The following is a 66,692-nucleotide window of genomic DNA, read 5'->3' as shown; positions in this document are numbered from 1 at the left end:
AGAAAAAGCTACAAAAGGTCTGACACTACAAGAATACTCTAAAGACTCTGTAATTAAAACAGTGTGTGGCTTGTGCATGAATAGACAGACCAATGGACTAGAATAGTGAGTCCAGAAATAAGCTCAAATACTCAAGGAAACTTAATATATGATAAAGGCATCTCAAACCACTGGGGCAAAGATGGACTTCTTTTTTGTTTAAGAGACAGAATCTCGCTCTGTCATGCAGGCTGGAGTGCAGTGGTGTGATCGTGGCTCACTGCAGCCTCGAACTCCTGGGCTCAGGCAACCCTCCTGCCTCAGCCTCCCAAGTAGCTGGAACTACAGGTGTATGCCACCATGCTCAGCTCCAAGTAACTCTTGAATGTGATATTTTGGCTGCTTAGACTATACATACTCAGGCAAAATACAAAATAAACAAAAAAATTCCCATAACAAATATTGAATTCTTGTTAATAGGTTTGTTTTTCACAATGTTATAGGTTACCAGTTATAAAACTAGGACTGGCCAAATAAGTGAATATATTAAATATACTGGGAACAAACTTTTTCCCTATTGGAAAGAAGACAAACAAATATGGAAAGGGAGAAGACTTGAATGTTGGAGATATCAGTGTGAACTCAGGATTTCTACTATAGACAGGTGCAGAAACTGTGTGTGTGTGTGTATGTGTGTGCACGTGTTTCCCAGCTCTAGCTCTGTTCCTTGAGATTTCCTGAAAGCAATGACATCCTAGTGCAATAAGCCCACCAAATGCTCAGGTGTTGGTTTTGGTTTTATCCTTTTTTTTTTTTTTTTTTTTTGAGACGAAGTCTTGCTCTGTTGCCCAGGCTGAAGTGTAATGGCATGATCTTGGCTCACTGCAACCTCCGATTCTCAGGTTCAAGCGATTCTCCTGTCTCAACCTCCGGAGTAGCTGGGATTACAGGTGACTGATGCCACGCCCAGCTAATTTTTGTATTTTTAATAAAGACAGGGTTTCACCATATTGGTGTCGAACTCCTGACCTCAAGTGATCCGCCTGCCTTGGCCCGCCAAAGTGCTGGGATTATAAGCGTGAGCCACCGCACCCAGCCTGGTATTGGTTTTAAATACCATTAGCCATCAAAAGGAACTGGAGCTGCCGGGGCAGGGAAAGTATAATATGAGCCCAGACTGTTTTGCTGGGCCACAAAGGAAGTGCTCAAATGATAATGGGGATGAGTCAGAAGGATACAAGAGCCGGTTAGGAGAGGAGAACGGAGACCCACTGTTTAACGGGTACAGAGTTTCAGTTTTGCAAGATGAAAAGAGTTCTGTGGATGAATGGTGGTGATAGAGTCACAACAATGTGAATGTATGTAATGTTACTAAACTGGACACTTAAAAATGGTTAAAATGATAACTTTTATGTGCATTTTGCTACAATGTTTAAAAAGATTCAGTGTTTAAGAACCTGTTTTTAAAAAACCACACAGGGGCCTGGTGCAGTGGCTCACGCCTGTAATCCCAGCACTTTGGGAGGCCAAGGTGGGTGGATCACAAGGTCAGGAGTTTGAGACCAGCCTGGCCAACATAGTGAAACCCTGTCTCTACTAAAAATACAAAAATTAGCTGGGCATGGTGGTGAGTGCCTGTAGTCCCAGCTACTCGGGAGGCTGAGGCAGGAGAATCGCTTGAACCTGGGAGGCGGAGGTTGTGGTGAGCTGAGATCACACCGCTGCACTCCAGCCTGGGCAACACAGAAAGACACCATCTCAAAAAAAAAAAAAAGAAAAAAAAAGAAAATTCAAAGGGGAAAGAAGTAACTGTACAGCTCAGAAACCTGGCAGACACCAACTTCACAAAATAATCAGCCGTGATCTCACCAGTAATGGGACAATGGACATCAGGGTCCTTCAGACCTGATGCACTGGCAAGAACACAGCTTCTTTTCTTTTCTTTTCCTTTTTTTTTTTTTTTTTTTGAGACAGAGTTTCGATCTTGTATCCCAGGCTAGAATGCAATGGCTCCATCTCGGTTCACCGTAACCTCTGCCACCCAGGTTCAAGCGATTCTCCTGCCTCAGCCTCCCGAGTATCTGGGATTACAGGCATGCACCACCACGCCCGGCTAATTTTTTTGTATTTTTAGTAGAGACGGGGTTTCTCCATGTTGGTCAGGCTGGTCTGAAACTTCTGACCTGAGGTGATCCGCCTACCTCAGCCTCCCAAAGTTCTGGGATTACAGGTGTGTGGGCCACGGTGCCCAGCAACACAACATCATTTCTATGGGAGTCCTGCCAAAAATGCATACGCCAAATCAAATCATGAGGAAATATCAGACAAACCCACACAGAGGGTAATTCTACCAAAAAAAAAAAAATCACCTATACTTTTCGAAAATGAAAGAGAGAGAAACTGTCCCAGATCAAAGGAGAACGAAAGAGAAATGACAAGAGAATGCAATTGTCCTAGATGGGCTCCCAAAGGCTTTTAGCATTTTTTTTCCTTTTCTTTTGCTATAAAGGACATTAGTGGGACAAATGGAGATTGGAAGAAATCTGTAAATAAGCTATGGTATGTATCAATGTTAATTTTCTGACTTTGACCATTGTCCTGTGGTTATGGAGAGAATGTCCTTGGTTTTCAGAAATCACGTTGAAGAGTTTAGGAGTGAAAAGTCATTAATTTTGCAGTTTACTTTCATATTTATTTATTTTTAATTTTTATTTTTTTGAGACGGAGTCTCGCTCTGTCGCCCAGGCTGGAGTGCAGTGGCGCGATCTTGGCTCACTGCAACCTCCACCTCCTGGGTTCAAGCGATTCTCCTGCCTCAGCCTCCTGAGTAGCTGGGATTAAGGCATGTGCCACCATGCTCGGCTAATTTTTGTATGTTTAGTAGAAATGGGGTTTTACCATATGGGCCAGACTGGTCTCAAAGTCCTGACCTCAAGTGATCCGCCGACCTCAACCTCCCAAACTGCTGGGATTATAGGCGTGAGCCACCATGCCCAACCTGCAGTTTACTTTCAAAAACAGTTCAGAAAAACAACAAAGAAGGTGGAGAGAGATCAACAAAGGAAGGATTGTGTGAACACTTGGTGAATCTGGGTAAAGGCTCTATGGAATTGTTTACCTTAATGTTTGTAACTTTTCTCTAAGTCTAAAATTATTTTCAAAGCGAAATGTTTTGTTGTTATTTTAATGCAGTTTTTTTTCTGATTTAGTTTCAGTTAGGGCTGCTTGCTGACCCCACTTTCTTTTCTTTTTCTTTTTTTTTGAGATGGAGTCTCTCTCTGTTGCCCAGGCTAGATAGAGGGCAGAGGTGTGATCTCAGTCACTGCAAACTCCACCTCTGGGGTTAAAGCGATTCTCATGATGGGATTACAGGTGCCCGCCACCACGCCTAGCTACTTTTTGTATTTTTAGTAGAGACAGGGTCTCACCATGTTGGCCAGGCTGGTCTTGAACTCCTGACCTCAAGTGATCCACCCACCTCGGCCTCCCATAGTGCTGGGATTACAGGCATGAGCCACTGCACCCAGCCGACTCCACATTCTAAAACAAGGTGAAGTGATGGACTCTCGAAAGGATTTCTTGCTACTGAAGTGGTTAAGAGCTAGCTGTAGAACCCTAGGACCACCCCCCCAACCCACACCTCTCCTGCCCCCCGCAGAGATAGGAGAGCTGCCACCAGGAGCAGCAGGAAGGTAGAGGATGCTTTCTCTAGCGGCAGGTGGTGCTGTCCCATGGAGGAGGTGCATGGGGTGCCTCCCCTCTCCACAGGCGGAGAGGGCTTCAAGGAGGCCATCTGCGGTGCTTCACCGGTGTGTCCTGGATTCTAGGGTCTCGGAGGCTGGGTGGACCCTTGCCTGGAAAAGCCTGCATCCTGGCCAGCTGCTCCTTGCTGGGGTCAGGAGGCGCATGTGCTCTGAGTCTTGTCAGGGTGGGGCCTGCCTGCAGGCTTTTCTGGGCCCAGCTGAGAGCTGGCTGAAAGGAGATGGCTTGGAGCTGTCCAGAGGAGGACTTGGTGCATGAGGGCACAGAGGCCGGAAGCGGGGTTGGAGAGTGGGTGGACAGTGGAACCCAGTAAGCTGATCCTTGAGTAGTATCCCAAGGGGTGAACCAGAGAAGACACTGCCCAGGAAGAGACCTGTAGTAGGAGCTACTCCCAGCAATGGGGGTACCAAATAACCCCCAAAGCAACCTGCCAGAAAACAAGGAGGCAGCTTGAAACATCAGCTCCAGCCACAGCAAAACCACACCAGAGAACAAAGGATGCCAGGCAAGGAAAACCTTTCCTGCCCTTCCTTCTACCCACATCCCCACTCCCGCCAGGGGGGAAACAGAGGGGCACCAGAGGGTAGAAGAAGCTGGAGGAAAGGCTGGGGCCAGAGCAGCACCGAACACTCCTTGGGCTCCTCCTCTGTAATGTGAGATCACGGCCACATCTCCCTGTTGGGTTAGCATTAAAAGACATCATCCACAAAAGTGCCTGGGCAGTGCCCGGCACATGGAAGTGCCCATAAACATCCCTCTGGCAGCAGGGGCAGAGTCCACGGGGCCCGGGGGACAGACGGTAGATCCCTGTTCTGTGCAATCAAGCTGTGGAATTACATGCGTGGGAGCCAAGGAGATGTTGAGGCAGGAGAGGGGAGTCCTGGGGAGGGGAGGCCGGTGAGAGTTAGGCCAGCTGCCATGGCCTCAGTCCTGAGAGCTGAGCTTCTGCAAAAGGAATCAGCCGTAGCAGACACATAGGTAGGCAGGTGCCCTGGGGCTGCTGTCCAAGACACTCCCCAAGGACCTGGGCGGCGGGCGCACCCCCTGCTGGTGAACAGGAGTCTCCAGCCACTCTCCTGCCCAGTCAGGTCAGGCTGGGAGCCCGCTGAGCCCCACCCTGCTGGCTGAAGGGAGCCGAGCCAGGGGCCCAGGTGGTCCAGCAGGGGCCCAAGGGGCCAGCATCACTGCCGCCCCCACTGCACCTTCGGGCAAATTAGAGAAGGCACCGTTTCCTCCAGACATTCCTGCCTTTCCTTCTACCCGCATCCCCACTCCCACCAGGGAGGAAACAGAGGCCCGGCGGAGGGTAGAAGGAGCTGGAGGAGAGGCTAGGACCAGACATTCTCAAGCCTGTCACAAGTGCTGAGCTTCAGACTTTTAGAAACGAAGGAGACACAGACCCTCCCCTGGAAGAGCTCACTGGGAGGGCCTGTAATGTCTGCAGACTCCAGGGTCACCATCATATCGTGAAAGGGCTGTCAAATATTCAAGTCTATGAACCCATATCTAGCCTCTCTGAGAACGATGCTTCCAGCCCAGGACTTAGCACATAGTAAATGCTCGGTGATAATGGCTAATATTCACTGTGTGCAATAGCACTAATAAGCAGGAATTACATGACGATGTAAATACTGCAAACGGTTTGAAGAGGTTGCATCACTAACTAACAAGGTGTCATGAGTGAGGATCCCAACCCGGAGCAGAGATTCAAACCCTGGGCCGTGGGCCTCTGGAAGCCTGATCTCATGCACCCATAGCTCTGGCTGGTCAGGAAACACTCTCTCTGCTTGGATATACCTGTTTCTCTCCTCAAATGACCTGAAAAGGTGCAGCCTCAAAACCAAACAGTCCTGCACCAAGGATAAGTAGCAGAATTGGCCCCAGGCCGTGATAGGATTGGATTTGACATAAAGAACAGAACATGGCTGATCAGAACGTTCTGACGTGCTGAATCTGGGGACGAGGAGAACTGAAACCAAAAAACCCAGCAGGGATGAGTGACGTCTTAGTCATGGAACTGACAGCAGCTGTGAAACGAGCCGCTCAGAAGTGAGGCAGAGACTGCTGCTAAGCTGAGAAAGTTCAAAACAGGACTCAGTGATGTGCTCAGGTGAGAACTTCAGGATGTATCTTGTGTTCTTTCAGCTCTATCTGGAGCAGGAAAAAAAAAAAAAACCTCCTGGGCCATTCTAGGTCACGGGCAGGGCAGGGTGGCATGAGGAAATGACAGCCAGCCTGCTCTGGAGCTGGGGACATCTAGGGTGGCCTTTCTCCCTGCCTTTCCCTCCAACCCCAGGAATGGGGAGTTGGTGGGCTTGGTTCTTCCCTGACCAAAGAGAAATGGATGTTAAGGGGCAGCCTTTGCATCAGGCACTGATCTTGCGTCCAGACAATGATAGGCAGGGTGGCAGGACTGGCTTCACCAAAGCCAATGTTCCCTGGTCTTCACACAGGTGGCCTGGCGAGTGGCCTCCACCTGCTACCTCTTTTAATCCTCACAACAGCTGAGGTAAGCACTATTATTGTTTTCAATTTAGAGATGGGGAAACTGAGGTTCAGAGAGGTTAAGTGACTTTCCAAAAGTTACCCAGCTGATAAACCACGAAGCCTCAGCTAGCATCCTTGTCTGAGGGCCTGTACCCCTTAACCATATCTCTGTTCTATTTCACTTTCAAGTGCAGTCCAGAGCCATATTAAAAAGCACTGAATGGGACATGCACGGTGGCTCATGCCTGTAATCCCTGCACTTTGGGAGGCTGAGGTGGGATGATCGCTTGAGGTCAGGAGTTCAAGGCCAATCTGGCCAACATAGCGAGACCCCATCTTTAAAAAATGACAATAAAAATAAAAATAGAAAGCACCAAAGCACCTGATCCCTAGTGGTCTTGTGGTTGGGGCAGGGCGCAGGGGTCGAGGTCCGGGGAAGAAGGAAAGGAGAGGAGAAAAAAAAAAAAAAAAGTACTTGAGGTTGCTCTTCCCAGAAGAAGACATCAGGGGGCAGTGTAACCAGCAGGCATTTGAAATCTGGCCCTCCTCCAGTTTAACCATCTCCCTGAAAAGCAGCTAAGGAATGTTTGGATTTTTATCATTATCCTCCAAATGGGGAAGACATGCAAAAATCTATGCAGAGTGACAGTCCATGACTGCTAATAGGACTATCTGGGATTCCACGTTTTGTCCAAGCCTCCCAAGCCCACCTACCCCAAACCAAAGCCTTCCCTAGGGCAGAGGCCACCTCTGGCATCTTCATCTCTGCGTTTCAATGTCTGGCATATATAGTGGGTGCTCAGCAAGTCCAGCCGTGGCCTGAATGCTGGGTTGGTTGTGGGGAGGGGCCAAGCGTTCTTTTCAGAGGTGGGTGCACCCCCTCCAAACCCAAACATGGCTTCATCCGGACAAAACCCAGGCACGGGCAGGGACGTGGTGGCATCTGTCGGCTCTATGTAAGCGTCCTGGGTCTTGCCACCTGGCTCTTGGCTGTGGCCCTCACCGGTGAGGTTGTGAGTTCAGATAGGAGCATTTTAGAAGCTTGTTGAGCAGAACGCTGTGTCCAGGGATAGGTTGGGGTCTCTGTGGAAAGGAGGGGGAGTGAGACTGGCCCAGACAAAGCCTTTCCCTCCACTTTGGGACCAAAGATGCTGGCCAAGTCCCTGCCTGGCTCCTCCAGGGCTGTATGGGACAGCGGAGACCAGCCCTGCCCCCGGCTCAGACAGGCCTGTGTTGGACCAGCCCTGCGACTGTAGTTTCCTCATCTGTAACATGGTGTCAAGAGCACCTGCCGCAAGGGTGCTGTGGGGTTCCATGGGAGGCCGGAGAGCAGAATGGTTATCAGCTGTAGCTTCAGAGCCAGCGAGACCAGGCTTTGAGGCCAGCGTGGTTCTCAGTAGCCATGTCCAGCATGACCCAGTAAGGACCCCTGGTCTCTGAGCCATGGCCTCACCCTCTGTAAGACGGGGGTGGGAACAAGAAGGATCTCATGAGCTTGCTGTGAGGATTACAGCAAAAACACATGGGCACTACTTGGTCCAGAACAAACCCTCAATAAATGACAGCTGCTGCTCCTGCTGTTACAGGATGCCTAGAACATGGTCCGTGGTACCTAGCAGATGGTAAAGTTGTCTTCATTGGATACGCACAGTACGTGTGGTGTTGCACTTAGGACAGTGTCTGGCACATGGGAAGCACGAAGCAGTGAAATAAAATAACATGGGGCCAGGTTCTCATGTCTGTAATCCCAGTACTTTGGAAGGCTGAGGTGGATGGATCACTTGAGGTGAGGAGTTACAGACCAGCCTGGCCAATATGGTGAAACCCAATCCCTACTAAAAAATATAAATAATATGAATTAGCCAGGCATGGTGGCGGGTGCCTGTGGCAGAGGTTGCAGTGAGCTGAGATCGCACCACTGCACTCCAGCCTGGGCGACAGAGTGAGACTCGGTCTCTAAATAAATAAATAGGAAAAAAAAAAAAATAACATGGAAATACAGCATGAAGGAAGAAGACTCCATCTCTGCCCTAAAGACATTTCCAGTGTATTTGGGTTCTTGTTCCATTTATCCCCCTCCCAAGTCAGGCCCAGTGTTTGACATCTTTGACACCTGCAATACGGCAGAGTTGGGACAGGCTGTCCTCAGGGAGCTCACACTGTAGAGTGAGGGAAACAGACCAGAAAATGGTGCTACTGGAAGTGGGGTTGGTCTCTGGGTAGGTCCCCGACAATGTAAATGTTGGCTCTTACCCTTCCCTCCCCCTTTCTCTCTCCCTGCCCCCGGACTTTCCCCCACCCCAACTATCTATCTTGGCACCAATGCCAGGTTAAGATTCCCCAAATGCCACACTGATGATGCTCCTCCTTTGCTGAAAGACTCGGTGCTATCCAAGTTCTGCTGCAGCATCCACATGGCTCAGTAGAGAGAGGCAGTCCTAGGTGGGCAGGGGCTGGCCCAGGAAATGTGGGGGCTCTAACTCACCTTCCTGACTTTTTTGGTTTTTTTGAGACAGGGTTTCACTCTGTCACGCGGGTTGAAGTGCAGTGGTGTGATCATGGCTCACTGCAGCCTCGATCTCCTGGGCTCAAGGTATCTGCTTACCCCAGTCTCCCCAGTAGCTAGGACTACAGGCACATGCCACCAAGCCTGGCTAATTTTTTTTTTTTAATTTTCTGTAGAGACGGCAGTCTTGCTATGTTGTCCAGGGTGGTCTTGAACTCCTAGGCTCAAGAGCTTCTCCCACCTTGGCCTCCCAAAGTGCTGGGATTACAGGCGTGAGCCACTGCATCTGACACCTTCCCAACTTCTCCTCAGGTCAACTTGTTTCATCCCAACTGGCCCACACCTGGCCTTGGGAATGCCCTTATTCCTCCCCATCCAGCTTTGCTCTTTTCTCTTTCCCCACTCAGTCCACCCTCCCCTCTCCCTACCTCCCGAGACCCTCCCTGGACCCTTTTCTCTGACACTTTGTTGGCTGGGATTACAGGCGTGCACCACCACGCCTGGCTAATTTTTTTATATTTTTAGTAAAGACAGGGTTTCATCATATTGGCCAGGCTGCTCTCAAACTCCTGACCTCAGGTGATCCACCCTCCTTGGCTTCCCAAAGTGCTGGGATTCCAGGTGTGAGTCACCACGCCCGGCCTGGGCTCCCCCTACTCTTGAACCAGATGCAGGTGGTCTCCTAACTGGTCTCTCTGTGCTTCAAACCACCCTCCCTGCAACCTAAGGTTGATCCATGTTGCAAATCTGACCGTGTCACTCTCCTGCCTGCCACCCTTGCGTGGATGAAGTATCTCCTGCTCTAGTTTTGCTTTAGCTGACAATGGTCAAGGCCTCACTAAGTGCCAGCAGTCCTGCCAATCTTTCAAGGCCACTTCACATCCCATCTCATTCACCCATTCATGCATTCAAACATAATAAATGCCAGGGACTCTGCTAGGTGTTTTTTTGTTTGTTTTCTTTCTTCTTCTTCTTCTTTTTTTTTTTTTTTTTTTTTTTGAGACGGAGTCTCACTCTGTCACCTAGGTTGGAGTGCAATGGCATGGTCTCAGCTCACTGCAACCTCCACCTCCCGGGTCCAAGTGATTCTCCTGCCTCAGCCTCCCGAGTAGCTAGGATTACAGGTGTGTGCCACTGTGCCCGGCTAATTTTTGTATTTTTAGTAGAGAAGGGGTTTCACCATGTTGGTCAGGCTGGTCTCGAACTCCTGACCTTGTGATCCGCCTGCCTTGGCCTCCCAAAGTGCTAGGATTACAGGCATGAGCCACCACGCCCCACTGTTTTTCTTGTTTTCTATCATTTTATTTTTAAAAAATAGAGATGGGGGGCAGGCGCGGTGGCTCACACCTGTAATCCCAGCACTTTGGGAGGCGAAAGCGGGAGGATCACTTGAGCTCAAGAGTTCGAGACCAGCCTGGCCAACGTGGTGAAACTCTATTTCTACTAAAAATACAAAAATTAGCCAGGCGTGGTGGTGCATGCCTGTCATCTCAGCTACTCAGGAGGCTGAGGCATGAGAATTGCTTGAACCCAGAAGGCAGAGGTCGCAGTAAGCCGAGATGGTGCCACGGCACTCCAGTCTGGGTGAGAGAGTGAGACTCTATGTCAAAAAGAGAGAGAGAGAGAGAGAGAGGGGGGGGGGGGTCTCACTATGCTGTCCAGGCTGGTCTTGAACTCCCGGGCTCGAGTGAGCCTTGGCCTCCCAAAGTGCTGGGATTACAGGTGTGAGCCGCCACACCCAGCCTATGCTAGGTATTTACAGACATTTCATAACTTAATCTTCACAACAATGCTCTGGGGTCACAACTATTGTAAGTCCCATTTGGCAAGGCAGAAAGCCAAGGCTCAGAGAGGAAGTTGCTCAGGACACACCTGGTGAATTTTAAGTAGCAGGATTCCAGTACACCTTTGATCCACTCCCTGCCAAGGAGAAAAGCTTTATGCAGAAACCAGGGCATTGGGTGGTAACAGGGAAACTTCTCCCAGTACAGGGCCAGGATGCCCAGTGTTCGGGCTAGCTGTGTGTGACATTGGATCAGTGAGGGGAGCCTCTCCCACATAGGCCAGGACCAGGACTGAAACCAGTAAGGAGAGGAAGCTAAGGAAACAGCTTCCTTGTCAGCCTCTGTCCCTCCCTGGTCCCAGACCACATGGTGGGGTCCCTTTCCCCATCCTGAGGTCCACAGAATGACAGTCCCCCTCCGAGTTAACTGGGAAATAACTCAGAAAGCCACCCGCAGAACTAATCCCTCCTCCTCCTTGGGGAGGACTTGGAAAAACTGAGAACAGCCAAAAGCCAGAATGGAAACTCAGTTCTCCTGACTGGGATCCAGGGCCTGCTCTACTCTTCCTCCTTAGAAGTCCTTCCCAAGGATCCCTGACATTCCATGGTCGGGGAGCAGGAAAGAGGCCTTAGCGGGTACTCACTCACCAGCTATGTGAGTAGAGCGGTCACTTCGCTTCTGTGGCTTCATCTGTAAAATGGGTATAGCCCAAAATACCAGACTCACAGGGCTGCTGAGAGCTTAAATGAATAACACACTTACGCAAAGTGTCTGGCATACAGGTGCTCAGCCAACCTCAGGTCCAGCTACGTCGTTCTCCAAGAACTTAGATGAAGGAAAGAACCCACTCCCACCCCCCCCCCGCCCCCACCCCGATACACACAAAGGGCAAATGAAAAAATATGACGAAACACATGCGGGTCAATGCTATGGGGATTCCTCGTCGGGGAAGTTTCTTCCCTTATCAGCAGCTGGATGAGGCAGATGGCACAAAGGAAAAACAAGAACGCTCGGACCAATGGGAGGACTGCGATTTGGGGAAGCACTCATTCTTTTCCCAGAGATCGGGAGTTCGACCTTCCCCATACACAGTGATTTGGCTTCACTAGCCCAGACTGCGGGCCTGCAGGGAAGGGCGAAGCGGGGCGGGACCGGGGGCGGGAGCTGCGCGAGGAGGGAGCAGCGCGGGGCGGGAGCAGCGCGGGGCGGGACCCTCCCCGCGGCCCACGCGGAGCCAGGAGGCGCGGACTACAGCTCCCGGCCTGCCCCGCGCGTGATTCCCTCCCGCCCCCCGCGCCCGGGAGGAGGATGCAGACGCCGCGGCCGGCGATGAGGATGGAGGCCGGGGAGGCAGCGCCGCCGGCGGGGGCGGGCGGCCGCGCCGCAGGCGGCTGGGGCAAGTGGGTGCGGCTCAACGTCGGGGGCACGGTGTTCCTGACCACCCGGCAGACGTTGTGCCGCGAGCAGAAGTCCTTCCTCAGCCGCCTGTGCCAGGGGGAAGAGCTGCAGTCGGACCGGGTGAGGCCCCCGGGGTGGGCGGCGAGCGGGCGGTGGGTCCTCTGCTGGCCCGACGCAGGGCTGTCGGGCCTGGCTCGCCCGCCAGGCTGGGGACCCGACTGCGTTCATTTCCGAGGAACTGGAGGCGGGAAGAAGCGGCAGGAGGAGGGAAGGGGGAGGTGGGTCTGGTAGTGAGGGATGTGCCCATTGCCGTGGCAACGGGACAACGCAGGTCGCGGCCATTAGAAGCTCTCCAGCCGCCCTGGATCGGGGTCTCACCTTCTCCTTTGGGGCAGTGGACAGGGAGAGACCTGGGGCCTTTCCTCCCTCCCAAAGGGGACTCCTGCTCTGGGGAAGGAGTCGACGAGGCTACTCCTCCTGCCCTTTGGGATGTGGGTGGCGGAGGGGTGCAGGGAGCTAGCTGGATGGAGGAGCCCTGGGGCGCCTTGTGAGCGGGCTGAATCTAGAAGGAGCGCTGGCCCAGCGGGCACTGTTTCTGAGCACCCACCCTGACTCTGCTGCACGCTGCCTGCTGCGACCTTGGGTCGGACCCTTCCCTGCACTGCGCTCAGCCTCCTTCCTCATCTGTAACACGAAGGGCTGGTCTGAAGATGACCTCTAAGGTCTCCTGTCCCCCATCCGTGACCTTCCGATGCTGTGGCCTTTGGCAAGTCGCCTCGCCTCTCAATGTCTCCCATCTCTCTGTAGAGTCGCATGGAAGCCCACTGTGCCTCCCTGCCCGCCTGAGTGTCCAGTGAGATAGTGGCTTCTTTGGAAACTTGTAAACATCCCCTGAAAGCCTGGGGACCTGGGGGCGGCAGTGAGGCTGGCATCAGGGGACAGCTTCTAAGAGGGACATTCGCCAAGCCCTGTGCTGGCCCACTTGCCACTCAGACCTCCTGTCACCAGATGCTCACAGCGACCCCTGATGATGGGGAGAGGAGTGAGGCTCAAAGAGGCCAAATCATTAGCCTAAGGTCACACATTCAGGAAAAGTCAGAAGCAGGGTTTGAACTCAGGTCCACCTGACCCCAGTGCCTTTTTGCTCCTTTGTGCCTGCTCCATTCAGGGAAGAGCTCTCCCTGGACTCGCCTTCCCTCCCTGTGCATGTGTGGGGTTGGCCTGGGAGAGGCCTCACTCTTCGCTCATGGAGCATCCCTCACCTCCATAGGATGAGACCGGGGCCTACCTCATTGACCGTGACCCCACCTACTTCGGGCCCATCCTGAACTTCCTCCGGCATGGCAAGCTGGTGCTGGACAAGGACATGGCTGAGGAGGGTGAGTTGGTTCAGGGGACTGGCCTGGGGCCCACATCCTAGCCCGGCCCTCTGCAGCCTGCCAGGGCCCTCTGTGGAGGCCCCAAGCCATTTGGACAACCAGGATGGCCATCTGCCTGCTTCGTTGTTTCCTGCCTCTTCCCATCCGGACGAGTCTGATTCCCAAGCATCTGCCTGTGCCCAGCCTGGGGCTCTGCCAAGCGGACGGGCTCAAGCTTTCCCAGGGTACTGTCAGGGAGGTGACAAAGACACACGCGCAGGGGATAGAGGAAGTCAGCAATGCCCTGTGGCCTCTGCGGTGGGCTGTGATGCCCTTTCTCTCTGGCCTCCTAGGAAGCCAGATGTGGACCGTCACATCCGGAGGCTGGGGTGACAGGAATTTGGTGTTGACAGGCATGGGGAGAGCGCTCTCTCTCTCTTTCTCTGGCTGATCCAGTATCTCCAATTCTGCCTGGTGAGGGCTTGTAAGTGGGTGGAGCGGGTGACTGTTCACTAAGTCTGGCAGCCTGTGCGGCACAGTGCTGGTTGTGGGTGGAGGCAGGGGAGGGGGCAGTCTGCTTCCCAGTGGGGCTTTGGTTATCCCCAGGCCTAGGTGGCAGAGGCCCTGGATATGCCCATATCTGGGCCTAACAAACAGTGGGGAAGCCATGTCTGGAAGAACGACCTGTTAGCAGAGCCCCAGCCAGGGGCAAGGACTACAGTCAATGCCAAGTTAACTCTTCTTTGGGACACAGGGTGTGGCTCTGGGTCAGCTGATCCACCCAGACCAGCTTGAACATGTCACTTCTCCTCGCTGAGTCTCCACTGGTATCTGTTAAATGGGGGCGGTGATCTGCCTCCTGGAGGGAGATGTCATGAATCCTGTGCACAGACAGCACCTGCATCTGTACGTGCCTTCCTGCTCTGGGCCATGGTCTGCCCTCCCTGAGCCCTATGGGACACAGTGGTCTGGAGGCCCAGCAACTCTCTAGCAAGTCAGGGCCGCAACACCAGAGTCCACTGTGGGTACCTGGCCCTGCAGAACCCCACAGCTTCCCTGTTAATCCCTGCGGGAGCACAGATACCATGGGAGTGGCCTAGGCTCAGGAGCAGGCCCCGCCGGGAAGGAAGTAAACACCCAAGCTGCGTCACAGCCAGCACCTGTTTACACGCCCTGCGTTCTCAAAGCCCTGCTATTCCCACACCTGCAGACAGGCCTGTCCGGGGGCTAGGGGATCACGCAGGCCTGTCCGGGGGCTAGGGGATCACGCAGGCCTGTCCGGGGGCTAGGGGATCATGCAGGCCTGTCCGGAGGCTAGGGGATCACACAGGCCTGTCCGGGGGCTAGGGGATCACACAGGGCTAGGGCTCATCCAGGGGATAGGGGATCTGAGATGAGACTTACTAGCTGTGTGACATTGAGAAAGTGACCTAACCCCTCTGTGCCTCCATGCCCCCATCTGTGAAATGGGGGACCATAGCACCCACCTCACCGAGCTGTCATGAGGATAAAAGGAGTTAATAGCAATGCATCATGGAGTTCAGTGCCTGACCGGTGGATGTGGGTTGCGGTGCTAGCTGTCTGTCACCTGCAGGGCTCTGCCCAGGGCACTGGGGATAATTCTCGCAATCAGGTAGCAGCACTCCCTGACCTCCTGCTCTGTGTTCGGTCCTGTGTGGGCACCGGGGACAGAGGGCAGATCAGAAATGTGAGCCCCATCTTAGCCATTTCAGGCGGCAATCATGAAGTACCATAGATTGGGTGGCTTGTGAAAATCAGAAATTTATTTCTCTCGGTCCTAGAGGCTAGAAACCCGAGATCGGGTCCTTGTGGCAGCTTCTGGTGAGGACTTTCTTCTGGACTGAAGACTGCTGACCTCTGGTTGTGTCCTCACATGGCAGAAAGAGAGGCAGCTAGCCCCCGCCCGCCCCTTCTCGAGAGCTTGTTTGGAGGTTCTAGCAGGGCAGCGCAGCTACTCACACGCCCTTGACCAAAGACTGGTCCTCTATCGGGGGTGGTCGCCCTCTTCGACGGAGCTGGCAGCTTTGGGAGGGACACACCTGGAGCGGTGAGGGAGGAAGGGGACATGCACCTAGCCAGCCAGATCCGCTAAATCAACCCTGGCGATTCAGTGGGGTGACAGACGTCACAGCCAGATCACCCTCACATCCAATCAATCTTTCTTATAGGAAGACTGATCCCACCCTGGGGACTGTATCCCCTGATCTCATTACCTCCCCTCCTAATCGCATCACAGTTTTCAGCAGGTGGATTTTTGGGGAACACACACATTCAGCTCATTTGAGCCCTGTCCCCAGGGAGCCCAGAGGCCAGTCAAGGAAAGGGCCCGAAGGTCCCCTGCCTTCTGGGAGCCTAGGGGAGTGGAAACAGCTGGAGGCTCATCGCTTCACTGGTAGGCTGACATCTTCATCTCCCAGATTAACTTAACTGTCAGATGGGGACAGTAAGGCCGGCTCTCCTCACATCCCTGGGACTTGTGATGAGCTCGTGTGGGGTGTTGCAAACTGTAGAGTGAGGCAGTTGGGGGAACGTGTGGTCACAAGGGTATGTACTTACAGTGGGAAGACAAGGGCTCTGGAGTCTGCGGTACTTGAGTTCCCTCTGCCACTTACCAGCTGTGTGACCTTGGACAAGCTGCTTCTCTTTGGGAGCCTCAGTTTTCCCAGTTGTTCAATGCGGATGATGAAAGTACCTCCTTCTAGTTCTGAGAATTCAAAAACGTAATGCGCCTAGCACTTAGAGGTGCTTAATAAATAGGAGCACATGATCGGGAGTTAGGCAGGGCCCTGCTCATGGTGACATTCTGGGGATCAGTCCCAATGACCCTGCTGTCTCTTGATGGCCCTAAAGCTGCCCCAGACTGTGGCCTGGCAGGTGCCCCTGGGTCACCACGCTCAGCACAGCAGAGCTGTGTGGCAGCCTCTCAGCCCCTTCCACAAGAAGCGTGGGATCCAGTGAAGGAAATGCTCCCTTTTGCTTGACCCCTGAGATCACAGACACTCAGCTCACCCTCAGGGCGGGTGATCGGAGCAGGAGGTGGGTTCCGGGGTGGAGGGAACAAGAGGAGAATGGGGCATGGAGGCAGAAGGAGTGACCTGGGATCTGTTCTGTCTGTGCCAGGGGTCCTGGAGGAAGCCGAGTTCTACAACATCGGCCCGCTGATCCGCATCATCAAAGACCGGATGGAAGAGAAGGACTACACGGTGACCCAGGTCGGGAGCAGGGGCAACATACATGCCAGGGCAGGGGCCGGTGGGGAGAGGGAGGCTGGGAGACGGGGCGGGAGGCAGAGGAGGTTGGAAAAGACAGGACCAGTGTTTATCATGGGGAGACCAGGCTGGCCTGTAAGGAGAGGCGTGGTTGTTCGGCTCCCAGGCTGCCCAGCACAGCCCCAGACTGGGAGTTGGACAATGGGGTTCAGTCCCTGTCTCAGCCCCATTTGCTCTGTGATGTTGGGCCAGGCTCGCCCTCTCTGGACCTTGATTTCCTCTTATGGGATAGAGAGGGGTGGGAATGGCACACCCATCCCTTCCTCATAGGCAGAAGGGGGTCAGTGTGGAGGTACAGGGTGCCCTGCAGAGGGCAATGCAGGATTAGCAAATCGTGCATTTCGTGGCATCAGATGGTCACCTGGTGGGCTCGGCACAGGCTGTTGGGGCTGGCGTTTGTGAGCCTGGAGCCTGGGCCTCCCTGGCCAGTCTGCAGGAAGAGGGAGAGAGATTTTCCGCCTGCTCCTGGGGATGTGTAAGGGTTGGGGGACAGGTAGTGAGGAACCATCTTCCAGGCCCACGGGATTGAAGAGGGGAGGCTCTGTGTCTCCTTGAGGGCCTGACTCCTTGAGGGTGACCCAGAATGTTCCGCAAGCCCCACCCATGTTCTTTCTTGAATTACCTGTGTTCTGGTTCTGTCTCCACCCTTGAGCTGGGTGACCTTGGGCAAGTAACTGGACCTCTCTGAGCCTCAATGGAAAGTCCCATAATGCCTAGGATTCTTGGAAGGATTAAGTGAGATGGCGTCTGGTGAATGCCTGGTGAGGAGCAGGCACTCAGAGCATGGCTGCCTCCCCGCAGCCACCTCTTCTTTCTCTTCCTCTCTCCTTCTTTGGGTATGTTGCGGGGGTGGTGGCAGGAGGTGCTCATGCCCCTCCTGGGGTGCCTGGTGCTCCCACAGGTGCCCTCTATGTGACCCTTCTGCCCCCAGGTCCCGCCTAAGCACGTGTACCGCGTGCTGCAGTGCCAGGAGGAGGAGCTCACGCAGATGGTCTCCACCATGTCTGACGGCTGGCGCTTTGAGCAGGTGCGCTGGGGACGGGGCGTGCCACCAGGACCACCCTAGGGCTTCCTGGCCTCTGACCAAGCAGGCCCCTCCCTTCTTGCAGCCCCAGCCTTGGGTTCCCCACCACAGTCCCTGCTGCCCCAGGGGTCTTCTGAAATCAAACTAAACAAGGTTAGGAGAGACCACACTTTGTGGCAGGTTAACCGAGAGAGAGAGGACAGGAGCCCCAGTGGCCACAGGGCAGCACGGGGCATCCTTGTTGGTGGGAGTCCTCACAGCAACCAGGTGGTGATCTGTCTGGTGGCATGAGCGAGTCTCTGGCCCCCGAGTGACAGCCCAGGTACAAGGAGACCAGATCCACATAGGTGAGTGGAGTCCACCTGGAGTCAGCGCCTCTTAGAACTGAGTCAGCACCACGTGATCCAGCAGTTCCTGATGCACAGTGTTCAGGGTCTCTGCAGGGGACATGCCCAGCGGCCAGCATTGCAACATGCAGGGGAGCCTAAAGCAGTGGCTTCCCGTGAGGTCTTTGTGGTGAGCGATGGTTCCCCCCAGTCCAGATGCAGTTTACCCATCGGGAGATCCTTATCCCAAGGCACTTTATCCCTAGTCATGCAGCTGACCTCCCGCCTCTCAGGTTTCCAGAGGAGCAGAGCCAGAAAGTGAGCCCAGGGTCAAAAGTGCCTTTAGAGAAGGAGAGGTCTTGGCTAACCTTTCTCCACACCCACCCACACGCTCCCTGGCACATGGAGACTGCAAGGCAGAAGGTCGGGGCCCCCAGGATGGCCTGGAGGGATGGAAGAATGGGCCCAGTGCAGAGCCAGAGGCCTGGCCTCACCCCTGGGCCTCGCCATGGACATGCCTGCCACGTTGGACAAGTTGCATCTCCTCCACAGGCCCATTTCCTCATCGGTGAAGTGGGCTAACAGTACCTCCTCTGTAGGACTGTTGTGAAGATTAGAAGGGCCATCAGTAAAGCTTACAGCCCTCCGTAGGACTCCCTGTGTTGGCACTAGTGTCGTGCAAATCATTAGAAATCCATATTGAAGTATGCGACCCTCAGAAAGGACTTGGGACCCCCGATGCCATTCCCTGCTCCTCCCCTTCCTGGCTGTGAGGCCTTCAGCAGGCCTGAGAGTCCCTCCAGGGTCCCTGAGAGCTGAATGAGATTCATCACCTGGAAGAACTTTCTTATTTCTTAGCCAGAAGGGCTCTGTGGGCGTGGTTATTCTAGGGACCCTGGAACAAAGGCAGGGCCACTCTGAGAGCCTCTGGGCGTCTCTGGCAATTGCACAGGCTCTCAGAGGCTGAGCAGGCAGGCCAGGGGCCATTGGTCATTTGCCCTTTGGTCTCAGGAGTGGACCACCTGTCCCACCTCTGCTTCCAGGAGTGAAGGGAATATTCTGTGGGGCTCCACCTTGTCAATGCCACCCTGCAACCTTGTCCTGTGTCAGCCACATCTGGAACAGGGGACAGCCGCCCTTTAGAGGCCTCCGCCTGCATTTAGAGAAGGGCCGCCTGGCTCTGGGGCTAGGCTGGGGGTGCTGGCAGGGACAGCGGTAATGCTGCCACCCTCCACCAGGGATCGGATCAGCCAAGCCAGGCAGAGAGGCTGGTCCTGGGGCACAGACCACAGGCACAGGTTGCAAGGGGGAAGACTCCACCCTCCTGCCCAGAGGTGCCCTCTACAAACCCGGGAGCGGGCCCGGCAAGCCACAAGAGCAGAATCTGAGCTGGTGTCTTGATTTGAGTGCCGAGGTCTGCCCTACCCGGCCCCATGGCCCCCAACACCAACCTGCGTCTTTCTCCCCATGCTCCGCCCCTCTAGCTGGTGAACATCGGCTCCTCCTACAACTACGGCAGCGAGGACCAGGCAGAGTTCCTGTGTGTGGTGTCCAAGGAGCTCCACAGCTCCCCGAATGGGCTGAGCTCAGAGTCCAGCCGCAAAACCAAGGTGAGCCCACCCGCCTCAGCCTGTGTCCAGAGAAGGTTCCTGTCTCCCTCCACCCTCCCCGCCTCTCCCACCCCTGCGCCTGCACCATCCCTCCACCTCTCTACCCCTGCTGCCCATGCACAACCCCATGCTCACAGCCACCGCCATCCATCCCATGCCACCTGCCGTTACCCAGGCCCAGGCTGGGAGCAGTGAGATGAGAGCATCCCAGGGTGCTGCCGGAGTGGACTCAGAGGCTGCGTGAAGGGGGCCGCGTAGTGGCCACCAGGCACTGTGGCATGGACTAGGGGTCAGGGCACAGCGTGGCACTCTGTATGACTTAGGACAGGGCTTGTCCTCTCCCGGCACCTTTGCTGTGCTCTCTGAAGTGAGAGGGGAGGATCACGTACTCTTTGTGGTGCCTTGGAGCCTGGAGCTTCTGGGATCCCATATGGCCGTTTATTCCCCAGGGACGGGTGCATGTCCCCAGCTGGCCTGAGCCAGGATGGGGAAGCCACCGCTGTAACTCCTGCCCCTTCCCAGGCCCCCTCCTTGGCCGCTCTGCAGGATGGGGGCAGCCTGGTGGCTGCCAGTCCTGTGTGTCTGCCTGGCCTGTTGAGGCAGCCTCCTGAGAGTGCCCTGGCAGCATCCACTGTACCACTGTGGGGAGGGGGCCGAGCGGGGGTCCTGCCACCCTGGACACAGTGCTGTGGTGGGAAGTCCCAAGGGCCTTCGGCAGAGCCACAGAGCAGGCGTGAACCAGGCTGGGAAGAAGGCAGGCTGCCCCACCTGGGGCCCACCCCTGCACAGTGGAGGCTTATCTCTGGCTTCCTGTCTGTCTGTCTGTCTGCCTCCCTGTCCTGCTGTGACGCACCCTGCCTGCCCACCCACCCCCACCACTGCCAGGGCTGGTGCTGCCCTGCAAGGGTGCAGAGCGAGCCTGCTCCTTCTGCCTTTTTGGGCCAAAGCCCCTGGACCTGGGGTATCAGAGACCTGGTGGCATCCCAGATCTGGGTGGTGTCTGCCCTGGGGCTTCCTTGGCCACATTTCTACTCAGGAGCAGTCTTTCCAAACAAGGCCTTCCCAGGCACCCCTCAGGGATACCCCAGTCCCACACCCTCCCCATTCTGCTTCATGCCCTCGCTGTAGCCTCACTCTATGTAACAGCAGCCAGGCTGACCCCAGAGCATGACCACAGCACCCCATCCTCAGCTGCTTTCCCCAGGCCCTCCCCAAGCTGCCCAGGGGACTGGAGAAGATGCCCCCAGCTTCTGTGGCTGGAGCCCTTCCCTCTCCTGAGGTCCCTTTCACCTTGCCTGAGACGGGTCTTTGGGGATAGCCAGCAGGCCCTGGCCCCTCTGTTAGTGTCTCCACTCTTTCTTCCCTGGGTCCGCCGGCTGGTTCACAGAGCACGGAGGAGCAGCTGGAGGAGCAGCAGCAGCAGGAGGAGGAGGTGGAGGAGGTGGAGGTGGAACAGGTGCAGGTGGAGGCAGATGCACAGGAGAAAGGTGCAGCCAACCCCCAGGAGGATGATTGCTAAGCAAAGTCGGAGCCTCCCGCCCACTCCCTGCTGGAGCCAGCTGCAGAACCGGGGGCCCCGGGGCTGCTGGGGGGGCACCAGGGTTAGCTCAGCCACTTGCCTGGCGCCTCACCCGCATAACCATCCCTTCTCTCACTTTCTCTTTGCAGCCCAGTCATCTCAGGATCCCGCTAACCTTTTCTCCCTCCCACCACTGCCTCCTCCTCCGCTTCCCGCTGGAGGTCCTGCCTCATCTTCATCCACCTCTTCTTCCTCCTGGATCTCATCTGCACCCTGCCTCTTCCCTCTCTGCCCCTGTCCGGGTTTTCTCTCTGCCTGCTCACGCCTCCATCCCGGGTCTGCCCTGGTCCCAGCCTCCCGTGCCCTCCACCCAGGCCCCCTGGCCCTGCATCCCAGAGCGTCCTGCCTGCCGCCTCCTGCGCCCCTTCTGGTACCTCCTGCCTCCCAGCCCGGGGAGGAGGGGCGCAGCTGCACCTCCTGTGTGCCCACCAACCCTGCCGGGCACCACTGAGGCTGGGCCCCGGCCGCAGGCCCTGCCCCGCCTCCTCTCCTCCCGGCCTCCTCCTCACGTTTCCTCCTTGCAGGTTCCCGTCCGCACTCTCTCAGACCTGAGGCTGAGCTTGCAGTGAGGGCTTCTCCTCGGCCCCTCGCCCGCCCCCAGAGCTGCCATCCCTGGTTTGTAGCTTGGCGGTGCTGGAGGGAGGGGTGGAGCGAGGAGGGTGCTCATCTCTTGATCCTTGGACTTGAGCCGAGCTTTCGGCTGATTATCTCCACCCACCAAAGTTTCTCATCCGACCTTGGCCTTGGGGGTGAAGCTCTGAGAGAAGAAAGTTAGGGAGTGGGAACTTTCCCACCAGCCCATCAGCACCAGAGCCAGGCTTGCGGGGAGGGAGGGACCCGCTGAAGCCAGAGGCCTTGGCCGAGTCCCTGCACATCCAGGAGCTCCTGTGTCACTGCCTTGTGGCATCCCCTATTTCTGTGGGGATGGGGAGGACAGGCCACTTTTGGATACCCTTGGCCTATGAAGTGTCAGCCAGAGCTGGCTTAAGGATTGCAGAGTGTCAGAAAAAAACCTGGCCACATGCCCACAAGCCCCCACCCCAGTCTTTTCTTCCTGCTGTGTGACTTTGGGCAAGTCACTGTCCCTCTCTGGGCCACAATTGCCTCTAAAATGGGGACAAACAGCTGCTCTCCGTGGCTCCTTTCGCCTGGGGCATCAGTGCTTTTCCCAGCCTGACCAACCCCCATCCCACCCCGTTAAGAGTCTTGGCAGAATCTGGCCTCTGTAGGTGGCTGCCACTGAGCCCAAGACAGGGCATGGGGCTCCTGGATGGGTTAGTTGGGCACCCTTCCTGCTCCTCCCCCACTCAATTCTGAATCCACCTTCTCTGGGCCTCAGCCCCATCGCCTTCTCCAGAAGGAAGCCTGTGACTCAACTGCCTCTCTCTCTCTCCCTCTCCCCGCCCCTTCAATCTCCTCCACCCCCTGGCCCTGCATCACCCCCTCCTTACCGGCCCCACCTCCGTCCCTCCCATCCTCCTGTCCTTCCCCTCTTTTTTTTCTAGCTGTTACAAGCCAGAGGCACCCGGATGTGAGGCCCCAGATCACCTCCAGGGACTTGGGGTTCCCATCTGAAATCCTTTATTTTTGTACCATGGGGTGGGCCCCGGGCCTGAGAAGGAAGAAGCCTCCTCTGTCTGCACCTGTGGGGCTGTGACTTACCCCTGCCTCCAGGGCCGGGGCGGGGCGGGGGCCCCCGGGACCTCTCAAGGCCCAAGGTGGGCCCCAGGATCTCTGGGCAGAGCCGACTGCTCATGGCGGACGTGTGGCAATGTCTGGCTGTGTCTCTCCAGCCCCCGCGTCCCCTTTCCCGGGCTCCCCTGCTGCATGGCGGATGCACTCCTTCCTGGCCCAGTCACATCGCCTCCTTGAGCCTTAGTCCAGGGGGTAACTCCTCCCACCCCACCTACCTCACAGGGTTGTTGTGAGGGTGCACAGAGGAGCAAGGTCCCTGAAGGCCCTCGGGCAGTATATAGGGGCCACCCACCTTCAGCTGCCCTGGGATGGGAAGGACCCAGCCCAACCCCTGGGCGTAACACTGTGTTTGCAAATGGAGATTCAGGTATTGGGGATGCAGGTTGTGGGGAGCTGGCCTGTCAGAGTAGGGGTAGGTGGCTTGGCCTTCACCTTGGTGATCCCATCCCCAGCCATTTGCATTGCTGGCCCAGCGCCTGGCCTGGGGGGCGGGGAGAGGCAGCAGAAGGGGCTGGGCAGGGGCGGTGGAGGACTCAGGAACTGCCCGGGGAGAGTGGGTGTGGCGGCTGAGCCAGCGGCCGTCCTGTGTTTGAATTCCTGGGATGGGTCCTTGCTTCTCGGCTATGTCGGACCCCACCGTGTAATAAAACCCGAAGGAACAGCCCAGCCTGGCTGTCACCCTCTCTTTCTCTGGGCCACTTTTGGGGAACTCAAGGTGTGGTAGACTGGCCCAGAGGAATGCAGCTTTCTCCTGAAAGCCCAGGGACGCTGCCCTGTTGTCATTTTCCTGGGTGTGTTGCAGGGAGGGCTTGGGGAACTGGCTACATCCTTTGCCCTGGGGCCAGATACCAAAGCACCTGCCCTACCTGGCCAGGAGCCAGTAAACAGAACTCTAGGGAGAGCCCTGGGCTGCCTCTGCCACATCCTAAACCTCTCAGGACGCCGCCACCCCCACTTCTATTCTAATACCTGGGCCACCTCCGTCCCTCCCTATTGCTGCCACCCCTCTGCCCGAAATCCCGGGAAATATAAACACCCCGCCCTCTCCTTTCTCTGAGCCTGCTGGACCCAGCCCAGACCCCAGACCTCCACCCACCCTGGCCAGTTCCTTCAACTCCCCAGTCCTGCCGAGCCTCCCCGCTGCTCGAGGAAATCCTGCCGGGCAGTGAGCCCCTAGGGCGCAGGCCCTCCATAGGCTGGGGCAGGGGCACCCTCTTGCCAGCTCAAGCCTGGAGGGCCTCGCCACTTCCCCTAAGGATGCTCCACTTCAAAGCTGGCCTCACTTTTGGGGTCCAACTATGCTTGCAAGAGTCGCCAGGAGGCTTGTTAGGAGAACAGATGACATCCCCCACCCCTCCGGGATTCCGATGAAGACTGGGGTAGGGCCCACGGTGATTCCAGATCACCCAAGGGATTCTGCATGTGTTCTGCCCACCTGCTCTGGAGACGCCCCCTGCTCGCCCAGCTGCCCCGGCTCCTCCTGGCAGGACCCAGGTGGGTGCTTCCCGTCCCTGGTTCCCCTTCTGCCTCATTCACCCACAGACCTGGCAGCAGCGCCCATGTTGGAAAAATCCCTCTTCAGTCTAGGGCCCCTCTGAAGCGCCCTCTGTCCCTTCCGCTCCCAGTTAGGCTTCCAGAAAGAGTTGTCCACACTTGGGCACCCACCCTCACCTCCAGCGGGCCCCCTGGCTCCGTCACAACTGCCCTCAGGGGTCCGAAATCATCCTCCAGTCCATCCCGTGGCGCCGCTCAGTCCCGGCCCATCCTCTCCTTCCTGGAATCCTGCAGTGGCCTAACCAGCCTCCCTGCCTGCCACTCCCTGCACACTGGTGCCAAGGCTGGTTCCAAAATGTGAATCCACTCATGTCACCCCTATGCTATAGAGCCTACCATGGCTCCACAGAACTTGCAGGGTCAAATCCTTGGCTTAGCTCCAGGCTCTGCTATCCCGCCTCAGTTTGCCCCTCTGAATTCTTCAGTCCTTCCCCTCTCAAGCTCTGTTCTAACACTCACTCGGCTTGCTGGGTCCTAGTGTGTCTCATTCTTCCGGGACTCTGTGCCTTTGCACATGCTCTTCCCCTGCCTGGAATATCCCTCCCGGATATTCCCACCTTGACTACCTCTGAACCCCAGCTCAAGTCTCACAGCCTCCAGGCAGCTTGCCTTGACTTGCCCGGTCTGCGCTCCCCTCCATCCCCTTCCCACTGGATCATCCCCATTGCTTCTGGGGTCAGGAGCTAGGTCCTTCACCCCTGTGGCCCCAGCACAGTGCCTACTCAATGACTCAAAGAATTCAAAGGGAATGAGTGTCACGCTGGAGGGGGCCATGGCAGACGGGGAACTGGGAGACAGGAGTCTATGCCACCTCCACTCCTAACCCCCAGTGCCACCATGAGGATGTCTTAACTGCCTCTCTGAGCCTGTTTCCTTTAAGGTTCCAAAAGGAGACCATTGCTCCTCACATCCCTCCCTGTGACCTGAGGGTCCCCAAACGATTGCCTTCCCACCATTTCTCCTGGGACCTGGGCAGCTGCCCCAGAGGCCCCAGCCCTCAGTGGCCCTCAGTGGCCACGCCTGCTGCCACTGAGCCCACCTTGGCCTTCTGGACACTTGTCAAACAGGCTGTGCTGGAAGCAGGGACTGCTTCAGTCAAGGGCATGAGGCTGGTGCCCGGGTCCCCATTCAAACTCCAGCAGAGGGGCTTGGATCAGGCAGCTTTATTCCAAAGGGCAGCTGAGCTCACCTGCCGGTGAGGGTCTGGGCTGTGAGGGGCCAGGTGGCAGGCAGGGGTGGGGCAAGGACCTTGGAGTCAGGGCTTCCCCACCTTTTTTGGCTTACGGTGGCAGCCGGCCCACCTGGCAGTCCCCAGGGCTGTGAGGGTCCCCTCCTATGGGGGCACCTTCCATTCCCAGATCCCAAGTTAGACCAGGGGCTTCCGAAGTTGGCATCTGCTCTCTGGAGGCAAGGCTGCCCAAGCAGCCTCTGTACAGAGTGGGGCACAGCTCAGACACTCCTGGGGACGTAGAGCCAGCATTCTTGCTGCTGAGCCACTTCCTTGCAATAGGCAGCAGTGGAGGAAGGGGACGGAGGAGAGAGAATCGGGAGGCAGAAGGGCTGGGTGTGGGCCTGGGTCCCCAGGGGACGTCTTGACCCCCCCCAGCTGCTGGCATTCCTCCATCCTCCTGCCATCACTGGAGCAGACATCAGGGACAAGACAAGATGCTACCTCCTGCCACCACAGGGCCCGCTCACGCCCCCCCCCCCCCCCGCCCCAGAATACTTGTCCCCCTGCTTGGCAATTGCCCTGGGCTCTCTGAGTCCAGGAGGTGGGACCTGCTCTGCAGGGGGGCAGTCCCTCAGGTCACCACTTGCTGGATCCAGCCGATCACACCTGTGATGCGGGTGTAGACACCGAAGTAGTTAGGCCGGCCACAGCCCAGGCCCCAGCTGACCAGCCCTGCCAGGAACCAGCGGCCACTGAGTGCCTTGCATACCAGCGGACCACCCGAGTCACCCTGAAAGGGGGAAAGGAGAAAGGACTGAAGCAGGGTAAGGGCACCCCCTTTCTAGGCGAGGGGCCATGGGGATTAAGTCCTGACTGTTGGGAATTGACTGGGTGCCAGAGACTCACGTTCAGTCTTAAAGCTCTGCTTTTTCCTCGCCTGCTAAATGGAGAGAGCCCAAGCCAGCCCTCTTCGTCCTCCAGCCAGCCTGGGCCCTCCTGGAACTGTGGCTGTGTCCCCACACCTCCACTCTGCCTCCGCCACCCTTCTGTGGCTGACACGCCTTTCTTCTTCCTTGCATCCACTTCACTGTGGGACCCTGGGCCTAGTGCCTTGTGATGGGCAAGGAGCAGAACTGGGTTTGAGCCTAACACCTGCCCGTCACAGCATCTCTTCTGATCCATGGCTCTGCAACCTTGGGCAAGCTCCTCAACCCTTCCAACCCCCAGTCTCCTCTTCTGTAAAGTGAGGGCGGCCATCGCCACCTTGCTGGGAGGATGGGAGGCTTCAGCAGGCTGATGTGAGCACAGGGCCAGACCCTGATGATGTGAGCAGCATCCTTTCTGCTTTCTCCCTCCCACGCTGGGGGTACTCACCTGGCAGGCATCCTTCTTGCCCTTGCGGTAGCCGGCACACAGCATGCGTGGCGTCACCTGGTAGCGATAGGCCTCGCTGCACAGGTCCTGTGGGATCAACTGCACGTCCACTTTCTGCAGAGCATTGCTGGTGGGGCCTGTCCGTGGTCAAGGGCAGAAGTGAGATCTAAGGAACCTGGAGCACCTGTTCTCCTCCCTAACGCTCCTTTGCATCTCAGGAGCCTGCTTCTCTCCTGCTCTGCCCACCCTTACCTCTGCTGGGGTTCCACCTGCCCCTCTGCCTCCCTGTCACTTTATTCTAGCTCTTTCTCTGTGGGGTTCATGGAGACAGAGCCCCTGACCAAAGCCCATGTGGAGAGCCAGGCGAAGTGGCTCACGCCTGTAATCCCAGCACTTTGGGAGGCCGAGGCGGGCAGATCACCTGAGGTCAAGAGTTCAAGACCAGCCTGACCAACATGGAGAAACCCTGACTCTACTAAAAATACAAAATTAGCTGTGTGTGGTGGTGCATGCCTGTAATCCCAGTTACTCAGGAGGTTGAGGCAGGAGAATCGCTTGAACCCAGGAGGCAGAGGTTGTAGTGAGCCAAGATCGTACCATTGCACTCCAGCCTGGGCAACAAGAGCGAAACTCCTCAAAAAAAAAAGAAGCCCGTGTGGATGAGTGTCTTACTCCAGCGTCTCGTCCCCCACCTCTGTCTGCTCAGGCACCTCTGGGCTCTGGCTGGCTCTTCGCTGCTATGTTACAGCACCTGGGGATGCCTCCAAAGCCCACATCTTACCCCTTCACCGTTGCCTTACAACTCTGCGGAGCCCCAACTCTGCAGTCCACCCCAGTGCTTCTCCAGGAGGGCAGCATATCACAGTCCCCTGGGAAGCCTTGATACAAGGGTTTTTCTTGAAGCTCCACGCATGGTTCTAAGGTGCAGGTAGGAGGGAGAACTCCTGGCCCAAGATCCTTACACTGGCTGGCAAGGCCCTGTCTGCCCTTCTGGCTGATCCTTGCCCAGGCACACCTGCCCCCCACCTTGGCCCCTCTGGCAGGCTGCGGATGTTCTCAGGTCTTCCTGTCTTGGCACCTGTGTCTTCACCTGAATGTCTTTTCCCTTTGTCTGGATGCTGCCAACTCATCTTCCAGGCCTCAGCTTAAACAACCCTCCCCTAGAAGCCTCCCTTGACCCTATCTAGGCAGGAGCCTCCTCTGTGTCTCCACTGTCCCTACACCTCCCCATCCATGCCAGCCCTTATCACTGTCTGTCTCCCCCGAGAATGTTCTCTCTCCATGCTGATGTACCCTTCCCTTAACCCCATACCTGGTACTCAGCTGGTGCTCAGAAAGTGTCATTGAGTGACTGAATGAGTGAAGGAACAGTGAATGAACCAGCCTTTGCTTCGCCATGACCTCTGCCATCCCCTTGGGTAAGTCACTGTTCCTCTGAGCCTCAGTTTCCCCATCCTCAAAATATCTCTGCAGCCCTGCCTGCCTCCAGATTGTAAGTCACTGTACACATTTGTGAAGCCACCAACACTAAGGCTGCAGGGCATGTCTGTAGGTTTGCCAGCTGGGTCTGTGTCCCCAAAACTGTACGGTGGCCGCCAGGGACGGCCAGCTCTGGTTAGTGAAGGTAGAAAGGGGAGAGACCCTGTTTCTGAGAGCAGTAGCAGGAAGAGCGGGGGCTCTGGAGGCAGCCAGTCCTGGGTTCTAATCTCTGCTCCAGTCCTCTCTGGCTGTGTGTGGAGCCTTGGTTTCTCCATCCATAAAATGGGGCCACAGCATCCGCCCCAGGGCTATTGGATGGATTACGTGAAGTCATGTTCCCCTAAAATTCAGCCTGGATGTGGAAAGTGCTAATAATTAAGAGCCTCCGCCCTTGCAGGCCAAGGAGCAGCAGGTGGAGCTTGCACGTGGGCAGTGGCCCCCCAGACCTGCCCCTTTGCCCCACACATAATGCCCTTCCAGAATGAAGGGAAGAGCTAGGAGGGCAGGGGCAGGGGCCTATGGGCCGCATTAAAGGGTGGTTTTGTACCGTAAAATTCAGCCCAATTTGAATCCCAGGAGTAAAGGGCCTGTGGGGTGGAGCCCCGGGACCCCTAGCCCCGCCCTTCTCCAGGCCAGGTGTGGCGAAGCGGCTCCACACGGTCTCCCTCCGCCTCCCGCCGTCCGTGCCGGCCGCTTACCGCCTTCGCGCAGGGCGCCCCAGCCAGTGATCCAGCAGTGCAGGCCGGGTTCGAAGAAGTGGGAGCGCGCGGGCAGGCAGACGGGACGCACGGCGGCCGAGCGCACCACCGGGTGGTCGAGCTGCAACAGCGCCACGTCGTAGTCGTGGCTGTCCTCTTCGTGATACGGGTGCAGGAGCAGGCGGCTCACCTTGAAGGACACCTCTCCAGGCCAGCGCGAGTTCTGCCACACCTTGCCCAGGAACACCGTCCACAGCGCCGGGGAGGCCATGCTGGGGTGGGGTGGGGTGGGGTGGGGTGGGGGGAAGCTGCCTCTCCCCATCCAGGGACCCTGAGGATAGCCAACTGCCGCCTGGGACAGTGCCCTCCACACCCAGCCCTCCCTTCCCTCCCTGAAGGCCGCCTAGCTGGTGGTACAGCGTTCAGCCTTCACCCCCTCGGCCTGCCTGGGTTCCAGGCCCCAGCTTTATCCCTCCCTAGACATGTGTGTGCCTCTCTAAGCCTCTGCCACCTCATCTGCAAAATGGGAACGGCATTTTCTACTCGACTGTTCTTGAGAGAATCCACTAAGACCATGTATCTAAAAAATGTAGCACAGGGCCAGGCCCTCGACACAGATTTCTTTTTTCCTTAGCACTTTACGGCCCCAGGCTGCTCTGAGTTCCCCGAGGTTGGTGGGTCCTGGTGGGGAGGGGGTGGGCGTTGACCGTGGAGGAATTGGACTGCCGCAGTCAGCTGCCTGCATGGCAGGTGGGCAGCCTTCGGGTCTCTCTACCTGAGGGCAGTGCGGAGCCTGGGATGGGGTTAAAGAGAGCTAGGTGGTCAGAGCAACCTGTGCCCCAGAGAGGATACAAAAGGGGATCCCTGTGCAGGTTCTGGGGGCAGCATCTGGAGCCCAGATCTGTCTGCGGGTGGATTGGGGAAGGTTTCAGCCCACCAAGCAGATGGGAAAGATGGCCATGAGGCCTGATGAGATGTCCCCTGGGGGCTCCCTGCTACTTCATGTCACACCTGGGGGAGTGTCATAGCTTATGACCAGGTAGGGCAGTTCTGTCCTTTACTGTATCCCCAGCATCTAGCATAGCCCCTGGCACATAGTAGGAGCACAACAAGTGTTGCTGAATGAGTGAATGAGATGAATGAATGAATCACTGGCCCAACTTAAAGCAAGATACCAAAAGTAGATGGCAGAGAGGTAGAACAATGTGTCCAGGGACCCAGTAGGTCCTGGTGGAGCCAGGACTAGAACCCACATCACAGTAGCCTGTCTGAGGGGTTCACCACCCTTCCCTCTATCTGCAAAGAGCTCAGACACAGTGCACCGCCCACCCAGCCTCCCCTGCCCTTGCCTCTTATGGCCTAGGCCCCCACACCCTCCCGCTTACCTGTCCTCCTGGAAGCAATGGGCAGCTGTTATCACCCAGCGGTCAGCGATGAGGGCCCCCCCACAGATGTGTCGACCCCGAACCTGGAGGCTGGCCTGCCATGGCCACTCACCCTCGGAGGACACGGCCCCACCAACAATGCGACTGGAGGGGCCCTGGAGGCCACAGTCTGGGGATGGGGGCAGGTGGTGGGGTGGACAGAGGAGGAGGGGAAGGGGAGAAGCAGACAAACAGAGAAGAAGGGCAAAGGAAAGAGATGGAGAGACAGAGAACAGGAGAACAATGGAGGGGGAGAGATCATAAAGACCCAGGTGTGAGGGGGCAGAGGGTGGGATAGAGAGAGACCAGGGAACAGGGGTGAGATTTCCCTCCAGCGTCCTGCTGTGGGCACTCCCCTCCCTCCCAAGCTCCAGGGCCCCAGGCAGCCGGGCAGGGCTCACCACAGTGCTGCTCGTCTGAGCCGTCCCTGCAGTCGGGCCGCCCATCACACTGTGGGTTGGGCTTCTTCACACAGCTCTGGTCCTCACACTGGAAGGTGAATGTCCCGCAGGGCACCCCTGGGACAGAGGGGATGGGGACAGGGCACAGAAGGTGGGTCTCTGAGCCCCAAAGGAGACTTCCAAAGTAGGGTGCAGGAACGATGGAGCCAGAAGAGCCAGGAGGTGACTGGAGAGTCTTTTCCTGAGTCTCCTTTGGGGTTTCCTAAAAGCAGGCCATGTCCCCCGCACCCCCAGCCCCTCCACTGAGACTGGTCTGTTGAGTGCAAAGCAGTGTCTCCATTCTCAGACTGGAGCTCCTGACCACAAGATCATGCCTCCCCCTCTGGTGTGGAACTTCAAAGCAGAACTGTGCCTCTACTCAGACCAGAGTCCCCACCTAGCCTGGCAGTCTCCCAGGCTCTGGCCCTGCCCGGTTGCCACCTTTTCCTCCCTGCTCTTCACTGTAAAGAACTTTCCACTCCACCACTTGGTTTTTGCCTCTCTCCTTTCCTCCTGCCCATTTAAGTTTTAGCTCCCACCAAGGGCCAAACGCCTACCTCCTCCAGGAAGCTTTTCATGTATGACCTCCTCCCTGCCCCACAATCTACCTACACGGCAGGAGAGTCACTCATCGTATCGTCCTAACAGATAAGCCTTGGAAGGCAGGGGCCGCATCTCTGCTGTTTTATTCCCACTTCCTCACTGCACCTTGCCTATTGCTGGATAGTCTGCAAGTGATGGTCAGTTGGTCAGTTGGGTGGGTAGATGGATGGATGGATAAATAGACCCAGACAGAAGATTGAGCAGAAAAGCCAATGGGTGGAGTGGTGGTCCATTAGGGAGACTGACAGCTAGAAGGTTGGATAAATGTGTGGATGTAAGGACCAGTGGATAGACAGGGTGCTAGGGAGATCAGTGGATGGGTAGGTGGATGGGTGGGGTGGATGGATGGATGGATGGATGGTAGATGGATGGATGGATGGATGATGGAGGAAGGAAGGAAGGGATAGATGGATGGATGGATGGATGATGGATGGATGGATGGATGATGGATGGATGGATGGATGGATGGATGGATGGATGGATGATGAATGGATGGATGGATGGATGGATGGATGGATGGATGGATGGATGATGGATGGTGGATGGATGGATGGATGGATGGATGGATGGATGATGGATGGGTGGATGGATGGATGAATGGATGATGGATGGATGATGGATTGATGATGGATGGATGGATGGACAGATGGATGGAACAGTGGCCATTACAGGCAGGTAGTCAGCCAAACTAATAAGTGGGTAGATTGACAGTTTGATGATAGAGAAATCAGTGGTTACAAAGGTCAGTAGATGCATGGATAAATGGGTAGCTGTATGAATTGATGGACAGACAGGGTGATTGGAGACCAGAAGATAGATGAATGGATGGATGGATGGATGGATAGATATACAGGTGTAAATACAGAGGGGTTGGTGGGTGTTGGGACAAGAAGCTAGAAACCTTTGCTGAAGCATGTAGCAGGCCTAGACTGCCTTTGGTGTCCCTCCAGACACTCAGCCAGGCCCTGTCCTACCTTCCTGGCACCGCTCTTCATCGCTGCCGTTGAGACAGTCAGGCTGCCCGTCACAGACCTTAAGCAGTGAGATGCACGTGCTGTCCTCTTGGCACTGGAATGTGGCTCTGCAAACTGTGTGGAGACACAGAGAGGGGACAGGTGGGAGGAAGCCAGAGGAGCCAGCCAGGGCTTGGCAATGCCTGTGGAAGGTGTGCTGTATTGCACATTACCGATCACAAATCTCTCTCTGCTACTTTACTTTAAATTAATTTAATTTAATTTTATTATTTTTTTTTCAAGACGGAATCTCGCTCTTGTCATGAAGGCTGGAGTGCAATGGCACGATCTCACCGCAACCTCCCAGGTTCAAGCGATTCTCCTGCCTCAGACTCCCAAGTAGCTGGGATTACAGGCTCCTGCCACCACACCCAGCTAATTATTGTACTTTTTGTAGAGACAGGGTTTCACCATGTTGACCAGGCTGATCTTGAACTCCTGACCTCAGTTGATCCGCTCCCCCAAAGTGCTGGGATTACAGGCGTGAGCCACTGCGCCCGGCCTCTTTCTCTGCTACTTTACGCCCAAAGTTTCACAGCAACCTTGTGAGATACCCCATTTCATTGGTGGAAACAGATGAGGCGCCTTGTCCAAGGTCACTCGGCTGAGCCAGAACTTGAAGCCAGATGTTCAGTTTCCAAATATGAGGCACCTCCCCCAGCACCGTGGCAGGATCACCCCCACCGGCCATGAACATCTTGCTTCCCTCTTCCCACATATTTAAACCTTTGACAGGGCAGAGGAGGGGGACATCTCCCTCACCCATTCTGTTCCTTCTTGGAAGGCTGGCTGGGACAGGGGTGGGGGTGATAGCCCTGAGCTGGAAGTCAGGAGACCTGGCTCCCCACTTGTCCCTGCCACTGTCCCACGAGGTGGTCTCATCTTGCCACCCCCGCACAGTGAGCGAACCCCACTTCCTGGGTGTTGATAATGGAAGCTACATGTAGGAGTGGGGTCTCCACTCAGCTCAGAGCAGGGAAGGTGAGGAGGGAGGAGGGATTGGCGGGGAGAGGAGGGATGTGCGGGCGGGTTGCTCACCGCAGTTTCTCTCATCCAGGCCATTGGGGCAGTCCTTGACCCCATCACAGGCAGGGACGCAGAGTCCGTTCACAGAGCAGAGGAACTCTCCAGGGCAGGCTGCGAAACCACAGGGGACCGTGGAGGCAGGGAGGGCGCCGTTAGGCCATGCATACCCCCGAAGGCACACAAAGACATGCATGCACCTGTTCACTCACACACACATGGACAGGCACCATGTGTTCCTGGGCACCTGTGTACACATTCCAAGCGGACATACATATCCAGACACACGCACAGGCTATGTATGAGTGTGTATTCTTGCAAACCCATGTGGCTGCCTTGCACACGTGGGCACACACAAAGCTGCATAAATTTGTGCAAGCACAAACACACTCTCTCTCTCTCTCTCTCTCTCTCTCTCTCTCTCTCTCCCCCTCCTTTTGTTCGGCCTCATAAGCAGCTGCCTACAGCCCCCTTGGTGGTTCCAGGGATGGCCAAGAGGCAGGGAGTCACTGCAGGGGGTTCCCCTGGCTGCCCATACTCACGGTCCGACTGGTTGTACAAGCCATAGTGCACCCGCACACCAGGCCCTGTGAGGGAGATCTGGGAGGTGAAATTGATGGTGATGCCGGCTGTGGCCACCACGGGGATCCTCTCGGCGTAAGGCTGCAGGATGCGCAAGCCACACAGCCTGGGGGAAATCAGACACAACTCAGGGCTGCACTGGCTGGTCTCCTGGGTCCCGTGCACAGAGCAAGGACAGGGCAGCCAGAGGGGCAGGGGGAGCTGCACCCCCACTGCGCCTCCTCTGCCCTGATTTCTCCCTTGGGTGACTGTTCACCCCCAGAGTCATCTTCTAGAAAGTAGCCTGGCTATATCACTCCCCTGCTCAAAATTCTTCAATGGCTTGCCAGATAAAACTCAATTCTAGTCACAGTGACCTGTGAACTGTGAGGTTCTAGCAAGTCAGGGTCCTTCTTTGAGCCTCACTTTCCTCCCTTATAAAACAAGAAAAATTGGCCAGGAGCAGTGGCTCACACCTGTAATCCCAGCATTTTGAGAGGCCGAGGTGGGTGGATCACCTGAGGTCAGGAGTTCGAGACCAGCCTGACCAACATGGAGAAACCCCGTCGCTACTAAAAATACAAAATTAGCCGGGTGTGGTGGCGCATGCCTGTAATCCCAGCTACTCTGGAGGCTGAGGCAGGAAAATCTCTTGAACCCAGGAGGTGGAGGTTTCGGTGAGCCGAGATTGCACCATTGCACTCCAGCCTGGGCAATAAGGGCACGAAACTACATCTAAAAAAGAAAGGAGGGAGAGAGAGAGAGAGGGAGGGAGGAAGGGAGGGAGGGAGGAAGGAAGGAAGGAAAAATTATTTCTGTTGACCTTGAATCTGACAAAAGGCTTCAGTGTGTCAGTCGAGGCAAAAGCCCTTGACTGGCCCACTGTCCACAGATGTGCAAGGCCATTCGCCTTGAGGTTGGTGTGGGACGAGGGGGCAGCAGTGTTCCCCATTTAGGCACCAACCCTCCTGCCTCCTTGTGACACTGTGGGTTTGAGGGAAGGACCAGTCCTTCTCCCATGACCAGTAACTTAGTGCTGATGGGCAGCACCTTCTCCGTGCATGGCCTCACGGGGTGGGACCACCCGCAGCTGTGGGAGCACCCTCACATCCCTGCTGGAGAACACCGTCCCTGCTCCCCTGCCACACCACCACCAAGAAGATATACTTGTTTAAACAGAGCAGGTGGGGGAACCTCCAGAGAGGCTGAGTCTTTCTCTCCTACCAGAGAACAGGTAGGAGCCCTCCCGTCTCTAGGTCATAGGCTCAGGGGCTCCTCCTGCAGAGAGTCCAGCACACCTAGTCCCCCAGAGTGAGTGGGCAGCGGCATGCCTTCTCAGAGTGGGTGTAACCACTCCCCGAGAACAGTGGAACCCTCCCTCCACAGCCGCCGGGGGTTCCTTTTCATCCCAGGTGGGACACGCTTGCAGAACAGATGGGGACAGCTTCCTCAGCTCATAGAAATGCCCGCCACAGAGCAAATCAGAGCGCTTTGCAGATGGGGAAAACACACCCAGGGCGCAGGCTGAAAATCTGCAGGGACAGCTGAAAATGCCCCTGGCAGAGAAAGCAGAAGGAAATCCAGAGAGCATCAGGAATAACCCTGAGGGCCGATGGAGATACCCCACAGCAAATCCAAACCCCTCGGAGCCAGCCATGATTCCCAGGGGCCAGGCACTTCCCCAGAACTTCTAGAACGTGGTAAGCACTTAACCGTTCAATAAGTTAATCAATTCACCAGCCACTGAACAGCTGAAGATGAGCTTTGAGGCTGTTTTAACATCTCAAGGTGTGTGGCTGGGGCTGAGCCTCATCGGCTATGGCATCACAAGGCCTCGTTGCACGGGGATTCTGAGGTTCAAGCAGCACCTCCCCCCAGGGAGGGAGGAATTGCTCTCATCCCATTTTACAGATGAGGCTCATGAGCGCAGGAGCCAAGGTGTCGTCAGAATCTGGCCTCAGGGCCCAGAAGAGCTCACCTAGCTTGCTTGGCGGGAGGGATCCTGATTCCCACTGCACCAGTAGCTCTGAGGTCTGAGCCCCCTACATCCCCCATGTCCTCCACAGACTTGGCCTAGACTCTGGCACCCCCATAAGTCTATCTGGCCACAGTGATCACGATCTTACCCTTACACCAACCAGCAGTTCTCAGAGCACAGTCAGGGGACCCCCTGGGGTCCAAAAGTCTTTTTTTTTTTAGTAACATTCAGATGTCATTTGCCTTTTTTGCCCTCATTCTCTCATAAGGTGACAGATGAGTTTTCCAGAGACTACGTGATGTGTGACATCGGGACTGATGGAACTCGGAGGCAGATTCGAAGGTCCCGCCTGTGGTCTGTGAAGCCAGTTGTTAAAGAAATGTACAAAAATGTAAAAGGACAGTACTCTTGCCACTAAATGTTTTTGCTTTTGGAGAATGCAACTAATTTGCATAGAATATTGTTTATATTCAAATGTGTAATGGGCTGATAATTACATTAAAGGAATTAATAAACATTTTAAAATTTTGTTCCAATTTCTAATGCTACAGGTATAGATCTATAACCTGTATAAGCAACAACTCTTTAGGGTGCTCAGTCATTTTGCAGAGAGTAACTGGGTCCTGAGACAGAGCAGGTTGGGAGCCGCTGCCTCCCACCGTGGTTCCCCAGCCCAGCAGGGCCGGTGGGGGACAAGGCACCGCCAGGGGGCGCCCCTGAGCAAACCCGGCCCTCTTGCCCTCGTAAAACCCAGGAAACCCTGGTTTTGATGTCTGTTTATAAAGTTATCATGGATTGTTTTCCTCACAGAAGGACCTCAGGAAGTAGACAGGGGAGCCAGGGGTTGGGAAGGACTGGTCCGGGGAATGAGGAGTCAAGCACATCCCATGGGCCTTGGGGTGTCCCTCCCACAGTCACAGGGAGATTATGGAGAGACAGAGAAGGAACCCAAGCCGGGGTTGGAGGGGAGTGGAACGTTTCACCCTAGAAGCAACTGCGTAGAGGGCTGCAGTGTCACCCAAGCCTTGGGCAGGGGCTGTAAGGCAAAGGCACCTGTGCCTGCTACAGGAAGTTCTCTCTATTAACCTCCAGGGAGAGTCCTAGAACCAGCCTGTAGCTGGCAGCAACCTTTCCCCAAGGCTTCACCGCGTACCCGGGAAACTGTCTGCCTGGGTGGCATTTGGTTCTCACTCTGGAGGCCTGGAGCAGGGGTAGAGGTGGTGGACCCCTAGGACAAGCCTCTGCTTAGAAAGCACCAGAGAGGAATTCAAGGCAGGGGTTGAAATCTAGTGGCCCAGGGGGAGTCACTCAGCATAAAGACAATGTGTTTATGCAGCGTGTAGAAATTGCTTCATTGAGTCGCGAGCTAATTTCACATAATAATCCAGATTCTTGCTCCTCTAGAAGGAGAAGGAGAAGAGGAAGAGGAAGAGGAGGAAGAAGGAGGAGGAGGAGGAAGAAAGATGAAGAGGAAGAAAGGAGAAGGAGGAGGAGAAGGAGAAGAAGAGGAAGAAGAAAAAGAAGAAGAAAGAAGAGGAGGAGGAGAAACAGAAGAAGAGGAAGGGAGAAGGGAAAAGGAGAAGAAGGAGAAGGAGGAGGAGAAGGAGGAGGAGGAGAAGGAGGAAGAAGAAGAAGAGAAAGAAGGAAAGAAAGAAGGAAGGAAGGAAAGAAAGAAAGAGAAAGAAAGAAAGAAAAGAAAAGAAAGAAAGAAAGAAAAAAGAAAGAAGGAAGGAAGGAAAGAAGGAAGGAAGGAAAGAAAGAAAAGAGCCTGGAAAACTACCCCGGTCATAGGCTCTAGCCCTGGCCTGGCCCCTTGGCCCATCTGAGTTTTCTGTTTCTGCTGCAGAGCTTTCTAGGAGAGGGTGCACATTCTCTGGCTCTCCAGTGCCTCCTGTCCTTCAAGTGCTCCTCTCTAGCCCTCTCCAAGAAGCACCAGAAGCCTGACTGCTGCAATGCCTGCCAGTTCATCTCGGCTACAAAGTACTGAGTGTCTGAAGGCACATTTTTGCACTGTGTGGCCTGCCTTGCTTCCTCACCTCATTGAATATGGGGAATATTTCCTTCTTGCCTCATCCAGGAGGTACCCTGTCAGGAAGGGACCTGTCAGGAAGTACTGCCTGGAGGGATAAATGCATGGATGGGTGGATGGATGGAAGGGCGGGGAGAACACAAGAAGGAAGAAGGAAGGAAGGGTGCATGGGTGGATGAGTGCACACCACCATGCCCTTACCTACAAACAGGTTAAAGGGGAAGGAGGGTCACAGAAGGCAAGTGCTGAAGAGGGGAGGACAGCAACACCCAGCATGGCCAGAGCTCTGGACCTGGGGCTGCAGAGCTGAACTGACAGCCTGACTTTGCCCCAGGAATAAGCTGTGTGACCTTGGGTCACCCTCAGCAAGCTTTAGTTTTCACATTTGTAAAACGGGTGATCATATCTCCCTTGTGGCATGGTTTAAGGCATGCATAGGAAATGACTTCTTTGAAGCACCTGCTGACGTCAGGTTGTGAGCTCATGGAGGAAGTAGCTGGCGCTCTCCTGCATGGCCAGCCCAGCTCAGGTCAGCCACACTGAAATTCTCACTGAGCGTGTGTGGCTGCCGGCTGTACTGGCCACCAGGGCTCCAGAGAACACAAGGGCGACCCAACAGCCAGGCCAGGCCAGGTCAGGGGTGGCTTCAGCTGGCCTAGGGAACCCATGATTCTGCCTGTCCCCACTGGCTGGGAGTGAGTGGAAATGGTGGGGCGGATCACAAGAGAAGTGATGTCACAGGAGAGGAAGCTGGCGGGAGGCAGGTTCCCAGAAAGGGGGAAGCCTGTGCTTTGGTGGCAGCCCGTGAGAGTGGCTTCTGCGAAACGGAGCAGCCGTGGTCAGATCTCACAGGCCAAGTCCTTCTACCACCCTCAGGCCTCTCAAGCGCATGAGGCCTCAGCTGGGCTCAAGCGGGCACCAGGAGAAGCTAGGTAGACAGCAGGTAGGTCGGGGTGAAGGAGGCACCACGGGGTCAGAGGAGTCAGGTGAGGTGCCTAAGGATGCTCAGCCCGTGGGGGGCCCAGGCCAGCCTTTCCTCATCACTACGCTGGCACTTGAGGGTTAAGATACCCTCTCCCCTGACACACCCTCTCCATCAATGGGCATTCTGGGCCAAAGGACTGCACCTCCCCCCTCCCTAAAGTGCCTTGTCTGAAAATCTGCTCTTCCCTAGACCTCTCATGTCTTTGCCACCCACACAAGCAGATTTCCAACATCGCTCATTCTAAGAATTTCTCAGCATCTACATGGGATGATCACTATCGCCCATGATCATAACTAGAGGGCACGGTGTCCCAGTGCAGATGGTTCGCAGGTGCCACCTCTGCCTTCCCTTCCACAGTCATTCGCACAGGAGGAGTCTGCGGGGAGGGGACAAGAGTCTGCCCCTGGGGATCCTGGACCCTTAATGAAAGTCTGAGAAGAAAGGGCTGGGACTTCCCAGGCCACTCTGCAGCTGGTGGGACAGCCACAGAAACCATCCATCCCCCCATCCGGATGCCGGTGGGTTGGCTGGGGATGGCTGAGGGAGTCACCAGCTGGCATGGGCCACTAGAGGCCCAGAGGGAAGAATCGCACACGTGGACCACACACACATGCACACACACGTGCACAGACATGCATGGACGCACGCACACAGACATGCATCTGTGCACCCACGTGCACTCCGGATCAGGCTGCCTGGCCTTAGGTCTGGCTCAACGAGCTGGGTGACTTTGTGCAAATTACTTCGTGTCTCTGTCTTGGGTGTCTCACTGGTCTATGAAGTCTGTACAGGCACGTGATTCCTCGCTGGGTTGTTGAGGCTGAAAGAGCCAGCACCGTAAACCCCTCAGCTTGTGCCTGCCCAGAGCGGAGTGACAGCCGGTGAGGAACGCAGGGTCGCTGCACTTGACCCACGCCTGCGTGTGCAGTGTTCTCCATGCACTGTCTCACTTAGTCTTCCCAGGGCGGGGGTCTCTTTCACGACCTTTTTTCAGATGAGTTACCTGAGGCTGGGAGATCTAAGTCCTCGCCCAGGTAGGAAGCAGAAGAGACAGGTGCTGAGCCCTGGCCTGTCTGGTTTCGACACTAAAGCGCTTTCCACCTCACCAGCCTGACTTGGAATGGCCTTTGGCCAGGAATTAATAAATGCAACTTGTATGGGAGACAGCATCTCCCTGATGGGTAAGTAATCAAAGGTTGGGGCTGGCCTGAACCCCTTGTTTCACAGACAAGGAAGGGAGCGCATCTAGAGATCTATGCAAACCCTGACGCCAGATTCCACTGAGCACTTCCACCCCCATGTGGCAAGGGAGGCCTGGACAGAGAGAGGGGAGCTATGGGGGCACGGGGAACTGCCAGGCCTCATCCTCACCACCCAGCCACCGCTTAGCTACACCCTGACGTCCATGTCCACCACTGAAAGGCAGAAAAGACAGGGACAAAAGGCCAAGTCCTTTTAACCATCGCTGATCCCAGTTTCCCCACCTGTACCGTAGGTTGGGTGCTAGGACCAGTCCAGCCCACACGTTCTATAGCTCAATGGTGCTCAGAGACTCTGGGGAGATCCCTCCACCCCATTGGAAGCTGTCCTAGTGCCTCAAATTCACCAATGAGGCATCATTCCTTTGGATTAGGGAAAAGATTCTCCCATCCGTGTTCCACACTCTCTCTGTCATTACCCAAGGGTAGCTCACGAAGTCCCTGTCTCCCCAGTACCCAGACCCTTGCCTGACTGCATCAGGGAGGGAGGAGGGCCCTCCCCCAGGAAGCATGGGGTGGAGCATCCTTTGGCCTGCTGTTTGTGGCTGGTGGGGTATGGGAGAGACCCCAACTGTGGACCCATCTGCATGTTACCTAATCCTGCTGAGCCTTGATTTTCTTCTCTGGGAAATGGGAACGGTGCCGATGACCACACAGGTTGTTGGGCCAATGCACTGAACACCTGTCTTAGCCCCTAACTCCAGGCCACTGAACTCCCCACAACCCCTGAATGCTGGGGCCCCACCTCTGGCAAATGGAATTGCCATGGGGGTGAGGGATGAGATGGGGGTGTCAGATCCAAGAGTGTTCCTTCTCCTTTCTGAGCCTCCCTGAGACATAAAGTTCAGCTCTGGGGTAGGGAGGGAGGCAGGAAAACATGTTCTCATCATTCGCAGAACTGTGAATCATGGATCCATCTCAGGGTCACCCTGCGGGTTCCTGTGAGCGGGGGTGAGGCCAGCCATCCTCAGCCTAAGTGAGCAGCAAGGCAGCCCCAAGGGAGCTCCATGAGGGTCAGGGCAACCATTCCCAGAGGTGCCCCCATCATGCTACAGATGCCTTCTCTCCAGACAGCACAGACCTGATGTCACCGAACCAGCATGTCACCCCAGCAGCACAGGCCTGATGTCACACTCCATCAGCATATCATCACCAAATGCAAAGCCCTGAAGCCACTGTTTCACCATGTCACCCCCAACAGCACAGGCCTGAAGTCACACCCCATGTCACCCCCAGCAGCACAGGCCCAAAGTCACTCCCCATGTCACCCCCAACAGCATAGTCCTAAATCATACCATGGGTAATTCTTCTCCTTTCCTTTAATCCTAGTCCCAGATAAATTGCAAAAAGGAGTCAAGCAAACCTTGTCATTCTCTGTCACCTTTTGTCTGGATGATCCTTTTGAATAGGATCAACCAACAAGCAAATTACAAGTGTTGGTGAATGGGAACTCAGACCCCAGAAATCCAAGAAATCTAGAGCCCCAGAGCCTTGCAATTTTGGCATCTTCCAAGACTGGCATCTTGGATATTCAAACTCTGTGAAACCAAGAAATGATGAATCTTGCGTACTAGACTCTCAACCCATTAGGCCCCCAGAATTCTGGGGTTGGAAGGGAGGGCAGAGCCCAGTCTGTGATGAGGGGTAGTCTCCTCTTTCCTGACGCTGACACGATGACCGTTTTCACCCTGGATTCCCAGGGGAAGGGTCTCCCTGGCTCTGCCATCGCTGCTTCAATATTCCTCTTCTCTCTCCCCAAACCTCTGCTCCCCAACAATGGAGCCGTGGGAGGGCCTCCCTCTCCTCTTGCCCACCCTCCACCCTCTAAACAATATTACCTGCACCTGAGCCTTCTTCTCTCCCTCTGGGGTTGCTGGGATGATCCACACGTTTGAGATACGGAACCTCTCCTGTCTTAAATGCCCCTTCCTTGAATTGCCTAGTTCTCTTTTCTTCCCAGACAAATGAAAACCTGTCCATATACCCTGTCTCTGTTTCCCTGCCTCCCTGCCCACCCCAGGCCTCTGAAGCTGCTGGCACCACCCATGGCCGCCTGGTGGCCAGGCCCAGGGGGCACTTATTGGCCTCATGCCATAGTGACCCTGGTGATGGTGGTCGCTTAGCCTAACTCTGCTGTCTCTTGCTCACATCCCTGGAAGGACTCACTTCTTTGTCAGAAACTTAGTTACCAGAGGGGGCAAGGGCAAGAGCAGGGAAGAGGGCAAGTGCTCTGTTGGGGATTCGGGGGATCCAGGGCATCCGTGATTTCCATGTTACCCTGTGCAATGGGTTTGGACCTGGCTGTGCAGCAGGGGGTCATGATAAGGGAGAGGCCCCTTGGATGGTACACCTTGGGTTTAGGGGGAAGGCACCGAAGTGCCCATGAGTCCTGTGGCTCTGGAATCATTTTACTGAAGGATTGAGGGTGCCAGAGGGGGTTACAGCACCCAAGGAGATGAGACTATTTTGCTGTAATTAGAACCAACATCCAAGGTGTCTGATGACCAAGAGTGTCTGAGACTGCTGGGGTACCTAGAGGGGAAGCTGAGGCCAGAGCGGTGGGCTGGGACGAGGACAACAGGCCCAACACCAGCCCCAGCCACTGCTGGCTTCCCCTGCTGTCCCTCTGAGGCTGGGGACTTGGGCTTCCAATGAGGGGGTCACTTGTAGGGGAGGGAGGAGAGGGAGGGGGAGGGAGGAAAGGAAGCTGGAGGGAGGAGAGGAAGCTGGAGGGAGGAGAGGAAGCTGGAGGGAGGAGAGGAAGCTGGAGGGAGGAGAGGAAGTAGTACCTCCTGCTCTGGATTGTCCACTGGCCCTGGGTGCACGGCAAATCATACTTCTGCCTCCGCAGTGCATAGGCATCAAACCAGAGGGCCAAGCCGTAGTCCAGAGAGGGCACCTGGGAGGGAGGAGCGGGCCATCAGGTGGCCCATGGGGTGTGGCCAGGTTGGTGAACCCACCTCCCTAACAACAAAGAGAAGGAGACACAGAATCCCAGGTGGGGCTAAAGTCTGTCAGTCACTCAACAAACAGGCATTGCCGTGATCCACAGAGGGAGACCTCGCCCACACCCCTCTCCACCCTAGCAGGATTGGTACCCAGGGCTCAGCCTGTGGGCGCTTCAGCAGAAGCAGGACACTGCCCGCTCTCATCCCAGGTTACCGGGGACCGGTGCTGTGCTTGGGGCAGAGGACAGGTGGGCAGGCAGGGTGGGGTCTCACCGTGAGGTGCCAGGAGCAGTGGGTTCGGGGCGAGTAGTAGCTGGGGAAGTACGGGGTGCTGAGGACGCCCTGGGAGTCCAGCCTGTCATCCAGCGTCAGGTTCACCTCGCAGGCTGGACCAGGAGAGCAGCCATTACACGGGGTCCCCTGGCTGCACCTCCCAGCAGGCGAGCGCAGCTTGTAACCCCACCACCCCTACCACCTCTGCCAGCAAAGTGCTGTGGTTAAGCGTAACTGTGTGAACCTGGGTCTCAGTTTCCTCATCTGTAAAATGGGGACAATAATAGCACACACCTCATAGGGTAGTAAAGAGGATTAAAAAGACATAAAACATTCAAACAGCCTGGCATGTAGTAAGTGTGTGATCCGTGTTAGTTATTGACATTTGCGGGACAGCACTCGCCAGTTTACAAAATGCATTCACACCTGCGCAGGCCTCACGGTGGCGGCTGGGAGAGAGAGAGAGCTGTTCCCCTTTTCCAAGATGAGGTTCGGAGAAAAGGAGTGGCTTGGTTGAGGCTACACAGTGAGAAGCTGAGGGGTCCAGGGGTCAGGACAGGAGCACGCTCAGCTGCCCCGGCCATCTCTCCATGGGGCCAGGGCCCCCAAAGCCGTTTGTTCCCTCCTGCCTTAAGCCTGTGTCAGACTCCCAAGAGAACAGCTCTGCTACCCATTTAGAGCTCCAGCTTGGCCAGCTGGGGACCCTGGTCCCTGCCAGAGAGTTTAGGGATAAACCGAGAAGAGGGCGGGGACCCTGAGTGGGAGGGAGCAGACTGGGGACAAGGGTCGGGGGAGAAGCAGCTGCCAATACTCTGTGGCTTCCTCTCTGCCATCTTCCCCTCCCAAGCTCCAGAAATGGCAAAGTTTGAGCTTCCTGCCCAGAGGTATGGCTGGCCCCAGCCCAGGACAGCTGTCCAGTGCAGAGTGGGACGTGCCCTTCCTAGGAAGGGGGCAAGGAGGGAGGTCCTGAAGCAGGAGGAGGGTGGGGGCTGGGAGGGCAGTGGGGGACCTGTCACACCGGTGGCCCTGGCCTGGCTGTGCTGCCATCATGCCTCCCCAAGCTCCCTGTGCCCTCTTGGCCGTAAGCGGACTGTCTAGGGCAGAATCCAAGGAGTTCTGAGTCCTGCTGCAAACAGACCGGTGTTCCAGGCCCAGCCACTGGTGGGTGCCGAGGGAAGAGGGCAGGGAGGGGCAGAGGGGAGGGGACACAGGTCCAGGAGGGTGAGGAGGGAGGAGAGGCAGTCAGCACAGAAAAGAGAAAAGGAGGAAGAAGGATGGAGAGGGAAAGAGGAGAGAAGTGAGGGAGCAATGCCGGGAAGACAGAGACTGCGAACGGGTAGGAGGGTCAAGGGGCAGAGCGGGGTGGAAGTGCAAATGGCGGAAGGAAGAGTGGGGCCAGGATGGGGAGTGGAGAGCAGCAGGAGCTTCCAGAAACTTCCCTCTCCATCCCGTCCCCAAGTTAGGCAAAAAGGTGAGCAGTGAGCCCAGTGGAGGCCCCTGGGGTTCTACCACCACCCCTCCCCTGCCCCAGAGTCCCCTCACCCCTCACCCTGGAAGACCACCGGCTGCACGGAGAGCATAAAGGGGTCGTAGTAGCTGTGCAGGCCCTTCTTCCAGACCACCGCCATGATGGCCCCCGATGCCAGGACCTCCACCACAGGCTCCTGGCGGCTGCAGCCGTACACCCTGGCAGAACAGAAAAGCGGCAAGGCTGGGCCGGGGTCTGGGAGGGGAGTGGCAGGGAGGGTGGCAGGCAGCTGCTCTGGGATGGTGGATGAGAGTCTGGACATCTGGGTTCTGGACCCAGGTCTGCTACTAGAGACCGCTGTGTGTCCATGGGGAGTCTGTGTCTCCCTGGCCTCAGAGGACAGACTGAAGGCCCTCCAAGGACCAGGCCAGCTCCTTGGGTGAGAGAGGCCTGGAGGTTCCCCAGACTTCTGGAGCTTACAGTTCAATGATGATGGCTGGCTCAAGTCTCATGCTCCCTCCCCAGCCTCCTCCACCCTGCTACGGAATCACCTGTGACCCTTAGCATCCTTGGCAGGAAGACTAGACTGGCATCTGCAGGGGCCACCCCTTCTGGCTGCCTGCACTGCAACTCCTGGCCGTCTTCAAGGATGCGACAGGGAGAAGGCAGGTGTGGTCTGGTGACCCCCAGGGTGCCCCAGAAATCTGCCCAGAGCTTGGTGCCTGGGGGGCTCGGAACAAATAACCGTATCTTAGACTTCTGGGCTTTTAGAAATCTGGAATGTCAGCCCGGAAAAGACTCCAGTGACACTGTTGAAGTCAGCTTCTTGATTCCCAGATGGGGAAACTGAGGCCTCACCGGCAGTCCATGGCAGAGACAGGCCTGCGCTAGGCATTGCCTGTGATGGCTGGTACCCTCCCACATACACAGATGCCCCTGGTCTTCCTGTCTCAGACAGGGGTTCCCCAGCACCCCTTCACCCTCTCACCAACCTCCACCAAACTTCCCAGTGTCAATGACAATACCCTCTGGAGTCCCAGCGCATCTGATGGGCCAATTTATACGAAACTAACAGCCCTGCCTGCCCCTGAGTGGGTAACCCAATAGCCTCCCTGCCTGCCGACTGTGCGTGGGCACCTGGGCCTTGACAGGAGGAAGGGGTGCCGCTGGAGGGATTTCGGGCACCTTGGCAAGCGAGTACCTGAGCTCCTCCAAGCACAGCCTCAAAATCACTACACGTGGCATCCGAGCAGCCTGCAGCCGGTTGAAGGCGTGGTGTGCATAAGCCCAGGGGGTCTCCCTGGGAAGGTCTTGGTGCCCAGAGTCCAGAGATGGGGCAGTTCCTCTGGCCTCTTGCCAGGGGAGGGAGGTGGCCTCCAGTAGCAGGCACCACCCAGCTCGCCCCCCAGGCCCTCATCCCTTCTTCCTACCATTCCAGCTTGGTCTTCCTGCAGTGCTCTAGTCTCCCCAGCCAGACCGCGGCCCCCCCACCCTCCCACACAGCCATGTCTTTTTTGGCCTTACTGGCTCATCTTCCCTGGGAGGTGGAAGATACGATATCAGGATGGAAGAGACCTGGAGGTCACCTTTAATGGGGGCTTTCGCTTTCATTGTTGGGGGGGTTTATTTTATTTACCTAGCAGCAGAGCCCTTGTCAATGAAACATGGAACGCAGAAACGAAGCACATGGTTGAACCTGGGCAAGGGGCCACCTGCTCTGTCTTCCTGTCACCACCAAAGGCCCCCTCACTCCCATTCCCTAGCAGGTTTCTGGGGTACGAGCTTGAGAACCCCAAATGTTGTCTAACCTGTCATTTTAGAGCTTCTCCAAGGGTCTGGGATGAGGGAGCCACCAGGAGCCGCAGCGAGTAGGAACAGAGTTGGGCCTGGCAGTCAGGTCCCCTCCCAAGCTGAGGGGCACCTGGAGAAGCCCCAGGGGAAGCCCCCTAAGTGTCCCCACCCTTTTTGGACCTGGAAGTCAGATGGTGTCTGGCTTCTCTGTGCTTCCCAGAGCCCTCCAGGAACTCAGCCCACGCATATGCCGCAGATCTCAGAACTTTCAATAGCTCCCCACTTATCAAAGTCCAAATGGCTCCTGGTACTCCATGCCTTTTGTGGCCCAGTCCCAGTTAGACTATATATAATGATAACAATAATGGCTAGCATTTACTGGGCACTCACTATGTGTAAGGATCATGGTACAGATAGTCTGATTTAAATCCTCCAGTGATCCCGCAAGATGCAAGGTAAGAAGGTTCTGAGAGGCAAAGTAACTTAGGGCACACAGCTAGGAGGCAGGGGGTTCCCCATCACACCCCCACACCCCCACCCCACACACCAGGAAACCTCTCCGCTCTTACATTTAATCCATGAGCTCTGATGCATTGCTAGAGCTTGCAAAGCAGTACCACTTACATCATTCATTGGCTCACTCAAAATGGATACTGCACACCAACTGTGCGTTTGATCTAGGCACCAGGGCCCGGCAGTGAAGATATCCCCTCCCACTGAAAATCTAGTGTCTCATTTAAACCCCACCAGCAGCCTGGGAAGCAGGGAGGGTGGGTGCTCTGCCAGGAAGCAGTCAGGATTTAGGAATGAGCCCAGAGGTTGAAAGTCCAGGCTGCAGCCAGGCTCTGAAACATCCCAACAAGCCACAGTGCCTCCCAGAGCTGACTTTAGGGGTCATCTAGAACAATAGCTTTGTTACAAATGGGAAAACCAAGGCTCGGGGAGGGGAAGCGCCTCCAGTACACAACCATCTCCAGCCTCCTCTCTCCTATCCCCTCTAGGCTAGCTGTCCTGTCTCCCAGATACCCAGGCCCAAGGTCCTACCCCAACTTGTCTAAGAATGCTGTGTGTGACTTTTTTTTTTTTTTTTTGAGACAGTGTTCCCGCCTCTGTCGCCCAGGCTGGAGTGCAGTGGCGCAATCTCGCTCACTGCAGTTCAACTCCTGGTTCACGCCATTCTCCTGCCTCAGCCTCCTGAGTAGCTGGGACTACAGGCGCCCGGGCCACCACGCCTCCGGGCTAATTTTTTGTATTTTAGTAGAAACGGGTTTCACCGTGGTCTCATCTCTGACCTTTAGATCCCACTGCCTCCCAAAGTGCTGGGATTACAGGCGTGAGCCACCGCGCCCGGCTGTGTGTGACTTTTAACCCCCCCATCAGCCATTCCCCTTTCCAGCCCTCCCTCCCGCCCTCCTTCCCAGGGACTCACGAGGTGATGAGCCTCTTCTCCAGGGGCCCAGCCACGTCATACATGGCCAGTCGGTCCCGGCACTCGGCCAGCGTCCACTCCAGCCGGAGTTTGAGCATGAGGTCTTCGGGGCCCTGCAGGTGCCACAGGCAGCTGGACGCCAGGTGGTCGGGTCCCTTCAGCCGGAGGACCTGACCCTGGCCCACGTAGCTGTAGCGGTAACAACCTGGAGCGGGAAGAGGGGCACAGCCCCTGATTCCTGTGACCCAGAAGGAGGGGACCCTGGGGAGCCAGGTTCCTCAAAGTCCTCCCCGAGGCAGGATGGGCTGGGCAGGGGAGCCAGGTGGGGACAGCCAGACACGCTCTACCCGATCCTTCTCTTTCCCTGCCAGTATCCTCATTCACGCATTTGTTCATTGGTTCAGTCATTCACTCATGGAACGGACACCCACTGAGCTTCATGCTTTCTCAGTGCCCAGGTAAAGATACAGTCACTGCCTGGGGACATGGATGGCAGCGGAGACAAACAGACACAGAACAGGCAAGAATAGCTCAGGAGGTGATGGTTCCAAACCCAGCCTATGGGCTGGGGGCGTCCTGGGGGGTCCCCGCGTGAGCAAAGAGGCTGGGGCGAGCCAGGCAGCTTTGAGAAAAGTACACACAGGGCACATGTGTCTAGAGGACAAGCTGAAGGCAGGGGGGCCCGGACCAGGCCACTCCCAGGACCGACGCTGCTTTCTCCTGCAGCCATAGGGAGCCACAGAAGGTTGAGCAAGGCTGGACATGGGCTGGCTTGGACCACACACTCCTCTGGCTGCTGCGAGCAACACTGTGGAGAACAGCGATTCCACATGCAATGAGGAGGCAAGGGGATGAGGGCTTCACTTCTGGTAGAGAGAAGGGACTGCCCCAAGGAGGAGTCTGGGAGGCTGCCTTGAGGGGAGGACGTGAGCTTTGAGCTAATCATGGTGAAGTCGTCAGAATAAAACAGGTGCTTATCAAGCATTTGCTACAGGCCAGAAACCAAGCGGAATGCCTTCCCTCAGTGTCTCACTGAATGCCCACAACAGCTCTATGAGATACGTTCAATGATTGTGCCCATTGCACAGACCTGGGCCAGACACATCTGGGTTTGGCCAGCCACCACCTAATCTTTCCTGGGCCTTGGTTTCCTCATCTGTAGAATGGGACAATAACACCACCCTTGCAGGGTCGCCAGCAGGTTGTGGCATGACGCACGTTTGAGTGCCCAGCACGGCGCCTTGCACAGTAGGGGCTCAGTAAAGACATTGCCTGCTCCTCAGGTGGGTGTGAGGGAGACGGCGCCTTGCACAGTAGGGGCTCAGTAAAGACATTGCCTGCTCCTCAGGTGGGTGTGAGGGAGACGGAGCAGGTAGGGCTGGGAAGAAAGGCCTGTGACTTGTCATCCTGCCGCTGGCCCCGCCTGAGGCTCAGACCTAGCCCATCTCACGGCTGCCTCACTTCACAACTCCTTCACCATTACACCCTACACCCCTACCCCACACACCAGTGAGCCTCTGCTCTTCCATCTAATCCATAAGCTCTGATGCGCTGCTAGAACTTACAAAGCAGTACTACCTGCATCATTCATTCATTCATTCATTCACTCAAAACAGTGACTGTGCACCTACTGTGTGTTCCATCTAGGCACCAGGGTCTGGCAGTGAACATATTCTCTCCCATGGAGCATCCAGTATCTCATTTAAACCTCACCAGAATCCTAGTGTTCTTCCAGGAGCCAGTGGGGATTTAAGAATGAACCTGGGATGTGGGAGGCAGCCTGGTGACATGAAATTATAAAACCTGAGTTTTCAGTCTATTTTCTCTCCTTTAAATCGTCTTATTTGGAAGGCCACCGACAAGCAAAGTTCCCCCTGTCAGCTTGGTCAGACTGAGGGCAGCTCCCTAGGCTAGCCATCTGCTGGGCCCCCAGGGGACGGGGGAGGGGGAGGAAACTGCAGAGAAGGAGGGAGGGGCACTACCCTCCCCACCTAGCACCAACACTCATCAGCTGTGTGATGATGTCATTCTGGGTCAGGCAGCAGTGGACCAGATTCGGTGTCCAGGCTGCAGTGAGCCAGTCTCTGTCCCCAAGCATCGTCTGATTAAGTCCCCCCGAGGCTCTCAGGAATAATAACTCTGACTTACTATCGGTTGTAGATTATCAACCTCGGACTCTGTAGAGGTAGATGTTCACTACCTCTGGGTAGTTAACTGAGCCTCGGCCAGTGGCTTAGCCATTCCAAGTTCTGTCAAATGGATGTGATAATAATCCCTGTCCTACGACCTCCTCCGGGCAGTGCTGAGGACCAGGAAGGGAATGAAGGTGAATACACTTTGCTCTGATGCTGCCGCCTGTGGCTCAGCCCCTTCTCCCTGACCCCTGGCTGTGCTGACTGCAGTGGGGAGCTGAGCTCCCCAGGGAGAGACCAACAGTATCTGCCTAGGGAAGGGACAGAGCCTCCACCAGCAGCTGGGGAAAGATGCCTGGCTCTTCCTAGGGTTTTGTGTTCTTTAAATCTTGCTCTAAGCAGATTCTTTGCTCTTGCCACTTTAATAATTACTCTTTTTTTTTTTTTTTTTTTTTTTTTTTAGGTGAATTCAGTGGAGAGGTGTGTGCTAACCTCTTGTTAATCAGAAGCACCTTCAGGGAGCCTGGCACCTCTCGGGGCAGGGAGGAAGTAACTGAACATGTCTTGGGTGTTGCCCTCCCCTGGCCTTTGCCTCTGCCATTCTCTCTGCCCAGGGAACCCTTTCTCCTTCTCACCCTGACAAATCCCTGCCTACCCCCACGCCCGAATTTCTTTTTCTTTTAAAAATTATTTTATTTTATTGTTGAGACAGCCTGTCACCCAGGCTGGAGTGCAGTGATGCCATCACAACAGCTCATTGCAGCCTCAACCTCCTGAGCTCGGGTGATCCTCCCACCTTAGCCTCCCCTCCTCCACCCCCGAGTAGCTAGGACTGCAGGTGCACACCACCATGCCCGGCTAATTTTTTTTTTGAATGGGGTTTGCTCTTGTCGCCCAGGCTGGAGTGCAATGGTGTAATCTCAGCTCACTGCAACCTACACTTCCTGGGTTCAAGAAATTCTCCTGCCTCAGCCTCCCAAGTACCTGGGATTATAGGCATGGGCCACCACGCCCCGCTAATTTTGTATATTTAGTAGAGACGGGGTTTTGCCATGTTGGCCAGGCTGGCCTCGAACTCTTGACCTCAGGTGATCTGCTCAACTCGGCCTCCCAAAGTGCCTGGATTACAGGCGTGTGCCAACACGCTCGGCCCATGCCCAAATCTGATGCCCCCTCCATGAAGTCTTCCAGGATCCCCCAGTCAGGAGCACCCCTTCCTCCTGTAGATCTGGGACTCTGTGTGAGGCTCTTGATTTACCCCCTCCTCTGCTTTGGAACAAACAATTCCCTCTCTCCACTGCCTCTGGGGCCTCTATTCTCACACTGGCACTTGATGTTATGAGAATCTGTTTATGTGTCTGTCTCCCTCATGGGGCTTGAAGCTCCTCCGAGGGCAGGGGTGAGGACACGGTCATCCTGGTGTCCTCAGAGCAGGAATGGGGCCTGGCATAAAGGAAGTGCTCAGAAAGTCCACTTCAAGGATTTAAGTTGTTACCGCTGCTCCCTGAGACTCTGCTCTGGACGCACACTGACCCAGTCACCTCATTCATGCTTTCATTCATTTGTTAAATCATTCACTCATGAAATGAACACCCACTGAGCACAGATAATTACAGAACAACTGTAGACAGACAGATATCAAGAGAGGGATGATAGATAGATAGAAAGATAGATAGATAGATAGACAGACAGACAGATTGATCAGTTTCTTGCATTCTTTACCATTCCGCTGGTTCCCCTGTTAATCAGCTAAATACATATTTGACACGTGGTCACTCTATCTTTGTATGAGAATCATGATTTCACCTCTTTGAAAACTGTACTTTGAGCTCATCACCTCCATCCAACAAAGAAGCAAACATTTGACCAGCAGGATGGGAAGAGGGGAAGTTAAGGAAAAGTATAATAAGGATGTAAACTCTGCCTCCCTCCCTGAGAAGGGGTTGAGACGCTCACCCCCACCTTGGCTCTGGGTGACAATGCTAGATAGTGTAGGAGGAATCTGAGAATTTAGGGGCTGTACAGTCCAGCAGCCCAGTTGGTGCACTGCACAACTCACACAAACTACAACTTGGACAGCACCTCCTGCCTTGTGCAGCGCGGTGACTCTGCTGGTCAGCTGAAAAATTGTGGGTCCACTTGGAGAAACGCAAGGTGACTCTAGCAATATGGCACCAGGTAGGGAGGGAGGGCTGATGAGCCTGACTGGGAAGGAAAGGAAAAGGTGGAAGGAGTGTTTTTGAATGCAATGGCACCGCTACCTCCAAAAGACCTGACACACCGTGAATTGGCGAGGTGATTTTCTACCATCAGTGGAAAAATGGCTTGTGGGCAGGTTGAAGTCAATGATAGAGAAGGAGAGTCACGTTTGTGGACCACTAAATCTGACTCATTCTCACACCCACACAGGAACACATGCACACTTGTCTACAAGACACACACAAAATACATGAGTGCACAAAGCCACCTCCTCTCCCCCTACAGGTTCCAAGACTTGCTGGGGACACATCACTGAGTCCACCATGGCATCCCCTGGGTGACTCTGGGCCAGGGCTCTCTGCACCCATGACAGAGGCCATGTGTCCCCCTGACACACAACAAAGTCAATACAAACACCAACTCAAAAGGAAAGTGGGGAGGGGAAAAAAGTAGCGTACCCAGCGTGGAATTCAGTGCGGCTATGTCTTTCACACTGGCTTCTGATAAAAGGAAATGAACAAACAAAGAAACAAGGACAAAATAAATAAAAGAAAATACAATGAAAATAAAATTAGAGGAGACTCTTGGAGCCAGCCTTGTCTGAGATTTACCCTAAGCACCCCCACCCCACCTTTCCTTCCTGGCTCCTTGAATGCAATGGCTCTGCTACCTCACCTGGGGGGCTCTCCTGGGGGGCCCACCCTGAGGGCACCCCAGCCCTGGCAGGCAGCCTCCCCAGGCCACACCACCGCTTGTTTCTCCCAACCTCACAAGGCCGACCCCACGTTTCCGCTCCCAGTACCGACCTAGGATCACTAGGCCCTCGGGGTCCACTTCGTACTCGGCCCTGTAGGGGACGGCCGCCGAGCTGTTGACTGTGGACAGCAGCTCCTCCACCAGCAGTGCCTGCACCACCTCGGGGCTCAGCATCGGCCGGCGGTGCTCGGGGATTTGGAGAATGAACCAGAAGAAGCAGGTGAGCGGCCCCTCCCTAAGGCAGGCAGAAATGAGAGGGGCCAGGGAAGGATTCTGAGGTCTGGCCCCCGCCCCGCCCCTGCTCATGCACGTTGAGCACTTTCCGCACCCCAGCCATTGCTGTCCATCTTCACACAGAAGCCTCCTAGCAACCTCTGAAGGAGGCGCTCTCATCATCCTTATTTTACAAATGAGAAAACTGAGGCACGAGAGGTGAACTTGTGCCTCATAGACTATGCCGCAATGCAAGTAGCAGAACCAGATGCGAACAGGGCAGCCAGGCCCTGGAGCCAATGCTCGTAACCCCATCGCCCTCCAACATGGCCTCGCCTGATGGTGTCAAGCCCTTGATCAGCCATCACAGTCATTGCCTGGTGCAAACCTATCACACCCATGTTTCCATTCTACAGATGAGCCCAGTGAAGGGAGGGTGACATGCAGGAAGCCGAGTTCCCTCTCCGTGCCTTAGTGTTCCCATTTGAAACATGAAGGCATTGCATCAGAAGCCTACAGAGTCCCCTCCCACTCTTTGTATCTCAGCTTCTTGCAGGAGCTTGTCAGGGGCAAGGACAACTCACCCAAAGGAATAGACGGAGCTGGAGTTGTAATAAGTTCCCAGGCGGGTGCTGGCGATGAGCTCCTTGAGCTGTAAGAAGGGAAGACAGGAGCTCCTGGGACCCTCTGCAAGGAGGGCCACTTCCTACTTCAGGGTGCCCTTTGCTCCTCCCGGCAGCCCCGCTCCATGCAGGAGCCTCCACGGTGGACAGGCTTGATCACAGTCACACAGTGCTGAGTGGCCAGGCCGGGGCATGCATGAACCTCCCCATCTTTCCCTTTCCCCTCTACCTGACTCTCACCTCCACCCGCACTGCCGATGACCCCACTGCACCTTGCCAAAAGTCACTCCTCAACTCTGAAAAACCCCACTCATCTCCTGGGTCCCCTCTGCACCTCCTCCCATGGCCTGGGACAAGCCAGCAGCTCTGATGGGTAGCACAGCTGGCTGGATTTTTTGCACATCTCCAACTACAGCGCTGCTGGCAGGATTACAGGCTCTCAAGCATTTGCGCGGCGTGGGAATAGTGTTCGTGTTATCTCAACTTCACTGCAACCCGCAACAAATCTGCAGCCGGGTCCTGTTGTTATCACGCCCACTTCATGGAGGAGGAAACAGGCAGCCTCAGGCTGGGTCCCCCAGAAGCAGACCCTCCATTGACAAGGTGGGGCAAGTGGTTTATTTGGAGGTGATTCCGGGAAACAGTAGTTGGGAGGGAGAGACTGGAAAGTGGGTAACCAACACGGGGCCATGAATGTGCAGTGTAGAGCTGAGAGCATCTGAGCTTAGCCCAGCAGGGCATCTCTGGGAGGCAGCCTGGAACGCTCTCTGAACCGTTCCCCCAGCCAGGGCCGAAGAAGCTGTGGTATTGATCCACCCACTCCAGCGCTCATGGCTCAGGGCTGTTCCTGGGAATAACTCCCTGGCACTTCTGGCCTGCCTTGCTGGGCACTGATCCTGCAGCCTGAGAGTGGCAGGCAGTAGACCAGCCTCTGTGCAGCGAGCCACCGTCCTGTAACGGAGGGGCAGGAGCGGGCCATCGTCCTGTAACAGAGGGGCAGGAGCGGGCCACGTCCTGTAACGGAGGGGCAGTAACGGAGGGGCAGGAGCGGGCCACCGTCCTGTAACGGAGGGGCAGGAGCGGGCCACGTCCTGTAACGGAGGGCAGTAACGGAGGGGCAGGAGCGGGCCACCATCCTGTAACGGAGGGGCAGTAACAGAGAGGCAGGAGCGGGCCACCGTCCTGTAACGGAGGGGCAGGAGCGAACCACCGTCCTGTAACGGAGGGGCAGAAGCGGGCCACGTCCTGTAACGGAGGGGCAGGAGCGGGCCACTGTCCTGTAATGGAAGGGCAGGAGTGGGCCCTTGACAGTGTCAGCTGCACTGCAGGAGCTTTCCCAAGGTCATGCTCCACCCCTGGTAAGAGGCAGGATCAGGATCTAATCCAAGCGCGATTGACTCAAGCGTCTGCTAACTTTCCCATCACCCTCAACCTCATCTGCTTCCATGGTGCCTGGAGCAGGGCTGTGGTCTCCGTGAGTGCTCCAGATGGATTGACCAACTGGCTCCATGTGATCAGACCCCACTGCTCTCTTTTCACCCCCACATTCCCTCCCTCTCATCCCCCAAATCCTTTCCTACCATCTTCTGGGCTTTGGCGGTTTCACTGCGGAAGGCACTGGATTCCCGGCGGGTGAGATCCTGGGAGAAGTGGCGATTGAGCACGCGCAGGCTGCCTGAGTACACCTGGCTGACCGTCACCTCCGCCTTGTACCCTGCCCAGGAAGGAACCAGCAGGGTTAATGGAGGAAGCCGATGGGAAAGGCCCCTGTCTCTTCCATGCCTTCTCCTGCCACCCACACCCTCTGCTCAGCCTCAGTGTCTTGGGTCTCCACAGCACCATCATCGTCATCATCATCATCATCTTTGTTACTGCCATTGTGATCATGGTCATCCAAAGTTTATTGGATGACAAACTGGCTGCACAGTGCCAGGGAGGTGAGAGGCTCCCAGATGGATGGTGTCCTACAGGTTCCCAGGGAGAGGCTGACACAGCGAGCAGTCCAGGACACCAACGACAGGAAGGCCAGGAAATCCGCATAGGCCCAGGAGGCCAAGGCTGTGGGTCAGCACCACTAGGCATCCTTCCACTCGTGAGGTCATCCAGGGATCCCAGAGGTGTGTGCTAAGCACCGACTACATGGGGTACGCTAGTTAACCAAGACAGATGTGTCTCCCCTCGTGAAGCTGACAGTGGTGGATAAGAAAGGCGTGGCGCTGGCAAACACACAGCACGCGGCACCCATCTGTGAACAGTGCCATCAGGGAGCAGTGCCACTCGGTGCTGTTGAGGGGACGTGACGAGGACACTCAGCCTGGGCCAGAGTGGAGTGACCCTCCAGCTGGTATGTAGGGATGGGGAAACCGTAAATTGGTAAGAGAAGAGGAAGAGAAGTACCTTCAAACAGAGGGAGCAGCATGGGGCACAGGGCTGGTGGCACGGGGACTATGGTGAGGACCCGGGCTGAAAGCCTGTTTGACTGGAGCAATCAGGGATGGGGAGGGGTGGCAAGGAGCTGGGGCCTCCGCAGGGCAGGGCCCATTGGGTCTTTACCCGAAGAACAAGGGAAACCGTGAAAGGTTTAAAATCAGAAATGATGTCATCATACTTCTGTTTTGCAAAGACTATTTTGGCTGAAGTGAAGAGGGTAGACTCATAGCCCTGGTTTACACGCCTATTTATCTACTCAACAAATACTTCCTGAGAGCCTGCTATGTGTAGGAACTGAGCCAAAGCACTTGGGACTATATGAGCAAAACAACGAACAGAACAATCAAGAAAAAACTGCCCTTAATAGCTTGCAGACTAGCAAGGAATCAGACAGTAAACCACACATAGCGTATAACAGGTTAGAGGTGATCAGTGCGGTAGAAACCAGGGCGTGGGGCGGGCTGCAGTATGGAGGTCAGGGAAGAAGATGATGTACATCTGTGGAAAGAGTGTCACAGGCAGGGGCAAGTGCAAAGGCCTGGTGTGGTTCAGGAGCAGCAAAGAGTGAGCAACGGGACAGCAGGAGGGTATGAGATTGGGAAGGGGACAGCAGGAGGATATGAGATTGGGAAGGGGACAGCAGGAGGGTATGAGATTGGGAAGGGGAGAAGCCGGGTAGGGCTTGTCAGGCCTGGGAGGACTCGGGCTTTCACCCTGGGTAAGATGGGAGGAATGGGAGGTGTTTTGTTTTGTTTTGTTTGTTTTTGAGACGGAGTTTTGCTCTTGTTGCCCAGGCTGGAGTGCAATGGTGCGATGTTGGCTCACCACAACCTCTGCCTCCCAGGTTCAAGCGATTCTCCTGCCTCAGCCTCTCGAGTAGCTGGGATTACAGGCATGTGCCACCACGCCCTGTTAATTTTGCATTTTTAGTAGAGACAGGGTTTCTCCCTGTTGGTCAGGCTGGTCTCGAACTCCCGACCTCAGGTGATCCATCCACCTCGGCCTCCCAAAGTGCTGGGATTACAGGCGTGAGCCACGTGCCTGGCCCCACGCGAGATTTTAAGCAGGGAAATTAGAGGATTTGGTTTGCTTCATCAAATGGTCCCTCTGCTGTTATGTTGAGAAAGGCTCTAAGAAGGCGGGGGAGAGGCAGGGAGAGCATCGAGGACACACCTGCAGGGCTCCAGGGCAGAGATGTCCAAGGGGACAGAGCCTGGCCCCGGCTGCGGCAGAGGAGAGGGTGGGAAGTGATTGGCTTCAGCCATTTTTGATGTATTTTGGAGTCAGAGATGACCAGGTTTGCTGGCAAATTGGGGCTGGGGTGGAAAAGAAAGAGAGGAGTAAGGGGAAGATGCCAGAAAGAAGTGGTCTTGGACTGAGATGTGGGAGGTGCAGGTCTGGGGGAAATTATGCAGAGACCTCACGGTCTGAACACCTGGGGTCTGAGATGCTCCTTAGACATATGAAAGGAAGAGCAGGGGCAGCTCTAGAGTCAAGCTCAAGGGAGAGGCCCAGGCTAGAAATGCAAACGTGGGTGTCATCAGGGTATAAAGGGCACTCGAAGCTAAGGGTAGCAGATGAGATCACGAAAGAAGTGGTGGAGAGAGAAAGGAGAGGCCCCCCCCATCATCAGGGACACAGAAAAAGCAACCTGCTGAGCAGAAAGGACCCAGTGGCGGCCCAAAGTCAAGAGAGGAAAGGGCGTCTGGAGGTGGGAGTGAGCCCCCGGGTCAAGTGCAATGAAGACTGAGAACTGGACATTGGATTTAGCAACCTGGTGAGCTTGACAATGGCCGTTGGAGTTGGGGGGCACGGGGAACCAGGTTGGAAAGGGCACAGAGAGACTCGGTGTGTGGACTGACAGCTCCTTCAAGGAGCAGAGAAATGGGGGAGGCACCCCAAGGGACACTGATAGACGCTGCTGCTGGGGGAGAGAGGGCATCCTTGCTGGTGCCGGGCCATTGTGTGCGCAGAGGGGGCGGGATAGAGGGCTCCGGAGGAGTGCACCTGACGCAGCTGGGAGGGCAGGTGGGCTGACATGTGTGGGGCTTCTCTTCTAAGCCATTCTGTTTTCTCACTGAAGCAAGAGACGGGGGCAGGCGGGTGCTGGGGGCTTGAGAACATATAAAACTCCTGCCTGGGAGAGCCGGAAAGGAAAAGGACCCAGGAAATATGGTTAGTGGTATTAAGGGCTCTGCTACCATCCTCCCTGGGAAGCCGACCCCACCCTCTCCTCGGGCCAGGCTGCCCTCCTTGCTTGGGGCCTATGCACCAGTGTCACCGGCCACTTGTGTACCTCCTCTTCCAGATCCACCTCCTTGCCCAGCACCCAGTCTCAGGAGCACAGCCTGGTCCAGGCGGGAGGAGTCTTTCAAACAGCTCCCGAAGTGCCTCCTCCAACCCTTAATCCCTCTGTGGGGGAGTTGGCTACCCCCAGCCAAGGCTTGGGAGCACTCACCCCTTGGGTCCTCAGCCCCATGGAGCACCTCTCCTGGGGTGGGGATGATTTACCCCAGGAGCATAATCAGGGGGAATTAAACTCCTCTGCAAAAAGAAATAATTGGCAGGTGAGTTCCTGCCCCTCCAGCCCGGTGCCCCATGGTTTACCCTTAAGACTCATTAGCCCGAAACCTGAGGAGGCCCCCACAGCCCTGTGCTATCTGGGGCACTGGCTTCTTGCCGGTGGTGAAATGTACACAGCGTCTAATGCCTGCGTTGCTCAACTCTGGGTAGAATCACTGTAAGTCATTGCAAGCAGGCCCATGTCAGACCTGGGGTTCCCAACAGCATCACTCCCAGAGGCTGGTTCCAGACACCACCAACCCTGACCCCCTTGGATCTAGGCCTACGTGGATTTCTCTCCACTGCTGCAAGGTTGGTCCCCAGGTTGCTTTCAACAGGCCTGGAATTCCACCAGGAGATTCGGCCAGTAAAAGCACTAGCTAACCTTCGCAGGATGTTTAATGGGATGCCTCTGATCACACAGGCAGCTGGATTGTCCCTGCTGTGGCCTCCCAGCCCTCAGCTTTCTCTGTCCCAGCACATGCTGTGTTTTAGCGTAAGTGTCAGGTCTGATGCCTTGGCTAAATCACAAGGACAGGGGCTGACCCCAGTACCTGGCACACAGGAGGTGCTTGGCACTAAATAAATGAACGAATGAATGGGTCTTCTACAGTGTACAGTGTATAGGCACAGTCTAGTTTGGTTTCTCCATTACTTCCCACTGTCAAAGGCAGAAGGAAGAGGATAGACTCCATCAATCTTAGAGAAAGATAATAGATGCTCAAGAGCATTTATTCAATGAATGAATGAATGGAAGCCTGGATGAATGGGCCCAGAGCACAGGCCAGTTGCTCCCCAAGCACCAGGGCACTGACTGAGGGCTGTGAGATCAGGGAGGGGCCGGCCATAATTAAGGACATGGGAGAGGCCCCCAAGGCTAGCTGCTCTCCAGCTGCCCGCTCCATCCCCCATTCATGCTGGACCCTGGAGACCCAGAGGGGATAGAGCTGTGGTCCCCACCCTAGAGGAGAACCCAGGCTGGGCTCAAGTGAGCAGAGGCACTAATTGGTACCAGGCACCATGAGTGCCTCTGGGCCTCCTTCTTCAGGCCTGGGTTGGCTCCAAGCCTCAGGGGCAATCCAGGAGGACTGTAGGCAAGGGAAGGCAATGTTTATGCTCTGGGGGATGGTTGGTTCACAAGAACTGAGTGCTAGGAGAGCCCACTTTCCCCACCTGGGAGGGAGCCTTGGGGCACTTTGCCCAAGCAGGAAGCAGGCCTGAGCCATAGGACCTGGAGCCAGGCTCTGACAGCGTCTCCAGCTGACAGGACAGGGAGGGAGACCCAGAGAGGAGAAGTGACTTGCCCAAGATCACACAGCAACATGCTAAGCATGGCTGAGCCTGGAACCCAGTTCTGTCCTGCTGTGCCTGCTACTAAGTCCTCCCCAGGTGCCTCTCCCAGGCGGTCCCACAACGTTACCTAGGAAATACCAGAGTAGCACCCCCACCGAAGTCAGCACAACCAGGGTCAGCCACAGGGGCGCCAGGCGGAGGTAGCCCCGGGCTTTTCTCTTGGAGTCCTCACGGGCCTTGAACATCCCCTCCGGCTCCGCTTCCTCGCCATCACCTCCGTCCCCCTGCCCACCAGCCACCTGGGGGGCCTTGGCCACAGGCATCCTGCCAGAGAAACAGACCGAAGTTGGAATCAGCCTCGCATTTGCAAGGGAGCCTCTGCTGAGCACTGGTGGGGTACAGAAGCAGGACTTCCTTGCCTTTTGGAGTGGAAGAGTAACAACATCAGGCGGCAGTGACCGGAAGTGGGTGCCGAGACAGTTCACAGAGGAGCGAAGTGCATCTCAAGGCAGCTCACCCCAGAGGGCAGGCACCAGAGCTGGACTGGGTGTGGCTCAAGAACCCCACCTTTGCTTCCCGCTGGCTTCCCTATGGTCAGAGGACAGACGGAGGTCTCAGTGCCTGAACACCCACCTCCCTAGAGGCTGCACCCACAGACAGAACTGAAGTACATGGGGTGCATTCTGTAGGCATCGGACCTCTTGCCCTCATTTCCCTTCCACGCAAGGAATGCTGTTTCTTGCTCCTGGTTCTGGTTCGCAGAGCTTCCCACCATGCCCACACAGCCGATGCACTTAGCCCCTGCCCCAGAATCCCCTGAGCTGGCACTGTGCTGGGCCAGGGACCTGCCTTCCTTCACAGAGTACCATCTCTCTCACCTTTCTACTCTCAAACTCTCACAGCAGAGGAAGGGAACAAAAACTAATATTCATTTCGTGCCCTCATGAGACATTTCACACTTAATCTTCAGGTCACCCAGGGATGTGGAACCATTGTCCCATGTTTTCTTCCTCAAGCCCACACCACATGGGTACTTCACCTGCATTATCTCACTTAAACCTCCAGTTCTGTACCCATTGAACAGATGAGGAAACTGAGACCCAGAGTGTTCTAGCAATAACGCAGTCTAGGGCTTTTCCTAGCCCCATTTTTCCAATGTGAGTTGAATACCTGGCATTCACTCTCAGATGCATTTTACAGATTAAAAAAAAAAAACCATGAAGCCCAGAGAGGCTAAGCCACTTGCCCAAGGTCACACAGCAGGAAAGTGGAGGTTGAGTCTGGATGTCTGACTCCCTGCTTTTTCCACTAATCTAAGATGCCTCCCATAAATGAGCTGTTGATTAACAAATCATGATTCAATAGCAACTGAATGTCACCCCTCTCCATGTTCCAGGGTTCCAACTCTATTTTGAGAGGCTTTGAAGCAAATATCCCAATGTATTTGGCCTTTCAGGCAGGTTTCCCCACAGTACAGAGAAAGCCTTTGACCCGCCCACCAGGAGAGCAAGGGCTCCACACTACTGGGAAGTTCATCTCCTCTTACTGTATCCACAAATACTGAGTAGCTTTAAAATGCACCCCAGGGCCGGGCGCGGTGGCTCACGCCTGTAATCCCAACACCTCAGGTGGGTGGATCACCTGAGGTCAGGAGTTCGAGATCAGCCTGGCCAATATGGTGAAACCCTGTCACTATGAAAAATACAAAAATTAGCCGGGCGTGGTGGTGGGCGCCTGTAATCCCAGCTACTCGGGAGGCTGAGGCAGGAGAATCACTTGAACCCGGGCAAGGGAGGTTGCAGTATGCCAAGATCATGCTATTGTACTCCAGCCTGGGTGACAGAGCAAGACTCTGCTCAAAAAAAACCATTAAAAAAATAAAATTAATAAAATGCACCCCAGATGCAGGCGGGGGCTTCCTTTGGGCTGTGTCTTGGGGTTTTACAAAGTGGGTTTCCAAAAATGTGGCTCTTTAGTGACGCTCAAAATCCTCCTAGGTGGATATGAAGGGTCCTGGCCCTTCTCCCAGCTTCCCGGCTCCCTCCAGCTCCCCTTGGCATCCTTCCCAGCTAAGGGTCTTTGGTGTCCAGCCACAGTGACTCTGTTGAGCGGTCCCCATCAGATACAAGGAAGGGAGGGACTGCAGGGGACCCTCATTGGGCATGGCACCCCCCTCCACACCCTAAGCTAGGATATTCCCACATGTGGGATGGGCCCTACTGGCTTTTATGGGGCCAAGGCCAGGGAATGGTAAATGATCAATGTCCGGCAATGGGCAATGGGTGGGAGAGCCCTGCCCACTTCCTCAAATGTTCACAGTATTCCTGGTGCCCTACTACCTCTCAGATAATCAGTGTAAAGAGAGGGAAACTGAGGCTCAGAGAAGGTCATGGGTCCATTAGAGGAGCCCCGAAGAGGGGCAGCTCAGGGTGAAGTGCCTCGCGGGCCTCCCCTCCCCTCTCATCCTCCAAGCCAGGCCTCCTTCTCTATGCAGATTTTGCCCCCCTCTAAAGACCCCCTCGCATCCATCTGGGAGGACTTGAGCAGCACAGAGGGGTTCGTTTTCAGGAAACTCTCTGTAAAAACCCAAGCCATGGTCCAAATGGTGGTAGTGGGAAATTAACTCCCCCAGGCTCATCATAACTTCCCACCCAGGCCGGGCGCGGTGGCTCAAGTTTGTAATCCTAGCACTTTGGGAGGCCGAGGCAGGCGGATCACCAGGTCAGGAGATCGAGACCATCCTGGCTAACAAGGTGAAATCCCGTCTCTACTAAAAATATAAAAAAACACTGCGTGTTGTCACTATGTGCCCTCTCCACGAGCCTCCCACGGCTTCCATCCAACTAGAACTCAGTCCCACAAGGCCCAGGGGCTAGGTTTTCTGTCCTCTTCGCTGAATGGGAGTTTGCTCCTTGCTGAGCCTGGGATGCTTTCCTTTCTGCTTGCCTCATAGCTCCCTCCTTTACCTGCTCCAAGGTGTCACATGTCACCTTTCCAGAGAGGCCTTCCCTGGGCACTCCCCTGTCTCTCCTGCATTTTTCTTTATAGCAATGACTGAGGCCTAAATTGCCTGATATGCAAATATGTCGTTTATCTGTCTCCTCCCTGTCTGTAAGCTGCGCGAGAGCCGAGTCTGGTACTCAGCGGACACTCAGTAATTGTTGAACAAATGAATGACAAGGTCCCAGCTCCTTCCTCCCCACGGAACTCCAAGGTGCTGTGTGCATATGTGGCCTGGCCACCTTCTCCTGCCTCCTTTTTTCTCACCCTCTCTTCTCCCTGTCGCACCCCGGGGACACTGGACTGCCTTCCCTTGGTAAGAAATTTTAACAATGGGATGGTAGCAAACATTTACGGATTAAGAGCAGCCAGCCAGCACCAAGAGCCCTCCTGGACCTTGAGCCCTGTCAGTGCTTGTTCACAGCCAGGCATCCCCACACTCTTCCTTCTGCCTGGGCCCCCACCTCCCAGCCTGGCCAGCTCTTATGCGGCCCGTGTCACCTCCGCTCAGACCTCACCTCTTTGCAGCTCTCCCAGAGTGCCCTAGAAGGAGCAGCTGTGCCTCGCGATGTGCGGTTCACCTATGGGCACTCTCTCTGCCCCTCACATTGACCTCCTGGAAGCGGGGACTGTGCTCCAATTGCCACAGGGGCCTGAAGCAGTCCTGCAGCTCTGAGCACCTGGACCCCACCCTGGCACCTGCTCTTCACTCCCTCCTGCCCTTCTGGCCATTGGTGGCTCTCGAGTCTGCCCGCTGGAGGCTGAGCTCCTTGGGGCGGGGCCGCCACTCCCCGGCAATGCAGATCTGTATCCAACCACTGCGTGTGAACTCCTACCATGTGCCAGCCCTGCGCTGGGCGGCGCTGCGAACTCCACTGCCGCCTCCAACAGCCTGGGGTGCGTGCTTTGCTGACTCTGTTTAATGGCTGGGGAAACTGAGGTAGAGAGCAGTAACATGACTTACCCGAGGTCCCTTAGCCAGGGCAGAGCAGAGCAGAGCGGGGACTCTGGGCTAGGGTTATAGGTGCATCTTTCAGTGAAGTCATTAGGCCCTAGAGACCTGAGAGTGTGGGAGACTGGGCGGGGCTCCCTTCCACACATATAAACACATTCACAGACCCACAGATGTACACAGATGGAGACACGCGAGGGATATTCATGACACAAAAATTCACAGATGCACGCCCTTCCCACACACACACGAACACACACACGAACACACACACAAACACACAGACACATACACGCCAACTCTGAGCCTTCGAGCCCAGGGTCCCGTGCTTAAGTCAGTACATAGGTGCAATGTGGGGCTCTGGGCCTGTCTCCTACACCAGAAGGCCCAGGTGGGGTACCGGGTATGGAGGGGGCAGCACGTCCAGTCCTGCGAGGCAGGCGTAGGGTGGCCTCTGCCTTCCTCCTGTCCCTGCCGCCTGAATCCCAGGCCACCAACCACCCAGCACTGATGCTGTGCCTGTCCACACACCTGGTGTCACCCTGCATGGTCCCTCCCCTCCCCAGCTCTGTGGGCCCCTCACCTTCTGCTCACTGATCACCCTCTGGCCGATGAGGCCCTGCAGGCCTGGCCTTGGAGCAGGGTAGGTGACTCAGGCCCCAGGGAGCCAGGCCCAGCTCTTGGAGTGGACACTGTCACTAAGTCATTTATAGATCCTGGTCCCCTGTTCTGGAGGCCCCCGCTTACCTTTGGGAGTGGCGGATAGGTGCTGGGCCTGCACGCAGGCCTCAGGAGCCTTTGTTTGTCCAGGCCAAGGCCTCCCTACCCCCACCGGGCCAGCCCGGGCTGGATCAATGGCCTAGAGCCATGGCCAGGGTGTCTGGCCCTTGTCCCCTGTGGCCTGTGGCCCCAGGCTCCATGGGGCTCCTCCTGCTGGGCCCAGGACAGCACTGTGACTGAGGACAGGTAAACAGGCAGGAGGCAGGAGAAGGCAGGGCCGGCCCGCCCCATCCCCCGCCCATGGGCACCCCAGAGGCTGGCAGGCAGGTGCGGGAGATCTGAGCTCTCCCCCGAGGCCTGTTGCCTGGTGACATGCCTGCCTGGTTACAGCCCCTGGTCCCCAAGAGCATGAGGTAGGGGCGGTCAAGGACTGGGGACTATGCAGAGCCCAGTGCAGGTGAGTGCAGGGGCTCACACAGGTGAGGCCAGGTGCTTACCTGGACGGGAGAGACTAAAGGAGCTACAGGCCTGAGAGAGAGTAAAGGAGGCTGGGCCCATGTACTCTGGGGACTGGAGAGGAGAAAGGAGAGGCAGGGGTGGGGTTTGATGCTATTTTCTGTTTATTTGAATTCCTACCTTGTTCCTTTTTTTTTTTTTTTTGCGGGGGTGGGGGATAGAGTCTCACTCTGTTAACCAGGCTAGAGTGCAGTGGAACGATTTCAGCTCACCGCAACCTCCACTTCCCCAGGTTCAAGCAATTCTCTTGCCTCAGTCTCCCGAGTAACTGGGATTACAGGTGCCCACCACCATGCCTGGCTAAATTTTATTTTAGTAGAGACGGGGTTTCACCATGTTGGCCAGCCTGGTCTCGAACTCATGACCTCAGGTGATCCCACCCACCTCGGCCTTCCAAAATGCTAGGATTACAGGCATGATTACCACCATAGGCAGCATTAATTCCTACCTGGTTCCGTAGCCCTGTGCTGTCCATGACGGTAGCCGCTGGTCACCCGCAGCTCCTGAGCCAGTCTGAACTGAGAAAAGCTGCATAGGGAAGACGCACAATAGGTTTCCAAGGCCAAGTGCAAACAGGATGTCAACCAACATGGTAACAATTTTTATATTGATTGCATATTGAAATAACACTTTGGTGATCATGGGATAAATAAAATGTATTATTAAAATCAATTTTCATCTGCCTCTCTTCACTGTTTTTTTTTTTTTTTCAGAGACAGGGTCTCATTGGGTTGCCAGGCTGGTCTGGAGCTTCTGGGCTCACATGATCCTCTTGCTTCTGCCTCCCGAGTAGCTGGGATTACAGGCGTGGGTGACCACACCCCTTGTTGCATGTGGCTATTAGAGAGGTTAACTCACAAGTGTGACCTGCATTGTTGTTCTATGGAACAGCATTGCTGTGTAGGTGGCTTTGAGCCATATGTGTGCCAAAGTGCTGGCTGGGAGCCAGGGCTTTCTAGGGTGCGTGCAGGCTGGCGGGCGTCTGTCTCAGACAAGGC

At 55.7% G+C, this 66,692-nt stretch overlaps 2 protein-coding genes and 1 long non-coding RNA gene across 14 annotated transcripts; 2 read left to right on the top strand and 1 right to left on the bottom strand.

Moving 5' to 3' along the window:
• Positions 1–11,822: 11,822 nt before the first annotated feature.
• On the top strand, positions 11,823–28,930 carry KCTD17 (potassium channel tetramerization domain containing 17). Of its 11 annotated transcripts, none has more exons than XM_003905495.3 (9): positions 11,823–12,036; positions 13,187–13,295; positions 16,416–16,507; positions 17,496–17,591; positions 19,399–19,524; positions 20,912–21,011; positions 21,193–21,264; positions 21,628–21,718; positions 22,609–23,464. In XM_003905495.3, exons 1-9 carry the CDS (start codon positions 11,827–11,829, stop codon positions 22,676–22,678), a joined length of 966 nt encoding a protein of 321 aa, XP_003905544.2. In that variant the 5' UTR covers positions 11,823–11,826; the 3' UTR covers positions 22,679–23,464. The 11 variants fall into 11 exon arrangements, 10 of the variants coding, with proteins under 10 accessions (XP_003905544.2, XP_003905543.1, XP_009215501.1 ...); XM_009217236.2 differs by having other exon boundaries at positions 11,826–12,036; positions 21,193–21,473; XM_003905494.3 differs by lacking the exon at positions 21,193–21,264.
• TMPRSS6 (transmembrane serine protease 6) lies at positions 25,501–65,416 on the bottom strand. 2 transcript variants are annotated; one of them, XM_031656326.1, is made up of 18 exons: positions 65,206–65,416; positions 60,634–60,830; positions 55,802–55,935; positions 54,183–54,250; positions 53,436–53,620; positions 53,088–53,129; positions 48,299–48,503; positions 45,160–45,296; positions 43,611–43,723; positions 43,179–43,288; positions 34,120–34,265; positions 33,593–33,691; positions 32,516–32,629; positions 30,900–31,016; positions 30,460–30,628; positions 29,075–29,346; positions 26,898–27,034; positions 25,501–26,313 (listed from the first exon to the last, which is right to left on the bottom strand). In XM_031656326.1, the coding sequence occupies exons 2-18, from the start codon at positions 60,827–60,829 to the stop codon at positions 26,155–26,157; spliced, it is 2,403 nt and encodes an 800-aa protein (XP_031512186.1). In that variant the 5' UTR covers position 60,830; positions 65,206–65,416; the 3' UTR covers positions 25,501–26,154. The 2 variants fall into 2 exon arrangements, with proteins under 2 accessions (XP_031512186.1, XP_031512187.1); XM_031656327.1 differs by lacking the exon at positions 65,206–65,416 and having other exon boundaries at positions 60,634–60,833.
• On the top strand, positions 40,230–41,549 carry LOC116270732. The gene is made up of 3 exons (XR_004178898.1): positions 40,230–40,311; positions 41,286–41,365; positions 41,460–41,549. It is a non-coding gene; the product is annotated as an uncharacterized LOC116270732 (long non-coding RNA).
• Positions 65,417–66,692: the final 1,276 nt, after the last annotated feature.

Source organism: Papio anubis, chromosome 16 (assembly GCF_008728515.1).
Source record: "Papio anubis isolate 15944 chromosome 16, Panubis1.0, whole genome shotgun sequence".
Classification (NCBI taxonomy): Eukaryota; Metazoa; Chordata; class Mammalia; order Primates; family Cercopithecidae; genus Papio; species Papio anubis.
Note: the sequence above shows the minus strand (reverse complement) of the source record. Positions and strands in the feature narration are given on the sequence as shown.

What these genes read in the sequence shown, in the direction of transcription:
- TMPRSS6 (XM_031656326.1), bottom strand. Translation starts at nt 60,829, where the DNA reads ATGCCTGTGGCCAAGGCCCCCCAGGTGGCTGGTGGGCAGGGGGACGGA. An exon ending in CCTGGATGAGAGAAACTGCG is followed by an intron (nt 32,630 to 33,592) that starts GTGAGCAACCCG and finishes GTCTCCACACAG; the next exon opens with TTTGCAGAGCCACATTCCAG. An exon ending in GGGCGCCCTGCGCGAAGGCG is followed by an intron (nt 27,035 to 29,074) that starts GTAAGCGGCCGG and finishes GACCACGGACAG; the next exon opens with GCCCCACCAGCAATGCTCTG.
- KCTD17 (XM_021921515.2), top strand. Translation starts at nt 11,827, where the DNA reads ATGCAGACGCCGCGGCCGGCGATGAGGATGGAGGCCGGGGAGGCAGCG. An exon ending in AGGACTACACGGTGACCCAG is followed by an intron (nt 16,508 to 17,495) that starts GTCGGGAGCAGG and finishes TTCTGCCCCCAG; the next exon opens with GTCCCGCCTAAGCACGTGTA. An exon ending in AGTCCAGCCGCAAAACCAAG is followed by an intron (nt 19,525 to 21,192) that starts GTGAGCCCACCC and finishes TTCTCTTTGCAG; the next exon opens with CCCAGTCATCTCAGGATCCC.